This window comes from Rhipicephalus sanguineus, chromosome 8 (assembly GCF_013339695.2).
Source record: "Rhipicephalus sanguineus isolate Rsan-2018 chromosome 8, BIME_Rsan_1.4, whole genome shotgun sequence".
NCBI classification, from domain to species: Eukaryota; Metazoa; Arthropoda; class Arachnida; order Ixodida; family Ixodidae; genus Rhipicephalus; species Rhipicephalus sanguineus.
Window position 1 is genome coordinate 151,908,531 of NC_051183.1, and position 72,089 is coordinate 151,980,619.

The following is a 72,089-nucleotide window of genomic DNA, read 5'->3' on the forward strand; positions in this document are numbered from 1 at the left end:
GCTAGGCTTTGCGTTCTGGCGCTGTAGCCGCACTGGAAAACATGACTGTACGGTGCCTATGAGCGAGGGCGAGGCTTGGGCTAAGGATGCCACCTCGCGGTGTGTTAAGGCGTTGACTAAATTGCATTTCTTTTATTTGAAACGCGCTGAATGAAATGGACGCGCAGCAACGATGCGTTGCAGGAGCTAATCGCGGAGGCCACGGTCATGAGTTATTACTTCGCTTTACCGCTCCCAGACGGCGACAACACCTCACTGACCAAGACCACTGCGAGACCAAAGTATCAGATATAAAATACGCGTTTGCAAAGCCTCCAGAGTGTGTGACTGTGGCGCAGTGGATAGCGTGCCCGGCATCTGTTGCCGTGGGTTCGACTGCCGTTGATGGAATTTTTTGTTGCGATAGCAATTATATGGCCAGTTTCGGCTGGATTTTTCCGTCCTCGTCGCCGTCGCCGCCAACATGCACCGTATATGTATAAGTATGTGTATATATATAAAAGCCCTCAAGAGAAATAATTCAGAAAAATGCCTCCGAAGCGCGGAATCGAACCAGGGACCTCTTGCTCCGCAGCCAGTGGCGCTAACCACTACGCCACGAAACGCAGACCCTCCACGGAGCTAACGGCGAGCGTTATATACACACCCTTAGATGCTCTGCTATACTCCGACGTTCGACGCGATGCCCGCGAGGACGTTGCGTTTCGTCACGCCGAGCTGGCGACGCTACGCCAGGCGCAAATCGGTCTCCGCTACAGTCGAGCCGGCTCCAACGCGCCGGTGCGATCGCATCTAGAGGAGCGCATGCGCAGTAAAGCGAAGAACACCCGCGCCACTTGTGGGGAACCTACGCAACAGCCCGCGAAGCAATTTCCTGTACATGCGAGTCCGGCGCGACCGGCGCGAAATGCAGCAGGATCTATTCGGCGCCGAGCGACGCCCGAGTGCGCCAGCAGCCGTCGGCCGCGTCAGCGGTCAGCCGACGCCGAACTATTGGCCGCGAGATCGAGCGGAGTCGCCGCCTGGCGGCTACTGGCTGAAGCGCGCCTAGTGTGGATTGCTCCATGCGTCGTCTGCTAGCCACGTTGTGTTTGCATGTGCGCGTACGTCATGCAGGGCCTCAAAAGGTGGTTTGTTCCGTTGCGTTGGTGCAACTTTAACCGCTCGTACGTACGGCTAACACTATGTAAAGAAGCATTTGGCCTTGATCGGTTCTATATGTTCTGTAATAAGATCAGTGAGTGCACTTGTCGAGAGTGCTGTGTGTGGTCGTCGTACCGTTCGTTCACGAGAGTCATATCAGTGTAGGTGCCGCTCTGTGGTTCAAGTGCATTACAATGTGCACTTGGCGTTGTCCTAAAGATGAGAAGTATTAAATCTCATGTGAATATAGCCTTTTAGCCCCTCGGTGGTTAAAAAAAAGGCTCTCATGCACTTGCGCGTTGTGGTTAGGTGTATAATTTCGGGACTGTCGTTTATAGGTTACGCGACGAGCTATAGTTGCGTACGGTCCTCGTCCCATGAACTGCAGAGAAATATTTCTGTCAAGTGACGTCTGACACTTCGGTACTTAAATTGTCCCCTAAACAGAACAGAAAATGGAATGACACGGAAATCGCAAAACTAAGTTGCCTTGCGCAATTATAACTTGTGGCGAAATGTATACAAAGACTCCCGTGTACTTGCGAGGTAGCTTATGCGTGTCAAATTTGCGCTTTGGCAAGTTCAGTGTCGGAAGTGCGTCAGGCCTCAATCTCTTCCGCGAAAACCCTTAAAAAAAAGAGAGCGAGCGAGAAAAATATATTCATCAAGATCAGCAGTGGCGATAAACTCGCTCGCACATTTTCATCGCTTACGTGGCGAGTGAGGGCTCATAAAACGATACCCTTTACTATGCACCAGATCCTGTATACACACTTGCCGCGTTTTGGTGCACGTACTTGCCCTGCGGAACACTGAGAACTGTTCTCGCGGCCATGTAAACACAATGGAACATGCACGAACTACAAAAGGGCTCAGGGACTCTCCTTTAAACAGACTCATAGCCAAGCGCGAACAAACTTTGCATTCGCAGCGCGGACTGTAGATGAATGACACCGAATAAATTCCATGAATTAATTTTCTTCTTTCTCGATTGATTCTCGCTTAATTTTCCTGCGGAAGTGTAGGAAAATCAAAGCACATGGAAGCTTCCCCGAGCGTTCGCTTACTACAAGCGTCTTCTCGCTCGAAGTGCACAGCAGCAACAAGCATATAAATGCACACATTTGCGAAGTTATCGCTGACTACTCACCATCCGTTCTCGTTCGCGAACGCTAGAATGCACCGTCGTCGAAGTGCTTGCTGCACACCATCGCGTACTAAGAAGGCGTCTTGCCGTTACGAAGCCTAACGAGCCACAGTCGGCGACGTTCCGCGTCGGTGGGATAGAAATGAAAGCTTATCCCTCGCTCTGTGTAGCATGTGCGGCATTGTGGCACCGAACAAAACCTCACCAACGATAACGAAGAGTTTTCTGCGGGTACGGAACACAGAATCACGATGTGAAAACAGAAGCCCCGTGCACTTCTTACACACACCACACGAAACCAGTATCCACACTAGCGGGGTGACGATGCTGCCGCCTATAGGTCGGTCTCGCCGCGAATAGAGGGCTGTTTTTTGCTGACGTAACGTCGCCGTGACGCGCGCGCTCGCTCGTCGACGTTACGCTGGAGTATATCAGAGCCTTTACCGCTGGACGGACTCAGAGATGGCAGGCGCTTATAAGCGTTTCTTCATTACCAGCGAGATGGCGCTAGGAGCGCGAAGGGCGCATTTAAAAGTCGTCGGTGAGCTCGCTCGCTTCTTTTTCTATTTGCGCAAAGAGAACCTTGCCCTTCCGCTGTCTGCTCACGCGGTTTTCTCGTGGTGAGGGGGTAGAGGGATGTTTGAAGCTTTCACCGTGATGTCCGCGCTCATGTTACGGAGCGTACGAAAGTCACTCGAGCTCAAGGGACGTCGCTAAACGAAGAAGCAGAAGATGAGCGCGAACTATCAAGTGTCACAGCTCGACACTTGAAGCACGCTAGTTTCCTTCGCTGCTTCGGCCCCCTTTGCAACAGGAGCGCTGTTCAAACTTATAGTATCCTTTGGCGAGCCTCACTTCGTATAGCATTAATTTCTTGCTACCGCATTCATTGCTTCGCCCTTGCGGCGAAACTGTGACTTTTTTCTTCCAAGTTTTTCTTTGCCACCTGATCATGCGCATTTTTGGACGTCTTTTCCCAGACGGAAGTACGTCACTGAAGTCTCAGTGGACCCCGGCATAGAACACTTTGGTGTTAAAAAACGAACAAAACAATTAAACATGTGTTATCGTACTGCTCTAAATGCAATTCCCATGCAGAATGCAGAAGAATTGTGTTTTTGAACACGCAATAGTGACTGATTTGTTTCGCATGCCTTGTAAAAAATGTATCACAGAAAGGATGCACTTCTCCGCGCATGACATCTGGGTGCAACGTGTGAGCACCACCACTGTATTTTTAGGAGCGAGCTCCTTATAGCACCACCTTGTCGGTCGTCGCCCCATCCGACGTGCCCCCGCCGTCGCGTCTCCCGTATCATTCCCATAGAGATGCATGCAAACTGCAGTTTGGTGACGATATACTGGATGGCGCTGTCCCATAGAGATAGAAATAAAATAAAGAAAGTAATAAAATGAAAATAAAAAATACAAAAGAATAAAAATGAAAAAAAGATAAAAAATAAAAAGTTAAAAAAGTAAAAAATAAAAAATAATAAAAAAGAAGAAAAAAGGAAAAAGGGAGAATATTCAAAGCGGCGTATCGCTTTAATTACTGCTGGGCGAAACCACTGAACATTTCACGGTGTAACCATGATTGCTTCAGGAGCTTCGCCCAAGCTCTTCATCATTCACCCGTGGATATGCTGCAATTTTCGTACTTCGGTTACAATAAACCATTTCGTTGAAAGTTGGTGCACATGTTGTGTCCTCTCTTCTCGTCCTCCTGTTACTTTGCGCTAAATATCGCTCTTCGTAAAGATTTAGCAAAAGCGCCTGTTCTGGCATGCCAGCCAAAACGGGATCGGTGCGGTGATAATGCAAAACGGTCACCCACTAGCATATTCGTCGCGCTGTCTCTCGAAGCCATATCAGAGATACGCGCAGGTGGAAAAAGGAATGCTAGCGATCGTACATGGTTGCAAAAGTTTCAGGGCTACCTGTTTGGGCAGCCTGAAATCACAGTGATGTCTGATATAAACCACTTGAGATGAATTTGAAGAAACCTTTGTGCCAATGCCCACTTCGACTTCAGCGCATGCACCTTAACCTGCAACAATATCGCCTAACAGGAAAATAGCTGTTTATTGCCGACGCGTTATCCCTGTTCCCAAGTTTAACAATTTTGTGTGAATACGGAGAACATTTTCAGTTCCATTCACTGGCTCATTTTCCAGTCTCAGACAAGCGCCTGAACCAAGTTTTGCAAGAAACTGAAAAAGACCCAACCATGCGTAACTTCGTGAATGCGCAAGCACAAGCAGGCCCGATAGCAATGATGTCGTCAATGCGAAGTTGCACAGCCACTGGATATTTCGTGACTAACTACGCACGGAAAATGGTGCTAATTAAGCATGGTGCCAAGCAGCAACAGGCTCGTTATCACTCCATACGTAGTGACAATCTTTGTCTGCTTGCTGCGCACGCGGGAGGAGAAGAATGAAGGCACGCTTTCTTTTCTGTCTCTCTTGGCCAGGTATGAATCCTGACATAGAAGAACAGCGCAACGCTGTCAATTGTGCGAGCGGTATAAATCTAGAAGTGCATGAATGACATTGCACATCCGTGAAACGCTAAGCTTACGGTGGGAAGTGACCTTTGCTACCATAACAGAAATAAGTACTTGGTTGTTAACAATAATAAAATCTGGGTTTGGCGTCCCAAAACCACGATATAATTCTGAGAGACGCCGTAGTGGAGGGTTCCGGAAATTTCGACCACCTGGGGTTCTTTACCGTGCACCTAAATCTAAGTACACGGGCCTCAAACATTTTCGCCTACATCGAAAATGCAGCCTCTGCGGCTGGGATCCGATCCCGCTACCTTCAGGTCAGCAGTCGAGCGCCATAACCACTAGACCACCGCTGCGGGGAAGTACTTAGTTGTTGTGGACTTTCATTCCTTTTTCTTTGTAATCAGGACAGTGCAGCCTTCATTAGCGAGCAAAGTGATCTCTGTCTTCACGGACATCTTTGCTATGCATGGTTTCCCAAACCGACTCATCACGGACGATGGACCGCCGTTCAGCAGCTAATAGTTCCAAGACCTCACCAGTATGCTTAGGTAAAACCATGTTCGATCAATTCCACACCGTCTTCGCTCGAACGGCATGACCGAGCGAGCAGCGTAGGAGGCTAAGAAACTACTAAAGTAGCCTTTCGGCTCTGTTGACTTCTGTACCGCCTAAAGGGAGTGGCACAATGGACAGTTTACCGCCGTTCAGCAGCCAACAGTTTCAAGACTTCATCAATAAGAATGGGTCGAACGATGTCCATACCATCCTCAAGTCCATACCATCCTCGCTCCAACGGCACGGCCGAGCGAGAACTGCAGGTGTCTAAGAAACTACTAAAGAAGTATCCTTTCGGCTGTGTTGACTTGTGTAACTCCTTACTAGAGTGGCGGAACTTTCCGCGTGACAAGTGTTTAAAGTCTCCTTCGCAGCGGCTCATGGGACGGCTCACCAGGATTCTTCTACCGGTTCCGGCTACTCACATGAAGCCTCGGACGCTGCAACCAAACTTCGTCCTGAAGCAACTTCTAAACATCCGTCGCAAGCAACGCACCTTCTACAATAGGGGTTCCAAGCCTCCACCTGAACTACCACTGTGTGCCAGGATCGCTGCGTATAAAGTGCCCTCTACAACATGGTTGCCCGCTACAATCGCCCGGAGAGGTGACAGCTCACTCTCCTACATAATTGAAGGCGAGGATGGACGACAGGTCGAGCGAACGACAGAACACCTCAGGCCATCGCGCACACACATCGGGCAAGATGCAGTGGTACCTGTCCCTCCAGTCGCTCCTTCGCAACAACTGTTGCGAAGAAGCGATCGGACGCATCGTCCATTAACAAGATACACTGAGCCAGGACTTTATTAAACTTCGGGAACAATAGGTACGAAGTGCTTCGAGGTCTGTGGAAAAGTGTAATGGTTCCCGGACTTACTTTGGGGAAATCAGTAGTGTGCGTGAGGTCAGAGGTGCAATCTGGAATGGATGTGAATCAAAGGACTGTGGTAAGCCTTGCGTTGGGCGCTCACGGACAGAGGACAAATTCGGCTGTAAAGGTTGATATGGGATTGGGAAGTTTTATTTATTTATTATTTATTTGATAATACCTCACAGGCCCCGTAAGAGGCCTAGAGTGAGGGGGACATACAGTACAATTCAGTACATTGTATATGAAGATTTCCACAGAGTACAAATGACAGCGCAGCAGAATGAAATAACATAGAATAAAATAACATGCAGAAAAGAGATTAACGGATAACTATTAGTGCAAACGAGGAAGAAGAAAAAAATTAATTGTGCGCGACATAGTAAGTATTGCGTAGGAGTAATATAATACGAATTACAGCCACAATACAATTGCGTCATTATACATTATGTAATCAAAAACAACAAAAAATGTGTGACAGCTTGGTATGAAAAGACAGACGCCATCAGTTTGAAAAGCACCCTTGCAATACCTTATCAAAAAAAAGTTATACAAATAAAAAACTAAGGATACTAAGCGCAGTGTGTGGGAAAATGTTTGTTGAACTGAAGACATAAAGCGTCATGGTCTCTAAGTGAAGCAATGTTGTCAGGTAAGCTGTTCCAGAGACGGATAGCGCGAGGTAGTGGAGAAGAATTAAATGATTGCGTCGCACCATATAGGCGGGCGTAAGTGAGAGTGTTGTGCAATCTTCGCGTTGTATAGACTTGATGATTCAAACAGGGTAGTGATAATTGGTCCGAGTGAATGACCTTATGGAACAATGACAGCAATGCAATATTACGACGGGTACTTAACGACGATAATGATAATTTGATCTTGATTTGCGTGATACTAGGCAGGGCACTATAGTTGTGAGCAATGAAACGACTTGTCCTATTCTGAATAATTTATAATGCTTCGATAAGGTATTTCTGATGTGGTGACCAAATGGAAGGCGCATACTCAAGCTGTGGTCACACGAAAGTTAGATACGCAATTTTTGGCAAGGGGTAGCGTGCACTGCGCTAGTTTCGACGCAAAAAATCCTGATGATTTGGATGCACTGGCACATACGCAAGTTATGTGCTCTGACCATGATAGGTTAGGTGCAAGGTGCACGACCAGATACTTATAGTTCGCGGTCGGCGAGATGACATTACTGTTGATGTGGTAGGAAAACTGTGAATTAACAGGTTTGCGGGTGAAAGACATAATTTTACACTTCGACACGTTTAGTGTCATGAGCCATGTGTTACACCACTGGTTCACTATTTCTAGGTCTCGTTGAAGCGTGATATGATCATCAATGTTGGTTATTGGGCGCTAAATTATGCAGTCATCGGCAAATATTCGTATGCGAGAGGTGATGTTGTTAGGCAGATCATTTATATAGATTAAAAACAACAGAGGCCCAAGGACGCTTCCCTGCGGCACAACAGAAGAAACGATAGATTTAGGGGAATCGACTTCATTAACAGAAGTAAACTGCGCTCGACTGAATAGAAAGTGACGTAGCCATGACAATGTAGAGGAGTCCAATTTTAAAACTCAGAGCGAAAAAGGACCGAAAAAGGTGAGGGAAGCTCAGAGCGAAATGAGGTTCGAAGAGAGGCTAAGTTATGTGAAAGCGAATAGATTGGCAGAGAAGGCTTTCCGGCATTTGCATAGGAAGAGTGTTAACACACAGTGCAGAAAAAGAACTGGGAGGCTCACCAGTAAATATGCGGCTGGCATGTGTAAGCTGTATGGCAACAAAGAGCGTTAAACGAAAAGTCAGAGAGGCGGAGACTACTTACTGGATGGCAGCGATGGAAAAAAGACCGGCTCTGAATAACCACCGAAAGGGCAAAAAGGAAATAATGAGGGAGGCATTTTATGACAGTTCAAGGGGAAGCGCTTTACTGTTGAAGTAAGGTCCTGTTGCCTTAGAACGCGTACTTAATAGCGAGATTCAGTAAAGAACAACAATGCACATGCCGTGGGGAGGATAAGTAAACGACGGAGCACGTTCTCGTTGAATGTGGAGATACCCATCCAGGTGCATGTTTGGGCACGAGCCTACATGAAGCCTTGGATTTTAGGGACAACAATCGAAAGCTAAACAAGCCCACGATAGAAATAAGTCAGAGACGGCTAGAATATTGGTAGAAGAAAACTAGAGAGAAAGGATAAAAATAAATAGTGGGAAATGTAAGGACATTCTGCCGTAAGGGGCAGAGACCTGGGCCGTGAATTTGTTCTTGTTTTTCTCTATGGTAAGATTGATTTAACCGTAGTAGTCAAGGCATTACGCCAACCTAAAAAAAAGCGTTTTCATTTTTGTCGAGCCTGGTCGCACACATGTCACCGCCCCGTTATAAAGGTGACGCTCATAGCATCCAGCCGTTCATCCATCCACACGTCTATAATTTACGGCTTCCCTGAATAAAGCGTTCCTTTCCACACCCGCACCTGTTTCGAGCGTGCTACAGTGACGTCACCTGATATTGATTCGAAAAACAAAGGTGCCACTCACGCCGCGAATTTTGTTTTTCCAAAAAACTTTCGCACATTTACAGAGCAGGCTCGCAAGAAAGACAAAAGAACACAACATTTTATTTTAATGATTGAGCTGTCACGCAGATTTTCGCGTGATTTCGTCCTCGTGCATAATAACAGAAGAGTGATTAATGTAGTAGTAAGTTAAACCTGGTGAGCCATTGCACAATCTGAACATCTCAATGTATTTGTGGTATGAGAGCCACCTCAAATCGCTGCCATTCTCTCCGCGTCCGCAGTGAGTGGACAGGCTCCGAGTTCTCGCTGGTGGTGTTGCTTCCCGACGACAAGAATGGGCTCGCGTCTCTCGAGGCGAAGCTGAGTGCGTTGACAGCGCTTCGCTGCTTCAGCAGCCTCCGGCGGCACGGCCAAGTCCGCGTCAGCTTGCCCCTGTTCAAGGTAAAGCAGGTAGGCAGACTAGATGTCAATGTACGGTCACGCTAAGCTTAAGCTAGAATTGTTGTACTTCGTGTTTGCTCATATGGCGAACGACGAGGCTGTGCCTCAGCGTCCGCCTGACCTTCGGCCATATAAGCTGACGAACCCACGTATGTCAGATGAAGGAAAGCTTTACGCCTACTCAAGAGGATCGCTGAGGAAATGTGCAAGTTCCTCGTCGGCGATGACAACTTGAACTTGTCTTGCAATGGCCTACCACATTGCCACACCTTCGAGAGTTACTAACATAACGACAAATTTTAAGAACGTTGTAAATGTAATGCGAAGGTTATAGGCACCACAAGCAGCCTCAGTAAAGCTTTAATTTTCGCCCCTCAATCATTTGCGGTTATTCGCGATGGAAATAAATAAGTCAATCAATAAAAAGTAAATAAATAAATAAATTAATCAGTAAATAAATAAATACATAAATAAATAAAGTGAACTGAAGAAACAGCAAAAAAGCAAACATTCGGCAAGTCTCATACACTGTGGGAATCGATGTTATGCGAAGAATGCGGCGGGAATGGGACTGTGGCGTAATTTTTTACATTGAGTGAAACGCTACAAAATGACGCTAACGATATGTGCAAATGGTATACGCACACACATATGTTGAAGACTCGCAAATGTGTTATGTGACCAGTTGTTTACAGTTGCATAACGAGGCCAACAGCAACATGGGTATTAACCACACCAGACGCGGTGATCTGATGTCTAGTGCTTATGCGTGGCGTTCTTTTTTATTGCGATAGCAATTATATGGACACCCTCGACGGATTGTTCCCTGTTCCCGTCGCCGTTAAATCGCGGATATATATATATATATATATATATATATAATCCACAAATAAAAATCATTAGGAAGAAAAAGATTCCGATGCGCGCGACCGAGGATTCAAACCTCCGCCTCCTAGCTCCGCAGCACGCTGCCTTAGACAATTACGCCATACGTCATTCATTCTCCAGGATACTAACGGCAGAATACAAAGGCACGCAGCGTTGGATGAAACGCACGCGACGCCACACGTAGTGAAATAAAAAATTATGCGAGACGTGAGCCGTGCTGCACCGTTGCCCGCGCTGCATTTGCGTTGTATCGCTGGCTACTTGTGCATCTTGGCAGCGCAGTGGAACGAACACAAGAGAAAGGAACACGTAGGACGGGCGCTAGACATCAACAGGCAGACGTCCTGTCTACGTGTTCCTTTCTCTTGTGTTCGTTCCACTGCGCTGCCAAGATGCACAAGTTCCACACCCACCAACTAGCCCAAATTTCCGCGTTGAATCGCTGGCTACCCACGCTGCTTTTCCATTTTGGGGTTGTAGCGCCGCGTGACTCGTGGCCAGTCGGACAGGGAAAAAGCAAAGCGTCCCGTGGCTCGTGGTGGCGCGAGCAAGTGCTCTTTTTTTGCTCTTGTAGGCTTATGCCACAAGAGGGAAAAACGAGAAGGATGAGCCAGAATCACGGTATATATCTTACACCGTGACCGCAATCCTGAGGCTAAAATTACAGCGCAAAGGAAGAAGACACCCACGAAGAAAAGAAACGTACGACACAAGCGCTCACTAACAAATGCTTTAGTCTTTCATACGTCAATGCATATATAAGCCCAAGACAACCTTACCTCACATGCGCACACAATAATAGAGAGTTTGAGAATTGGGGCCCCAAGGAGCATGGGGCCCCAAGACATTTGCGAAACTTCAGGGCGCATGCGCAGAACCCAAACCGCTCTTGGGCTCTTTCGATCGCGTTGACCCAAGACCCAAAGATCGAAAACTAGCGTGGGTCCCCAAGCCGTCTTGGGTCGCCTTTGAGACTACGCAGACGCCGCTCGGGCCACGACGCTGCATGGCCCGGGTCTCGCATGATTTTATTTCACCACATGTGGCGCCCCGTGCGTTTGACCCAACGCAGCTTGCGTTTGACCCAGTTCTCAAACTGCTATTCCTCCGAACGCAAGAGCAGCCTAATCAACGCAGCTTGCGGACCCAGCGTCTTGGGTCCCCAATTCTCAGACTCTCTGATGATACTGTATTAGACACGCGAAGACATGAAATCACGTTCAGATGGGTGCAGGGACAAAGAAGTAAATAAGAAGTAAGAAGGATAGAGAAGTGCGTTTGCGCTGTAATTTTAGCCTGAGGATCATGTATGAACTAAACAAAAATGAAGTTTTATTTTAGTGATCAGAATCTACGCTAGCAAGCAATGCGAGCCGTGGCTTCACGTGCCACTGCCAAGCGCCGTCTTTGTTTTCTTCTCTTGAGGTCGCGCGCTCTCCCGTTTTGTTCGTCGCCCAAAGGTGGGCGTTACAAGGTCTTGGAACAACGCGAGTGCAAGTGTCCGAGAGCGGCTTGCGTTCTGCGCATGCGCCCTGGCGTCTCGCAAATTTCTTAGGTCCCCAATTCTAAAACTCTCTACTCTTTCGCCGGAGTAGGCATGTGCGCCTCCGATTTGTACTTGACCCACAGGGTGCAGTCGACCACGCTCGCGCGCTTATCTCTTGAGGAGGAGTTTTGTTTGTCTTGTTCTTTTCCCGCACAGTCTGCATTGAAGCTACAGACCGCAAGAAGGTCACTTTGTTCGCTGCAGCTGCCGCGTTTGCGAAAAGAGTGAGCTGCTAGCTAGAAGAGCCCAAGTAGTGGCTAGTTGAAGTAACTGTGACAGTTTGCGCTCGTCATGTGTATACCTGTTGCGTTATTTTCATACGTCCTTCTTTGAGTTTGAGCAGCGCGCTGTAAGTGTCGAGCTGTGACAATTCTTAGTTCGCACTCGCCTTGTGTGTTTTCTTTTCCTGCGTCCTTTGAACTTCAGCAGCGCGCAGCAAGTTTCTAGCTTCTTGCCGTTCTTCCAGTGACATTGCAGTTTCTTGCTATCGCATTCATTGCTTCGCCCTTGAGTCGAAACTGTGCTTTTTTTTAAAAAAGAGCTAAATGCAGAGGCTGAAACTGGGCTAAAATTCGCGGGAGCGTAGAGTGCGCCTAAGTATCTTTAACCTCCAAAACTGTTAGAATAAAAATGGGGCAATTCCTGATTGTAACGTGAACTCAAAAAGGCAGTTTCTAATCAAACATTAGTCAAATCCTACATCTGTTTCAATGAAACTGAGCCACATTCATTAAAACAGCGCTGCGTCAACAATAGTGACCAAAACAACCAACATGGTCTCATCCAATCTGTTTCATTTGTTTCCTAGTTGCTTTGCTATCGTGTTTACGTTCTACAACGTTTCTCTAGGACGAGAGTGAAGGACATGATGTTGTAGGGCAAAACTCGAACATAAAGAGTAAGAGGCCGACTTTCCTACTTGTTTTTGCCACTCAATGTTTCTTTCCGAGTTTAGCGCTACAGTATCATGTTCTTCTTTCGCTCCAAGACGGTATATTTCAGATAAAGGACATATGAAATGAAGACATTGGGCACCGATATATTCTTAAAAGTAGACGAAATGATCCGAAGCTAGCGAAACGGCCGCCAGCGCCCCATGAGCGTGGCACGAAAGTCATGCTGTACATGACATGCGTGTCATGATTTTCATGTTAACTCGTGTGTTATTTATGTTCGTCTCACAGTCACGTCACGCAATACCAATTTCGGTGTAGATCAAACTAGCGAAACGGCCGCCAGCGCCAAACTAGCGAAACGGCCGCCAGCGCACCATAAGCGTGGCACGTAAGTCATGCTGTACATGACATGCGTGTCATGATTTTCATGTTAACTCGTGTGTTATTTATGTTCGTCTCACAGTCACGTCACGCAATACCAATTTCGGTGTAGATCAAACTAGCGAAACGGCCGCCAGCGCCAAACTAGCGAAACGGCCGCCAGCGCACCATAAGCGTGGCACGTAAGTCATGCTGTACATGACATGCGTGTCATGATTTTCATGTTAACTCGTGTGTTATTTATGTTCGTCTCACAGTCACGTCACGCAATACCAATTTCGGTGTAGATCAAACTAGCGAAACGGCCGCCAGCGCCAAACTAGCGAAACGGCCGCCAGCGCCCCATGAGCGTGGCACGTAAGTCATGCTGTACATGACATGCGTGTCATGATTTTCATGTTAACTCGTGTGTTATTTATGTTCGTCTCACAGTCACGTCACGCAATACCAATTTCGGTGTAGATCAAACTAGCGAAACGGCCGCCAGCGCCAAACTAGCGAAACGGCCGCCAGCGCACCATAAGCGTGGCACGTAAGTCATGCTGTACATGACATGCGTGTCATGATTTTCATGTTAACTCGTGTGTTATTTATGTTCGTCTCACAGTCACGTCACGCAATACCAATTTCGGTGTAGATCAAACTAGCGAAACGGCCGCCAGCGCCAAACTAGCGAAACGGCCGCCAGCGCACCATAAGCGTGGCACGTAAGTCATGCTGTACATGACATGCGTGTCATGATTTTCATGTTAACTCGTGTCATTTATGTTCGTCACACAGTCACGTCGTAAGATACCAATTTTGGTGTATATAGAGCTAGCGAAACGGCCGACAGCGCACCATGAGCGTGTCATGTAAATCATGCTGTACATGACATGCATGTCATGATTTTCATGTTAACTCGTGTGTTATTTATGTTCGTCTCACAGTCACGTCACGCAATACCAATTTCGCTGTAGATCAAACTAGCGAAACGGCCGCCAGCGCACCATAAGCGTGGCACGTAAGTCATGCTGTACATGACATGTGTGTCATGATTTTCATGTTAACTCGTGTCATTTATGTTCGTCACACAGTCAAGTCGTAAGATACCAATTTTGGTGTATATAGAGCTAGCGAAACGGCCGACAGTGCACCATGAGCGTGTCATGTAAATCATGCTGTACATGACATGCATGTCATGATTTTCATGTTAACTCGTGTGTTATTTATGTTCGTCTCACAGTCACGTCACGCAATACCAATTTCGCTGTAGATCAAACTAGCGAAACGGCCGCCAGCGCACCATAAGCGTGGCACGTAAGTCATGCTGTACATGACATGTGTGTCATGATTTTCATGTTAACTCGTGTCATTTATGTTCGTCACACAGTCAAGTCGTAAGATACCAATTTTGGTGTATATAGAGCTAGCGAAACGGCCGACAGTGCACCATGAGCGTGTCATGTAAATCATGCTGTACATGACATGCATGTCATGATTTTCATGTTATGACTTGTCATTTATGTTCGTCATACAGTCATGTTACATCATACCAATTATAGTGTACATTCGAAGCGACCAGGAGAGCACAAAGTCGTAGGCGGCTAGATAGATAGATAGATAGATAGATAGATAGATAGATAGATAGATAGATAGATAGATAGATAGATAGATAGATAGATAGATAGATAGATAGATAGATAGATAGATAGATAGATAGATAGATAGATAGATAGATAGATAGATAGATAGATACGCTCAAAGTCGCAGAAGTTCGCTAAGAAATGCTTCGCATTAAAAAAAAAACGCCACATACTTGTCTGTTATGGAGAACGCAAGCACGTTTCACAAAACCGTGTGCATGTGTGGAAGAGTTTCTTGAGAGTTCTCAGGTAGATGGCGATGTGGTATACACTCGCTGACTATACAACGTGCGTATCAGCATTTTTTTTTCCCCTCTGGTTCACGCAGCTCTTTGTTGAGGCAAAAATGACATATTCCACTGCAGTCCAAAAAGAGGACAAGAAAAGGAAGGAAAGAAAAGTAGGTGGGATTGGGTCCGCTTCGCATAACAGCCTGGAAGACGAAAGCTGCACCGGACTCTCAAATGGGCGCATGCGCGTATTCTCGCTCATTTCGTGGCTGCGCTCCGTTATACGGTGCTTACCGACTCGGTAGTCGACGCTCGCGCGTTCACGTTAAAAAATTTGGAAGGTGTACACACATACCTTTAATGATTGCTGTACAAGGCGTCCCAACTATCACGCAGCAACCCATAGAAAATAGAGGGACGGCGTCACGCGAAGCAAACCTAGTACACATTGTTCCCAGTAGACTGGAATAGCGACAACTAATATTTTTCGTTAATGATGTTTAGCTACTTAGTCATAATTAGCAACTCCACATGTGTTCGCGTAATTATGAAAATTTCAATGAAGCATATGTAGTAGCGATGCAGAACTATCGGTAAATTGACTATCGACGCAATCGATAGTATTTTTTGAAATTATCGACTGTGTAAACAAACTATCGATAGTACTACTATCGACAAACTATCGATAGTGCAATCGGTAGTACCATCGTTTATATTACTAGCGATATTACTGCCACACATGTTTAATGCTTTGTTTTGATGTATTCGGGTTTCACCCACAAAGACTGTTGGCAACATTTGACACAGACCGCGCCGTAATGTTTGAGAAGCTTCATGATTCTATGATATCATTATGTTAACGCGAATAGTCAAGTTTATTCGAGAGCTTACGCGAGCACCAGCGATAACGCTGGAAGGTTCGATGACTGATGTATCAATGACGAAGCGTTCCACCGATGATCATATTACTCGACGGCCGACGACTGTACTCGCCGCTATCAGTGCGCAGCGTGTATCGCTTGCATTTTGAGTTTTGTTTTTCTGCACACAAGTTCGCCCAAATAAAGGGCTCCGTATTTTCCAGTCTTGCTGCAGCATTCTTCACAGTTACAACCACTTCACGATACTATCGATAGTGGTGTGAATAATGAGGCTGTTGCTGGCCGGCGATGTTGCCAAGATATTTGCGATAGCCTACTGCCAGCTTCACTTAATTATGAGCGATTTCTTGCTAGAGAAATAAATTATTCCAGCAGTGAAATGGGGGATATGTCCATCAAAAAATTCATATCTAAAAGCAACCAGTTACACCTTACAATTAACAAAGTTAGTTCTTGATATTTTTTTTTATTTTGAAATCATAAAATGCAATATAAATTTGAAGCCGCGCAGTTCCCCCATATGTAACGGCTTCCTTTCTGGTACAGCTGCACAGTTTGACTTTATGATCATGTGTCAACAACGCACTCTGGTGAAGAACACGTGCATGTCAACTTTCTTGCCCTCAGCCGGCTACACTATGTACCATGCGCGCGGGGAACCAAGTTTATTCTGCAATGAGCGCGCGCTGTTTATTTCATACTATCGATATTACCATCGAATTTATTATCGATAGTGCTATCGATAATATTTTTTTACCATCCATAGTTTTTATTTATTTATTTATTTATTTATTTATTTATTTATTTACAATACTGCTACTCTCATTCGAGAGCGTGGCAGTTGGGCAGTACAATGATTTTCAGTACAATCAATAAAAAAAAATAGCGAGAAAGATGGGAACAAAAATCAAAGCAAAACAAGTCAGATAAACAAACACTAACATTTGTAGCGTAATTACAGCATATGTGGGTTACAGAGAAAACCAAAAACAAGAAACACGATATGTAGAGTATACAGTATGGCAAACAAAATGCTGGTTAAAGAACGGCATATTCAGTGGAATTTATACACAAAACGCATAATACATGCTAGGTTCAAGGGAAATGATAAAGAAAGACGGAAAAAGGAGGAAAATGAGGCTTCGCATGAAGTGGCCAAAGAGAATGACAATAGTACAGGTGTCGCTAGGGGCTGGTAATAAAACTAGGGTAACTAAGATTAAACGTCTAGCATTGAGCCCAGCGAATGAACAAGCTGTCGTAAATGGAAAGTTTTTTTAGATGGTATGAGGAAATCTATGTAGGTGACGTTGGTTACATAGGTGCTCTTACGCGAACACATTTTTTTCTATTTGCGCCATAAATCCGATAGTGATTCGATGTTGGTGATAGTAGCGTCAAGTTGATTCCATTCTGATATTGCGAGCGGAAAAAAAGAATACTTAAACGTGTCATTTTTACATGCATAATCTGTCAATGTGTGCGCATGCTTATTACGTGTAGGTCGAGCCTGGGAAAGCGAAATGTACTTAGAAATATCTATTCTATAATCATTTTTCAGTAACTGAAATAAAAATTTTAGGCGAGCGTGTTTCGCTCTTATGGATAGCTTTCGTAAACCGGATTGCATTAAAAGATGTGTTGGCGAGTATGTGCGTTTATATTTGTTATGAATGAACCTCACAGCTTTTCTTTGTATTGATTCAGTTTGATAGTGGCTCAGCTATCGATAATATCGATAGTACCGTCGATAGTTCTGCATCACTAAATTATGTAGGCATGTTCCAATCACATCTACCTGTGCTATTTCCGACAACTTACTGGTCGCGGGCTCATTTCTTCCAGCTGATAAAAAATATGAAAAGGAACACGTGACTAAATTGCAGCACGCATCAGGAAGCAACCTCAAACAGGCTGACTGAGAAGCAACCAGTTACCAGGGGAGAAAATATCAGCCAAGGAATCGGAAGGAATCTCTGTAAAAGCCCGACAGATGTTCTTCGCTCTCGTCTCGTACCGTTGTGAAGATGAGGAAAGCTGCCTCTCGCGGCATACAAAAGGCAAAGCGGTTACATTCAGTCCCCTTATTGAGGGCGCTGCTTATGCGGGGGCGAACGACACACGGCGTATATTTCCCATTGCACCAGCTTTTTTTTTCTTGCGGTAGAACATACGATGCGTGGGGAGATGTTATCAGTTTGGACTTTATACGGAACCCTGTCATGTTCAGTATAAAGTCCAAATTGATAACATCTCCCCGCGCATCGTATGTTCTACCCGCCGGTAAGAGCGCGCGAGCGGGGGTGACGAACGCGGTTGAAGCAGAAATCAAACGAGCCTGCCCGTCACCGTCGCTCGGAGGGCGCGCTTACGATAACATCCCCCGCGTGTTAGGCCTACCATCGAATCCTGCTCAAGCAGAGAGGAAACTTGTCAGCGCACTTAATTAGGCTAGTTGGTTCTGCATGTGGACGATGTGGTGCGCTTTGATGACGCGGACAGGGAACACACGGGACACACACTGCGCAACTTTCGACTTATTTATGCGCTTTTCGGGTACAAATTTACTAGGTTATCTTAGACCTCACTAAACCATGCATACAGATGACTCATTGACGTTTCGGTAATTAGGTGAGTACACCCATACCTAATAAATTTGTTGCAATTAGCTAATTAAATCGCATCAAGGAAAAAATCACACCATCTCCCACTAAAGGGGATCATGAGGCGATGTGAAGCAGCGTTTCGGCATGTAGAGCCCGCGTTTCAGAGGAGGAGTGGAGAGGGAGGGAAGAAAGGCAAAGGGGAAAGGGGAGGGAGAGAGGAAAAGGGGAGAAGGCAAAGGAAGGGGAAATGGGAAGTGGAGAGGGGGAGGATAGAGGGGAGGGGAGAGGAGGTGTGTGGAGAGGGCTTGCGCATGCGCAGTAAGGTTGGTCACGCCGCACACCACCACCACCACCACCGGATTGAACTCCGCTATAAGATGCTTCACATCTAAAATTACCGGTGGGCACACCAATGTATTGGGTACGAATGTCCTAGTTTATCATTCTGTAACGCAGTTGCTCTCTCTTTTTAAATGGTTGTTCGAAATATCAAGGGAACGCTGTATACGCAATTGGTCTGGCTTTCACTGTTCTAGATTACGTATATACCGTTACTGGACGATGTGTTTTCTTATTAGAAATTGCACGAGCATCGAAAGGACAAGCCCAAACAGGGCCAAGCCGCTTGTGGCACTGCGATCGGTGGCCTACAATGTGTCGTTTAGGAGTTGCGCGCGACTCCACGAAAGTGGTGCAGAGGTAGAATGCCCGCTTCCCACTAAAAAGGCCCGGGTTCGAATCGCAGCTGTAGATGGTGAAGGAGACCTTGTTCTTGGCCTAGTTGGTGAGAAACTGGATGCATAGTTTTCCGCTGAAAACACGCACACAAATAAAGACGCGGGCGACGACACGGGCGGCACTTCCAACTAAATTTATTTGTGTCAGTACACAAAGAATATATACTGAAAAATACAACGCATGCGTCCAAAACCAATGGTCTCATATATTCACAAGGTTACTCAGAACTTCAAGATGGTGGCAGGCAGGTATGGTGTGCCACTCGCCTTCTGTGCCCCGGTTAAGCTGGGTCAGCTGTGCCCCCGCACCTCTGGTGATGGGACAAGACCACAAGGCTGTGGCAAGAAAGGCGGTACTGTGTATACCGGATGCGAGGCAGGAGTGGTGTACGAATTCCCCTGACATGTGGCAAATCTTATGGTGGACAGACTGGGCGCTGTGTTGATATACGAACCAGGGATCAAGAGCTAGAGTTAAATAAAGAAAACGAATTCGCGCATTTGCCTGCGCACTGCAAAGCTTGCAATTGTGTATCGCGATTTGATAATGGGAAGATTCTTGTTATGAGCAATAAAAAAACGGCTCGTGAATAATTGGAAGCGTTTTACATTCAGAAGTGGGTTGAATTGTGCATTAGCGAACCGTCGCTACAACTCTACTACGCACACAATGAAGACGAGGACGACGACACGGGCGGCACTTCCAACTAAATTTATTTGTGTACTGTACTCCGAGGACGACACGGGCGGCACTTCCAACTAAATTTATTTGTGTACTGTACTCCTCGGAGTACAGTACACAAATAAATTTAGTTGGAAGTGCCGCCCGTGTCGTCGTCCTCGTCTTCATTGTGTGCGTATTTTCAGCGACAAACTATATTTCTGTAGATGGTGGGTTTCTTTTTTATTTTAGCGTCACTTGTTATAGCTGTATTGGTATTTCTTTGTTTTTTAAAACTAGCTTCATTTGCTACGTATTTCCAGGAAAAGTAACGTGAAATGTGAAGTGAAATACAAGAACTTTGACAGTGAGCGTAATTATTTGTAGCGCCACCGCACGGCATTCAACAAAAACGTAAAGTATGGCCTCGAAGAATTTTTCGAATAGGAGAGCTGCTTCCGGTTGCCGGCTCGCTGCAAAAGAAAATTTGAAGTAAACGTCCCATTTGCTTTCAGTTTTTCTTTTGCAGTGACCTAGCACCTGGAAGCAGCGTATCGAGCACACGCAGGCCGAGTCTGGGCCTGTTGAGTGGGAAGCGTGCATTTGATCTCTGCACCACTTTGGTGGAGCCGCGCGCAACTCAATTAAACGACGACACATTGCAGGCTACCGATCGCAGCGCCACTAGCGGCTTGACCCTGTTTGGGCTTCATTTTCTGTGCAATGGTGCTGCGGCCATTCCGAGCACTCCCCTGTTCTGGTACACTCTGGCTATAGAAAAAGTATGTGTCGGCACACCGTATATTTGTTATCTTAACTACGATTTCGTTTCGTTGTTTCCCTGCCCTGCTAGCGTGCGTACACATGCGTAAATCAGTTTTTTGAGTTTCAGTATGTGTCCGCGACATCGATATGTGTACCCATAGGCGAGCGCAGGGTTCCCCAGGGAGGGCGGGCGAGGGTTTATCGTTGCGCCCCCCTTACTAAAGTCACTGTACTAGGCAGATTTTGCGCCCCCCCCCCTCTTAGGTGACTAGGGGCGTCAATGTATGGGGCAGATTTTGCGCCCCCCCCCCCCTCCTACGTGACTAGGGGGTTCAGCCGCCCCCCCTGTCCCCCCCCCCCCCTGCGCACGCCTGTGTGTGTGCCAGTAGTACGTGTGACGTCAAATAAGCTCATCGCTGGCTGTCTTGCAGGTGACAGAGCTGAGTCCGGCACTGTCTGCTCTCGGAGTGCGCGACGTGTTTGGTGAGCACGCCCTGCTCTGGGGCTCAAGTATGGGCGACAAGCGAGTGACTCTGATGCGCCACGCGGCAGCATTCGAGACTTCGCAGAACGGTGGTCGTCGACGCTCGCGTACCAAGCAACGTCAGAGTCATTTGGCCCGGCTGACGCGCAGCATCGGCGTTCTCCTCAGGATGCCGCGCTTCCGCACCGACGTCATCAGTGTGGACCGCCCGTTCGCCTTTTTTGTCACGTGTTCCCGCCCGGATGCTGTCATGTTGCTCGGTTCCGTGCGCGAGATACGCTGGTGACGATTGCTTCCCAATGTAATAGATTGGCGTGCGCCTTCGCATCTTCGGGACCCTTGTTAGCCGCTCTATGCGATCCGCTTACGTTTGCCGGAAACATTTTGATATTTTGCCGCATTGTACATCAACTGTGTTCATTGTTAGCGCTTTCTAAAACCTCGAAGTAAATGCCGTTGAATTATCGGAGTTTTGCTTCTGAGTGGCCTCACGAACCTTCTAGAAACCCCCACTGACGTCATGTGCTTCCTGAAGCACGTATTCTCGTGTGTAGGTGGAAAGATGGAAAGCTTATTTAACAAAAGACATGTAGGTGATTACAAAAGAGCAAAAAAAAAAACATGGTTGATCCCTCCGTCATGGGGATCGGTATAACACGAAAATCAAATCTTTGTTTGTCGCAAAATATATAAACGCATTGGGGTTAGTATATACAGAGGGAGGTTCCATAGCACAACGCTCAAAGGGGACCTCCTGTCAGAAAATGGCATGTTGATAAGTACATCAAAATGGTAACTAAAAAGCGTTAAGTAATTATTGATAGTGTAAAGAGGTTTATTGGGCGAGCCGAACAAACGGGTGGTAGCTCGAAAAAGTACGCAGGTCGAACAAGATGGTAGTGTTCCAACGCCGATCTCGTGCCTTGCTCCAGCGATGATGATAGTTCAGCCCGTGTTATCAATGTCTTCCTTTCTTCATTATAATTTCCCCCGTCGAGAAAGATGAAGCCATCTTGGCGATCTAACAGGTGGGAACAAGCGGGTCGAAGTACGGCTTGAGGCGTTTTACGTGAACGATATCACGTCCACGCCGACGACGGCCGCTGGGCGGCGTAAGAGGTTCAATGGCGTATTTGACGGGTGAAGTACGCTCGACAACGCGGTAGGAACCATTATAATTTGAGAGTAGCTTGGTATACAAACCAGTCGCCCACGGCGGTACATGCAGCCATACAAATGCTCCAGGAGCAAACGTTGCGGCAGAAGGATGATCGTCATCGCGGGCCTCTTTCTGGCGCTGTTGGTCGGCCGTAGTAAACTGTTTGGCTAGTTTGCGGCACTCTTCAGCGTAACGGGCGGCGTCCGACACGGGCGCGCTCTCGGAGGCGTCTGGTGCGTATGGCAGCAAAGTGTCGATAGTGTGACGGCTGGCGACCGTACAGAAGGAAGAATGGGGAAACCCCGGTAGTGACTTCCGTAGCGGTGTTATACGCGTATGTCGCAAATGGAAGAACGAGGTCCCAGTTTGTTTGATCAGACGCAACATGCGTCACAAGCATGTCGCCCAGAGTCCGATTAAACCGCTCAGTCAAACCGTTTGTCTGAGGGTGGTAGGCTGTACTCGTCCGGTGTACAATGTGGCACTGGTGGAGAAGTGCTTGGATTACATCGGAAAGAAATACACGCTCACGGTCACTAAGAAGTTCGCGAGGAGGACCGTGACGAAGCACAAATCGATTGAGGATGACAGATGTGACGTCCTGTGCTGTCTCTGTGGGAAGAGCAGCGGTTTCGGCGTACCGTGCAAGGTGGTCCGCAGGAATGATAGCCCATCGGTTGCCTGCCGTTGTCTATGGTAATGGTCCATAAAGGTCAATTCCAACGCGGTCGAATGGACGGTCTCGGCACGGAAGTGGCTGCAATGAACCTCCTGCAGGATGTGGTGGTTTTTCCGCCGCTGACATTCGTGGCAGCCGCGAATGAACTGGCGGACGAAGCTGAACATTCCGCGCCAGTAATACCTTTTCCGTAGACGTTCGTAGGTCTTGAAGACACCAGCGTGGGCCCATTGAGGGTCGGAATGAAATGACGCAAAGATTGTAGAGCGCAGCGTTCGGGGTATAACTAGGTGCCACTTACTACCATCGGGGGAGTAGTTGCGCTGGTACAAGAGGCCATCCCGAATGCTGAAGTGTGTAGCCTGGCGTCGCAGTCTTCGAGTGCTCTGAAGAGGGGGTGCCCCAGAAAAAACGTCAAGAAGCGAAGCCTACCATGGATCTTTGTGTTGGGCAGAAGAGGCGGTGTCGACGTCGAGAGCTGACAACGTGGGTCTATAATGGAAATGGGGGAAGTGTCTGAGGATAATGGGGACCGCGACAGTGCATTAGCGTCGGCATGCTTGCGGCCGGAACAGTATATAACGCGGATGTCATATTCTTGAAGCCGAAGAGCCAACGGGCAAGACGACCTGAAGGATCCTTTAGCGAAGACAACCAGCTAAATGCGTGGTGGTCCGTTACTACATCAAACGCACGACCATAAAGGTATGGGCGGAACTTGACAAGCGCCCAAACTATCGCCAAGCATTCTTTCTCGGTAACGCTATAGTTCGACTCAGCCTTGGTGAGTGCTCTGCTGGCGTATGCGACGACATACTCGGCGAACCCATGCTTTCATTGTGCGAGAACCGCACCGAGGCCGACACCGCTGGCGTCAATGTGAACCTCAGTTGCCGCCGTAGGATCGTAGTGGCCCAATATAGGTGGTGATGTGAGGAGACGACGGAGGGTGGAGAATGCATGGTCACACTCGGACGACCATGACGAAATATCGGTGGTGCTGCTTAAAAGTTGGGTCAGAGGCGAAGTTGCGCACAAACAGGCGAAAGTAGGAGCATAACCCTACGAAGCTGCGTAACTGCTTCACAGTCGTCGGTTTGGGGAAGTCGGCGACAGCACGTAATTTGGCCGGGTCTAGAAGTGTACGGTCCTTCGATACGACATGACCAGAATTGTAAGTTCCCGTGCAGCTAAGCGGAACCTCTTGAGATTCAGCTGGAGCTGCGCATTCTTTAGAAAGGTCAGGACGTGTTTCAAGCGTTCCAGATGTGTTGTGAAATCGGGCGCAAAGACAACAATATCGTCGATGTAGCAGAGACAGATATGCCACTTCAAACCCCGTAGAACAGAGTCCATCATGCACTCGAAGGTGGCAGGCGCATTGCAGAGGCCGAAGGGCATGACATTAAATTCATATAGACCGTCGGGTGTCACAAAGGCTGTCTTTGGACGGTCAGCATCTGCTAGGGGCACCTGCCAATACCCCGAACGCAAACCTAACGATGAAAAAAACTCGGCGCCTTGTAAACTATCAAGGGTACACGTCTTTTCGAGTGATCTTGTTTAGGCGCCGGTAATCCACGCAGAAGTGAATCGAACCATCTTTTTTTTACTAGAACTACAGGTGATGCCCATGGACTTTGTGATGGTCGAATAACGTTGCGTTGAAGCATATCGTCAACCTGTTCGGTAATAACCTGCCTGACCTTCCGCCGCGGAAACACGGTATGTTCTTTGTCGTACAGGCGTGTGGGAGCCGGTGTCGATGTAATGAAGAATGGTAGAAGTTCGGCCAAGGGTAGGTTGAGCAACATCGAAAGATTCGCGGAACTGGTGCAGTAGTTCTGAAAGAAAGAGAAGAGTTATGTGTATCCCTTTCTTCGTCCGGTCGGTCTGCGCGCGGTTTTTTGCCCATTCAAGATCAGATCGTTCAGATGGCGACAGTCCGTCCGCGATTGACGAACTGAATAGTTCGAAAGCTGGTACATCAGGGGTGTTAAGGGCACTTATGGCGTCGAGGTCGCTTCGAGATCAATCATGCTGCAGAGTAATAATTTCTCCCTTATCAATGGGCTGCACGCAGCGCCTCCTCTATTTTTCTGTGCCTGGGCGAAGGAGCGGAGCGCAAAGGGAGCCGACCGTCGGCGTTAGTGCGGCTTGTAGCCGCCGGGCGCCGCCACCGAAGTAGACCCGCCGACGCGTCGTCGCTCGTGGAAACGAGTGCCGTGGCTGCATTCGAAGCTGCTATATGGTTCAGTTTTCGGCTGTATTCGCGTTGTTTAAAGTATAATGAAAGCTTGTAAAGTTAAATCATGAAACCCTTGTCGTTCTGGGCAACCAGCCCATTTCGAAGGCATGTGTCTTTCGCGGCTGTTTGATCGAGACGCTCGCGCGTCGTCTGCTAGCCCGATTCCAGAGAGCGCATGCCAGTGATGCGCGGAAAATTGTTTTGTCACCGTTACGTTCGCTTGACTGAGAGTCGGTTTTTGACTGTCTGAAAGTCGATTTTCGAAAGCAGCATTTGCTAAGAGCTAATGCTGAAAGCTTGGGCGCTTAAAGTTCCCCGATGCGTGCTAACGTTTACTGGTGTAGCGCACTATACGCAAGCCTGTAGTTCATGCGCTAAATAGCATGAAATGTCACTAGACTGCTTCCATGGATATACGTGATCGCCCGTTCCCTTCGTAAAGCTTTTGAGAATTGCATTTGTTGCCACCGGGAGAAAGCAACAGCTGGTGCCAGAAGAAGAGGAACTATGCCAAGTGTTTCCACCATTTCAGAGCTTCAACCAGTTAAATCATGGTGGTACGAAAAACAAACAAAAACAGCTACATAGGCCGCGCGCTTCCTGCAACACTGACCGATGTGTGTGAACAGACGCTGTCGTTCAAGTATAAAGTCGCAGTGCCGACTCTCAACTTGAGCGAATGTCAAAGGCGTGAAAAAGGGCGCGGCCTGTTGTCAGTTGCTTGAGCAAGTCGTTTGTATTTGTGGACGGATTGTTGTAGCCTCGGTATATGGCTCCTCAGCAGGAGCGTAGCCAGGGGGGGGGGTTGGGGGGGTTCAAACCCCCCCCCGAAATTTTTCAGTTTTGCTTGCGTATATATACATGCGAACATACAAACGCACGCACGAACATACATAAAAGGTATGGTTGAACCCCCCCCCCCCCCCCCGAAAAAAATTTCTGGCTACGCCCCTGCTCCTGAGGTATCTTTCTTTTCTCTTCCATTTGCCCTTTTCGGTCGTGAGCAAAGTATAGAGGCCGAATGGCTGTCGACCTGGACACTTTTGTCGCGTGGGGCAGCCTGCTCAGCCTTGTGCACTCATCTGTTGTGATACTGTACATAATGATTGTCGGTTGTTTCTCCGGTAGCGCATGTAGCGTCCATGGGCTCCGATTCTTCGGCTTCTGGACCTAATGTCAGCGCTGCATACACATGGCGGCGATCGCGAGGCAGCGTTGCTACTGGTACTACATGCATTCGTTGACTGTTCGGACGCAACACGGTCACGTTTAGGGATACTTGACACGCTTGGTTCAGTTGTTACCTTGCGCTGCAAACGTCAAGAGTAGTCTGCAAAGAGTGACGCTACTGCATACTTCTTAAGCCGCCGCTTCTTATATTCTATGAAATCTTCGCGTCGTAAACGACAACTGCATATTCTAGTGTAGCTTGATTATGTATTAGGCGACCAATTATCCCGCCTAATTACTGTAAGCCACCTCTACCGAACTCCAGCGGCAGCTGGAATCTCATGGAACGACAGCCGAACAATCTACAAAGGCGAAAGCCTTAGATGCCTCATCAAAAGCGAAAATTGACCGTCGGCGGCGTCAGCACGAGTGATTCAAAAAGTAATTACGTAATGACGTCGTCATACGACGTCATAGATAATAAAATTGTGTGATATCATCGTGACGTCACATCACGTGACGTCGTCATATTACATCTTCGCTTGGTCAAAATGGACTGATCACGGAGGCAGTGCATGCCTCCGCTGATGTGCAGAAGGCTTGCACTGCCTCCGATCCTTGAGGCTGTAAGAAAACCACGTTAGGCGCAGAAATATCTTGGAGGGAGGCAGGGAATGTTCAATACATTGACTGGAAGAAAAACGTGGCTGATCCCTCTGCCGTAGGAATCGGTATAACACGAAAGTAAAACGTGTCTCCACAGACGTTGTTGAGCGTTTGTTGTGCATTGTTTCGCCCCGAAGGCGAAGGACTGAATGATATAGCAACAAGTTCTAATGTCACGCGCAGAACGGCAAACAGCTCGAAACTTGCAACGCGCTGCTCAAGCAGAAAGGACGCACGAAGCGAACATACACAGGATGAGCGCGAACTAGCAACTGTGACGGCTCGACAGCTAAAGCGCGCTGGTCAAATACAAAGGAGGACGTACGAAACGAACGCACAAGTATACACAGCATGAGCGCGAACTGTCACAGTTGTAACTTATTTATTTGTGAGCAGCGTGCTCCTTTCGCAAAAGCGGCCGCTTCGCGAGCGAAGTGACCTTCGTGCTCTCTGTAACTTCAACGCAAACTTGCGGTGAGAGTGCAAGACGTACAAGAAATGCGTGCGCGCACCAACGACCACGCCCTGCAGAGGCGCACACTCATCTCAACGCGTGGGGCGACGACCATTGGCCAGCGATAACCTTGATGATCAGATCAGTTTGATCGACAGGGCACGCAGGGCGGCAACTGCCTGTGGCGTCCTGGACTGAGGGCAGCCAGCACTGCTAGATGGTACTTGCGGACCGAGCATCACAGACCCCTTTCTGTTAATAAATGTTTTTCCTCCTCCTAAAGCGCGCCTTTCGAACCCTTCGCGCCATCTCGCTAGTGATAACGAAAACACGCTTCTGTACCCAGAGCTCTGAGTACCGCCACCGGCAAAAGGTGTATATAAATAGCAGCGCAATTAGTACGACGAAGAACGTGCCGTCTGTGGCGGAGTCGTTTCGCGCTGCGCGCTGGTGATCGAGGAACTTTTTCTTGTAGTTTTTTCTTTGCCATATGTTAGTCTTTATATTTGACGACGTCATATCCGTGACGGAAATGCATTAGTGGAGCCGTGGTGGACCCCGGCATAAAACACTTTCGAGTTAAAAGAAGAAGATGGCTTTCGCCTTTGAGTACTCTTAGATGAATGCATAAGGAACCCTGTGAGATTTTATTTCTTTATCAAGAAAGGTAAATAAAAAAAATACAATCGTGATTTCCTTCAGTTCCATTTGCAGAGTGGAACACAACAGTATGACATACTAAGGCATTGGTGCGGCTGCAATAGCCTGAAATAGAAAATAAAACGCGAATACTATCAAACTCGAGTGCAAGTATCGAACCGGCAGCACGGCACGGACTGACAGACTGCCTGCGGAATACGTACAGCGGGGATGGAAAGACACGCGAACATGCGGCATCTGCATTCTTTGCTGTTTCGCATTTATTTTCAAGTGGTTATAGCCTGGATGATTGATGAAAAGACGACGTCATCCACGACACAATAAAAGACCATCTAGCATCTTTTTATTGCCACCACGGTTAGAGCGTGATGAAAACAGCGCGCTGCTATGTTCGCGTTTCTTTCCATCCCCCTGTACATGTGAAAGCTTGCAAGAAGCATAAATGCAATTTAACGAATAAATGCAATTTAACTCGGATGCAAAAACGAATTCGTGAGCTTCGCGATACGCGCGGCAGTTCAGCGCCAGCTTCCCGTAGTCTACTTGCACAGTCTACTTGCATTACAAAGGACTGAGCCATAATTCTTCGTCATCAGCCGTCACGTCAACAAAGTGCACATAATGCCTTACAGACGTGTAGCTGGTACCTCGCTTCTCCGCAGAATGACGAATAATGGATTAGTAGGTGCTTCCCAAGTTCACAAAAATTGTGATTTATGGCGTAGTGGGTACCTTTCTAGTGTACTTGTATTGTAACCCCAAGAGAGCTTAACGGGCTTTAGAAACGCCGCTCTTCCAGCTTTCGCTGTGACTGTGCTGCGGTTTCAGCGCAGGCCTGGCGTTTTTTTTTTTTACAAGTGTAACAGCGTACGTATCTGACGAGGTTGCTTCCGCAGGCCACTCAGCATGTACTGTATAAATTATGGACTTGCATGAGCAAGATGTTCTTGATGTTCCAGTAAAATCAGCGAAAATGTCCAGGCTAGAAAATACGCGAAACACGCTCTCCGACGGGCTGAGTTTCGGGAGTTCCACGTTTGCTCTGTGTAGCGTCTGCTGGCGTGGCGGCCCACGCATGTTGTTTCGTCGCGTGTGCGATAGATGGCGCGACGCGCGATGCAAATATGGCGATGCGCATGGAATTCGCTGTGTTCTGGTCTATAGGCTCCCCAAGCATCGCTTAGTGGCGCTGCTACTCTTGACAGGCAGCGCCATTTCTGGCATAAAAAGAGAAACTGGGGGCAAACAACGCGCATATTCCCTTCTCTCTAAAGCCTGTTTCACATGCGAGCGATTTTGCTCCAAGAGCGGAGCGGCTGCCGTCGCGGGAGCCCAAAAACAGGTTTTAAGAGCGACCAGTGGACGCTCGTAACGCCAGCGATCGAGATCGCCGGAGTCGGAAAAATTCACTCGCGGCAGAGCGTGTGCCCAAGGTCACCCAATGGGAGAGCAGTGACGTGGGGAGCACGTGATTGCAGGGGCGGAGTCGAGGAGCGGGCGCGTGCTCCAGGAGGAACGCGGTTTCCTAGCAGACGACATTCGCTGTAACGAGCTGGCAGTGTAGAAACGCCGTTCTTTTCCTTTTGTTGTTCTTTACTGCGCTTCCATCAAAGCAGACAAATCGCTTGCACGTGTCATTTTGTTCTTTTGTATCTTTATCGAATCGTGGCACCAACACAGGTCCGTGCAGGGGCACCCTACGGCACTGCGCACTTGTTGGTCGCAGGACATGTTTCAGTTTGTTTGTTTTTTACTACTCTGGCCCAGCACGTTCGAATAGTTTACTGTTTTCTTTTTTTTTCAATGGTCACGTACCCCGAAGACGACAAATGCGAGCCCCCCAGACGACGACATTGTGGGTTTGCAATGGTTGCCGGCCCAGACGGCGCACCAACGCCTTGCGGCATTCGAGAGCAAAAGCCACCGAAAGCACTGCGAAAGCTTAAAACCACAAAAACCAATTCTTTCTTTTGCTTTTCCATGGCCAAGTGTATGGGCGTGCAAGAAGACTTGCGTGGTAAAAAAAGAAAGCTGGAACAGAAATAAACGTGACTACTGAAGTTTGATTGCACTCTAATACACTGCACATTTTCGTCATTCAAGGTTTATGCGCGTGAAAATCGAGCACCGAAGTAGAAGGCTGGTGAAACTCGCAACCCAAGTGCACCAAAACAAGCGAACTCGGAGAAAGGAAACCCGCGGGTAACGGGCGCTTCCCACAACCATCACTGCGCATCGCAGAGGCGCGCGCCGCGCAAAAGCGGTGCATGTGAAACGAAGCCGCGTCCGAGCGTCCTGTCGCCGCGGGCCCCGCTGCTCAGTCGCTCGCATGTGAAACAGGCTTAACGCGCTGCCGCTCGCTTCCATGCACGTGCAGAGCTCTCGCGGTGAACTTGCTGGTCTCACAATGTACTGCCTGCAGTGCGGCTTCAAAAAGATCTTCAAGCTGGACAGGCACTCCGAAAAGTGAACTTGATAAAAGGAGAAAGGCTAGTCAATCACGTTTGCGGTGAAGAGCAGACGATCGACGACAACGACGCCCGACTCAAAGCCAAATGCATTTTCCAAGTCGCGATTACACCGTGTAGGACGTATACCTCGAGGTTGTATCAGTCAGCTAAAGCAGGAACAGAAAGAACGTTTATTGATAGCAGCTGTTAGGTTTTATAGTGGCTGGCACGTGCAAGCCAGTGTAAGCGTTGACGTCAGCAGTTGGTGGGAGAAGGCGCTAGTACGCACAGCGCATGCGTATCTTGCACGATACATCTTCCCCTGTTTATGAGTTCTTTTAATAATGTCACTCATTCACTTGATTGAAGTTGCGATCGTAGTGAAGCCTGTTTGGTGGCCTCCTGTTTCTGGTCGAGCGCCTCAACCTCGGTGTACACTGTCCATCGGCGGAGGATGTAGAGGTTGCAGGCACCTGCTGTCTAGGACTGGGCTCCTGCTCGTTGACGGGCTCGCACTCGCTATCAGACTCGTCGCTTTCAAGTGTGCTGCCCTCTAAAGGTTCCAGCGTCGCACTTAGATGCTGGCGGTTTCGGCGAAGCAGCTTGTTGTCTTCTGTAAGCACCCTGTATGCCCGTGGCGCTGCTGGTCCCACTACTTTCGCTTTGCGAGTCCAGTGTTTGTCATGAACCCTCACGACTTGTCCTTTCTGGAGGCCCGGCAGAGATTTGCCACCGGTATCCCGTGTCTTGCGTTTGTAGACGGTTGTTTTCCGCTGCCGGCGGAAGTCCGGAAGTCGTGTACGCAGTCTTCTGCCTTGCAGGAGCTCACCCGGCGCCCGACCGTCTTCCAGCGGCGTCGCACGGTAGGATAGCAGTCCCAGCCAGAAGTCCTGCTGTGTCTCTTGAGTTTTTTTCAGAATTTTTTTCACGACTTGAACACCCTTCTCAGCAAGTCCATTCGACTGTGGAAATCGAGGGCTCGATGTAATGTGCTGGAACTCGTACCTGGATGCAAAAACAGCAAATTCGTGAGAGGCAAACTGGGGACCATTGTCGCTACAGACTTCCAATGGAATACCGTAACGGGCAAAGATGCCACTTAGTTTCTCAACAACAGTACGAGATGTGGTGTCGTTTAGCTTTTCAACTTCGGGGAAGTTGGAGAAGGCGTCATACACGCACAAGTAAGAACTCCCGGCATGCTGGAAAATATCGACGCCGACCCTGTACCAAGCATAATGCGGCGTTTCTCGCATCAGAAATGGCTCCCGTTGTTGTTGGTACGCATATTTCCTGCAGACAGCACAACCTTTGAGCATCCTTTCGATGTCGGCGTTGAGTCCGGGCCAGAAGACTAGCTGACGAGCTCTTGTTTTAGTCTTATTTAAACCCAAGTGGCCCTCGTGTATCCGTTGAAGCATTTCCGCCCTCATAGATTTCGGTATGACTACTTTAGTCCCTTTTAACACAATGCCTTCTACCACTGATAATTCCGCCGCGAATGGCTTCATGCTGCTGACCAAGCTACAGTCTTCTCTTATGAACCGTATGACTGACTGCAGATCAGGATCTTTCTCAGTGGCTTCAACAAGCCGACTCAGTGTTTTGCTGCTCACCATGTCCGTGACCACACCCACTGCATGAACCTCTACGTCGTCTTGGGAGGGTCCGATGTCCCTTGGTTTTTTGGGAGCCCTTGATAACATGTCGGCCAGCAGCAACTCTTTTCCTGGAACAAAGTGAAGGGAATAATCATACTTCAACAAGCGCAGGAAAAAACGTTGAAGCCTTGGTGGCATATCGCCGATTCCTTTCGACGCAATCGCTAAAAGTGGGCGGTGATCTGTCTCGACAAAAATGTTTCGGCCGTAGACAAAATAGTGAAATTTTTCACATCCAAATGTTATTCCCATTGTTTCTTTTTCGATTTGCGAGTATCTTCTGACACCCCACTTCTGACACCATGTATCAGTCAGCTAAAGCAGGAACAGAAAGAACGTTTATTGATAGCAGCTGTTAGGTTTTATAGTGGCTGGCACGTGCAAGCCAGTGTAAGCGTTGACGTCAGCAGTTGGTGGGAGAAGGCGCTAGTACGCACAGCGCATGCGTATCTTGCACGATACAGAGGTAAGTCTCATTATGTCATGTTAAAGATGCGTAATGCACTCCGAAATGAAGCGGTGCACGCTATCGATGTTCTGCGTTGTGGACTATGCATCATATGATTGTTGTTTTGATATGGCATGCTTGCAGTAGCAGCCGTGTACTTTCGTTACAAACGTTTGCGGCGTGCGAAAAAACAGATTATACGGCCATGGCACTGTTTCCCGAGATAGAGTGAAGTCCTCCGTGGCGCTGAAGCATCACCCGCCGATTAAGATGCGAGGCAGCTAGCTGAGCTTTAACCACTGCGAAGCAAGATGAACTCCTCGCCTCGTTTTTTCTGCACTCGCGCCATTCTGGCACTCTCTTTTTACTAGGATATCGACTTTACAGGCGTATAAGACCTGCTGCACGGACACGGCTAGAAAATCGCGCAAAGTCAGAAGGTGGTACTTATATATATATATATATATATATATATATATATATATATATATATAGTCAGTGCTGGGCAGTATCTAAGATACATGTATATTCGATACTATCTTAGATACTCTTTGGGTATCTTGTATCTGTATCGTGATACGTCTTGAAAAATGAGTATCTGTATCTGTATTTCCGATACATTCAATAATGTATCGTGTATCTTAAGATACAAGATACTGCTATAGAAACACCACCGTGCGAAAGAATAAACGTCGGCCGGAATTCAGGTTCTCAAGCTGATATTGCTGCCACTAAGCCACCTGAATAAAACTGTCGACAGTATCATCCTTGTATATTTCCGCCAGAGCGCTCCAGCGAGCACAGGCGATGATTTTATGCGTCCTTATTGGTGGAGCAGAGTCATGTGATGGCGCTCGAGCCATCGCGACAAAAACAAGCCTGCGAACGTCTCCGCGCAGCCTACCTTTCTTTTCTTGATGTTTTCTTTCTTTTTAGTTGTGTTGATGTCATGACACTTGTTAATAGACCCTGCACTCTGCTGCGTACTCCAATGCGTGCAGTGTCTTTTGCACAAATTCTGATGCCTCTATTGGCCGCAAGACCTAGCGGCGAGCGGACGAAACCCCGCGGTGTGGACGGCTCCTTGCGTCGTCTGCTCACCACACCGTGTTCTCATGTGTGCGTACGCCATGCTCGTCCTCAGGTGACAGCTTATTCCGTTGTGCTAGCACAGCAACAAATGTTTATACTTACGCCTACACGATATACACAAGCATTTCCCCTTCCGAGACTTGTATGTGAGTGCATACAGGTGTCGGTATGGCGCTAGGTCGAACCATCGTACCGTCCTTTCGACAAAATAATTTCGATGAGGTTGCCACATTGTCGTTCAAGCACATCACATAGTGCATTTGCCGTCGTCCTAAACGAAAGAAGTACAAAATGTCGAGGTGTGAATGTAGAGTTTCAGCGACACCGCCTCTTAAAGTGTTGGCGATTTTGAAATCATTATGATACCGCAAAGCATGAACTAGCATCTGCAAAGGCCGGTTCCCGGTAAAAGAGACCTAAAACCAGGCATTTCTATAGTGGTACACGCGTATTCATGCAAACAGAAAAGCAGAGTGCGCAAAGTTCTACTTTATCTAATTACGCAGAAATACGGGCTCTCTGTTTTGTAGCCGCCAAAGCAAGAAGTAAATACCTAATGGGCTCAGTCCACGTCCACATAGAGCAAGAAAAAACATCGACCACAGTGCAAAACATTACAGTGACCAAAGGCTAGTACCCCATTGATTGGCAGATTGCGCCTCTCTGACACGTGATAGGGACGTTAGGCCGGCTTCGTGCATTAATGCGGCAATGGAGGGCGCATATAGCACCATTAGGCTGTACTCAACGCACTTTATTCGCCGACAATCGACTCAAACCGCCTACGGCGAAGCGCCGCTGCGTGCATTTGTATACGCGCCGCCGACCGCCTATCCACACTAACACGGCGACGGCGCTGCCACTTATAGCCCGATCTCGTGGCGAATACTGTCACTATCGAAGTTTGTCTTGCGTGATGCTTCGTTGCAATGTCTCAAGAATGCAAGAATGGGGCTGCTTTGCGTGTCGCGCCTTTCACACATCAGCAATTTGAAAGATCTTGTGGATGCAAGCTTGACTTACATAGTACGATAAGATTGACTCACATGCAAAGGAGATTCTAACAACTGTCCCATTATTAGTCCTGACGTTAGATGCAATAGAACAAGCATTTACGTAACAGGAAACATTTTGACCTACTGTATCTTTGTCCTTCCTGCTAAATTATTCGAGAAGTTCTTTCAATGACAATTTGAGTGTTATCACAAGTGCTTTCTTTGCTGTCTTCCTTTTGCATCCCATACATTACCTAGTCCTCTGCATAGTTTTTCGCCCGTCTGTTTATTGTAATATGTCTTTTGTAACCTGCTACTAAAATACGTTCTCTGCTTTATTCTTATTTTTAAACTGTCTGCGAACGTGTTTTATTTCATATTTCGCGGGCTTTCTCTAAAAGCCCGAAAATATTCACCATGCAGCATGTACTCTGCCAAAATAATTGGGTCGGTCGTTTTTAAATTCGCTCTACGATGTGTCGAAGCGCAGTTGGCCCTAAAGTGAATGTCAAAAATATCGCAATGCCGCATAATTGATCTTATTTAATTAACCAGTTAAGCTTAGTACAAAACATACCATATTGAGTGCCACATGACGGCAAACCAAATACCTTTGGTTTCATTCAGCGGCGGTTAACCACTTGTTTTTTGAATAGTGGGTTCTACTTACGTGAAACACCCTGTATACTTATTCACTTTGATTGTTTAATACGGAACGACCTTGCTTTTTGACTTAAATATATTCGTTTTCCTTTTTTTAGGTCACCTTAAAGTATTCTTATTGTTACGAATCCGCAGGTAAGCAGAGCAAGAAGTGGCAATACTGTGAATAGCAGTGATAACCTGCGGCGTTTTGTGCCGCTAGAATACGTGTGAGACGTTTGCTGGCGGCTCAGGTTCTCTCAGAGAACAAATGCTAAAAGATTGCACGTTAGTGAATATGTTGCCAACGAACGCTTTACGCCAGCAGGTAAGTAAAATATGAAAAATCACTGCAGTTTTATGTCCTCAAATAATTGTGAGCGCGGACTATGTAGTTCATAGTCTTTACACGACGCGCCACAATGTCGCTACCAACGTTGTTGCTGCTGTACACCTGTCGGTGGATGCGGTATTACGAAAACAATACGCTTGCGCACAAGGTAAGACTGCACAGCAGTATTTGCGCCATCGTGCGGAGGCAGTTGCAAGTAGATGGTAACCAGCTAGCTGGTCGCTAAGTAGGGCAGCTGGCAGCGACACCAATAAACTACACAACTAACAGCGCAGCAGTTAAAGAGCTGTCATATTAAGCAGCCAAACAAATCCCAATAAGTCGTTTAGAAATGAAACTAATACGCCTTGAGCAAGAAGGTTTTTTATCTTGTGATACAAACAGGTATTTTGTAAAAACTAAACAAAGCTGGTCGCAGTTAAGAAATTTTCAAGTATACACATTTCTACATAGGCCTTTGATGCTTCATTATATAGATCTATAACAGCAAACTTGCAAATGTATCGAAGTATCTTAAGATACAATTGGGAAGTATCGTATCGGATACAATTATTCCGCGAGTATCTTGTATCTGTATCTCAAATGCTTCTCGCCCGAGTATCTTGTATCGTATCGCGATACAATTTCAAAGTATCTTTGCCCAGCTCTGTATATAGTATACGGCCTAGTGCTCTGCAGTTTTGACTGAACAAGTGTCGCGGCTGAGAGCGGGTGCGTACGGGCGGCACCATAGCAGCTCGAAAGGAGAAAGCTAATTCGCGATCAAACAGGAGTGGAAGTATGTGTTGCGTGTATGGCTGTATGGCTGTCGCATCTGCTACAGAAACGCTGTCGTTAAGCTGCCAAAAATAAAATTATATGTATTTATATGGAAGGCTCACGAGAACGAGCGATGACAGCGTGGGATAACGGCAGTGCGATGGAGGTCGCAGTGCGACATGCGAGATAAACAGACGCTCTTAATTTTTAATGCATTCCTTGCTATTACTGCGCATATTTGTTCGTTATGGTCATAAACTATGCCTTCTTTTAGCCCCGATGGAGGTCTTAGGGAGCTAGTGAAGCACCGAAATCGCATGTGCAGTGCGCACTTCTTGGGCAAATATGAGAGAAGCTCGGAAGCATTGCATCTGCCTGTGTGTTCCGACAGGTTTTCCTGCGTGCTATGGGAAAGGTGACACTGTGACCGTGTGACGAAGCGTTAAGCATCTTCGTATCTAGAAGGGGACGCGGCGATGGCCAGAGCCAGGCGCATGATAGGTCTGCGCAGGATGTGTGCTCGCACTTGTTGACAAACATAGACAAGGAGGCGGCGAACTTGCACCATCCTCGGCGTCCACCCTTCCATGTGCACCTTGCTCCCACAATGTGCAATTGGCTCTATAGACAGCTGGGAAAATGTGCAGAAATCATCGAAAAGCCAGAACGAACGAGCCAGCGTAAAATAAAAGCGAGAGGAATGTTTTTTTTTCCCTTGCTTAGCGCTAACACCAACTATCACACGCAGACTGATTAAGAACGAGATGCCCTGCTGAATAGCGAGAACCGATGCAAAAGTCAAAGGGAGCTCTTCGCGTAATAGATGAAGGAAGAAAAAGCACGAGCCGAGCGTGCCGAGCGTTGGGGATTCTGTTGCATTGAGGCACATCTTCTTCGCAATGCTTTTATTTAATGTAAATAATATTTTAAATAAAATAAAATTTAATGTAAAAAATTTAATGTAAATACAAGACCTTGATAAAAGTTTGATAACCTTAAGGCGGACGTCCTAGTCGACGCTCTTCACGTAAGCAACACACATGCAACTGACTTCGGAGGGCCCCTTTCCAGACACAGTTTCCTCCCTGACGTCGCAAACGTGATAAGCGCCGTAAAGGTCACTGCCGTCAGAAGATTGCTTTTATTTTAAATATTTTTCTACGTATTGAGTTCCGCGGAATGCACACAATTAGGCGCGCTGCTCGTTAAGCAATGCTATTGCTCTGCTCACACAGAGCGGCGTTCGCAACATGCCTACAACGGGATCACGCGCATGGCCGCTACTGGTGGCGCTGACTGTCCTAGCGCCACCATACCAACTGTCGAGGTGTCAACGTGAGTGCGTCCACATCAAGCGGCGCTATATCTGTCAAACAAGAGTAGACATTGTAAAACGTCTCATATATCACTACACAATAAGGACTACTTCTGTGACGACACGTTTCACTTTCGCGTTATAGCGATTCCTATGACAGAGGGATCAGCTATATTTTTTCTTTGCAATATCAGCGTGTTCATTTTGCTGAGCTAGTTCCTTGACGGAAATACGTCATGAAAGTCTTGGTGGACCCTGGCATAAAACACGTTCGTATTAAAACACACTTTTGCAACCCAACGAATTTGTTAAAAGGTCCCTACCAACTTTTATCAGGAAACAACACATATGTGGCAGCTGCTAATATATACCTTGCAATAGGATGAAACAAAAGCACCTGAATCAAGTAAAACAAATACAGTACAAAAGAGTCACACAAATTACAAATTTTTCTAACAGTATTTTTACTAAAACGCGCCTCAAGAGGAAAAAAATGGGGACTGTGTGCAAGCTTGCGCAGTGGTATACATTGTCAATAAGGGAGTGCTTTGACTTTTTTAGAAATGTTGCAACTTGACAGCGACACGTCTGATAAGAAATGCCTGCCGATTTCCACAATTCATTCGACTAATCGGCTGTAAGCTTGCTTACCTTAATCGGCAAAGGTATACGTGGGGTGGTTATTTTCTTACAGAGTAATAAGCATGCCCTATCTGTTAACGTACAATATTATTGTAACCTCTTATACGCTGCGGTGAACTTGGTCTATCTCACTACACCGCAGTGCGTGCAACTCCTGGTTGTCATTCTTGGTACCATATTGGATATGGCCTAAAGTCACTGGAGCGGGAAAAGTACCGCGACCGTCCGGCCCGGCGCCATATTTGGTCTAGCGCGGCAAAAGCTGCGGTAGCGCGGTCTTGATTTCACGTGGTACAGCGCGCGTTTTACCAGTTTAGTGTGCTTTTGCAGCCCCGAATGAATCATACCATTGTTGTCTAAATAATTAGGCAAGAAAGAGTGGCAATTTTTCCTTCTTACGCACGCATGCACGCTCTTGTACTAACGCGATGAAGGAAACGCGAACCGCGCACCACTTACGTGCTCCAATGTAGGCTCCAATTGCTCCAATGTAATGAATGATGATTCTGACGTAGGTGAGAGTGCGATGAAAATAAATTCGAACAGCGTACGCGGGTGCCGCGCTGTTCACATTTCTTTTGATCGCCTCGGTACATGCTAGAATACGTGACGTGCAGGTGTACGGAAATATATTAAACTACATGCAGCCAAACACCAGATGCCCAGTGACCCATCTGAGATTTAGTTTACGCCAATTTTGCCAAAGCTGCGCACATACCAATTCTTTTGAAGCCGCGTTTCGGTTTTGTCAGAATTTTCTTGAGCAGCTCCGCATTTTTTCCTCAAGGCAAATCTTTGCAACCACTTACCACATCAGGGCAGCTTTCCCACCAAGCTAATAAACAGGACTGAACCCGACACCCTAAACAACATACACACCTCTTGTAGTTCAAGAAATGAGGTCGTCATTCGCTTTCAAGAGCTATAGGAACAGGTATGCCGCACATAACTCGTTATATATATATATATATATATATATATATATGAATACGTATGGTATAAATACGAGCAACACTAGCTAGCACGTCAAAAAAGCAACGAACAAAAATGAGCCGCATGGAAAGTGGTTGCAGTGGAAATGTAGCGGTCAGTTTCCGTGGAGCGCTGAACTTTATCAGTGAGCCCGAAGGTGTCAATTTTACGCCAAACATAATAACAGCTGCCCGGCAATGTCATTGTGCTTGAACCTACTCCGGCAACTACACTCTAAGAAAAAAAAGAGTATGCGTGACTGTTTTCGGAGAGTTCTGACTTGCCACGTATAGGACTCTCTTTAAATAGTCACGGTGACTCTCTTGGTGGGTCAGGGACGGCTCGCTCTAGGAGAGTCCTCTGACCCTCTAGGAAGAGTGGAAAGACTCTCATCGGGAGGATCACGTTACCACTTATAGGGAGTCAGACGACTCTTGCCGGTAACGCTCCTAGGGGGGTCAAGGGACACACACCGAAGCATCAAGCGACTCCACGAGTATTTTAAGCTACTCATTTGATCCTTGCTCTACTTTTGCGCGACTACTGTTGAAAATAGTGGAGTATTCATTTTAAGCAAGTCCAATAATACTTGCCGTTCTGCCCAGCGACTGTAAAAAAAGAATAGTTCAGTTTTAGCATTATTTTAATAAAACTCGTCAAAACAACACATATTTTCCAGCAAAGTTATATAGAAAGCGCGAAAAGATGGTCTGTCATTTCCAATTAAGAAGTTTGGGTATTCCTCATTTACATGCTTCTATGAGTATAGCCAACTAAAATGTGTGACTGCGATGTGCACAGTGTCATATGGTGCTAAATGAACAGTAGAAATCGCCATCATGTTTCCATATTTATTCCTTGTGATTAAGAATAAATCAAAAAGTGGTGACGGCTTGAGGCATCAGACTTGTGGCTTGCTAGGTTGTCGCTCCTGTCCAGCGTGAGCACATGAAAAACGGTATCTGAAAAGCAGAACGTGATATTATGATGAGAAAATGAAATTGCAGTAAAGGTTTGCAAAACCTACACAATAAGTGGTTCACACAGACATAATAAAGGCTAACAACAAAATAACAAAGCACATCCTCCGGCAGCCAGGGGCATGCCGAGAGCGGTTATTGACCGCATGTTTTACAAACGTAACCCATCCTTAAATACTCAGATAAACAGATGCGAGTACTAGGTCCCGAACGACACCCAGCGCGTGCGTACGCCGTCTACGTCGAGATCAGACATGTCATATGCTATAATTAGCGCACATAACTCCCACAATCACGTACACTCACTCGATTCTGTTATAGCGCCCAACGTCATCGCAGTGTATGCAAACCACGAAAACAGCAAACAGAAACGAGGGAAAAGAGTGCATGCCGGCGGCCGCAACAACGCGCGCCGTCGAAATTCTAGAGCTTTTTCACTTTACCGGCGAGGCATGTCCAATTTGAATGACTACCGCGTACGTTCTGGAAGTCACCGTACTATATCTGCACCTCAAACTACCGTCTTTAAGCCAACAAAAACCATTACATATAGTGCGTCTGAGCGTTCTGTACACAGGCTTTTTTTTTTTTTTTTCACGTTCCCACGCGTGGAAGCACGCTGCACAATCAAGGTCGATGGAAATGTTATTATGAAGTAGACTAAAATGCATCTCAAAACGACCTCTTGCACCTTCAGTAGTGCAGACACGACGTGCGATCAACAAGAAATGACCCTGGATTATTGTTTCCATCGCTCACTTTATGGGAGCTTGTACAGCAACGCGCATAACGGTGGCAACTCGTTAACTGACAGCTTTAGTTGGGCATCTGCAAGAGCCCCGCGGATACAGGCTACTGTTGGAAATGGCTGGCAAGTTCCGCAGAGCTGCTGCAGACGCCCAGCTAAAGCTGTATAATTAGTGCCTACGAAAGCAGTACACTCACCGTTAACTGGCGCCCGTTGTCCGTATCCGCACCTCCATGAATATTCCGCCCTCCAAGCGTCACTTCGTGCACGGAGCCGGCGTCAACACCACCGAAGACGCGCATGAACATGAAACTGATGAAACTTCAAGACACGCAACCCGGGCTGTCAACGCAACCACGCAACGCATTCCAATAGACGAGGACACTGAGACTGACTGAGACCCTGAGACCCTGAGACGACTGAGAGAGAAGCCAGAAGCGGCGCGCCACCCCGGCGCCAACCCCGTCTCCGTCGGCGAGCAACGCGCCACAACGGCGCCAAAGGGCAAGCGCGCGATATGTATGGCGTATACGGCGGCTCTTTCATGACGGAAGCCATTCGAAACGCGCTTCAGGAGGGTCCAGTGACTCCTTCCCAAATGCGAACTCTTTTTCTCTGCCTGTACCTTCCAAAAGGGGTCAGATGGACACCCGAAGAGAGTCACGGTTCCATGACCCTCTTTTGACTCTCTTTTTTCTTAGAGTGTACGCAAAACACGCTGCACTACACTGCAAACGAAAACTAGTCAAACTGGGCGTTTTAAGGGCCACGATCCTCCTTAATACTACTTGCATCTAGACGGTAGTCCCTTAGGGTGTAATGAGGTAAGTGTAATAAGGTTCTGCGTCCTCAATTTTACTTCGTTACAAAATTATGTGGGATAAAAGAGGTAAATACACTATCTGACGACATTCGTCAAATGGAGTTCACGAACAAAAAACTCCCATCTCACGTCTCTGGCATGTTTTTTTTTCTATTTTTTCCGAAGCTTTCTATATTGCCTTCAGTGCTGGCGGGCATATAAGCCGCTGCGCGGGGGTGGGTGGGGGGGGGGGAGTAAAAGAAAGAAATAAATAAGTAAAGAAACTAAAAGGAAAAGCCTGCGAACCCTCGTTTTGGCCGATCGGCACCGCACGCACACGCTTGTGTACAAGCCCAAAGAAAACGATATACGCGACTCTCCTCGAGCAGCCGCTCTGAAAGGGGCTGCTCGAGGATGCGTATGCGTTCCAAGAAAAAAATTACACCATCTCCCGCTAAAGGGGACCGTGAGGCGATGCGAAGCCGGAGCACTTGCACGATCGCGTTCCGTTGGCGTTCGTTGGGCATGCTACCGACCTCGCGTCGTGGAACGCGAAGAGGGACGCTACGCGCGTCGTATCTTCCATCTAGCCTGGCCGTTAATTCTCACAAGGCGAGCGGGGAACGCGGTCGACAGGCGGGCGAGAGGGGGGCAGCGTAGAAGAGGAGAGAGAAGGGGAGGGGACGCGCATGCGCTTGAGCTCATCGCGGCGTTGCGCAGGAGAGAATTTCGGCATGTCTAGCCCGCGTTTCAGAGGAAGAGTGGAAAGAGGAAGGGGAGAGGGGTAAGGGAGAGGGAAAGTGGAGAGGGGAAGGGGAGAGGGAAAGTGGAGAGGGGAAGGGGAGAGGGAAAGTGGAGAGGGTGAGTGGGGAGGAGGTGTGTGGAGAGGGTATGCGCATGCGCAGTAAGGGTGGTCACGCCGCACACCACCACCACCGGATTGAGCTACGCCTTAAGATACTTCGCATCTAAAAACGAGAGCAACCTTTGACCTTGGTGGCTGCGACAGCTGCGGCCCGCCGGGCCCGCCAGCCGCCAGCTCAAGAGCAAGCCAGACGAGGCGCCAGAGGCGCTAGCGAAGCGAAACTTCACGACGCATGCGCGCGCGAAGAAAAAAAAACAAGAAAACAAGAAATAAACGCGAGAACAGAGTCGTTGAAGTTCCTAATTGCCAGCGGTGGTGTGATGCCGAAGCGGAGCCGTCGGGGTATTCGCCATATCCCACCTTGGCTGACGCCGCTTCTCAAGTGATCAGCTGTGTCGGCCGTGTGTGCGCGTTCTGTGCCTGCACTAGAGCACTGCACGGGCCGTGATTTTCGGCCCGGGCCCGGCCCGGGCCCGGAACTCGCTCAAGTTTACCCGCCCGAGCCCGGCCCGGTGATTCAATGCATGGCCCGAGCCCGGCCCGAACCCGATAAATAATTTCGCCTACCCGGCCCGCCCCGCCCCGCCGCAGATCAGGCCCGACAGAGGCCCGATCCAGTAATATAGGTGGTGTTGCCAGAACATGGAATCTACAACAAAGTGTTTAGCAAATATCTACGCTTTCGTGGTGAACCACCTTGGAGGTCAAAGCGTAAGACTGGTTACGCACTACGACTACTACGACTACGACTACGAGGGACGAACGGGTGCCGCCTTGAGGAGCTTCGCCCCTAAAAGTCTTGTAAGCAAGAAGACTTTTTCCGAAAAGGAGTTCCGCGCGCTGTCACACGACAGAGAGCGATCTCCTTTTCAGAAGCGGTCTTTTCTGGAAACGGCGTTCGACGAACTCTTTCACGGCGGTAAAGGAGTAGCCTCGAAACTAGTGGGCGCCAGCATTTATGAAGTGGTGAAAAAAACCGACAACTCTTTATTACGGTGTCACTTGGGCTCACCATAAAAATAAATTTCATTTGTCCTAAGCAGTGTAAGAAAACCATTTAAAATTTATTTTAGGGGCGAAGCTCCTTAAAGCGACACCCGTTCGTCCCTCGTAGTCGTAGTGCGTAACCAGTCGTAACGCTAGTACCAGATCTTGACCTCCAAGGTGGTGCCGGTGGGAGATTTTTCCTGTGCGTTGTTGAACAATAAAAAATTCGCAGCGTGCACGTTAACTAAAAGCCGAATTCTTCTGTCTCTCATTCCCCATTAGCAGCCATTGCCATGTTCCAATAGGAAACGTTAGTATAAGTAGAAGTGTAAGTGTTAGCTAAAAGCCGACTTCTTCTGTCTCTCATTCCCATTAGCAGCCATTGTTTACCTCCAAGGTAGTGCCTGGTGAGATTTCTCCTGTGCGTGATTAAACAATAAAAATTTTGTTCAAAACGCCGTTGATGAAATAAACCAACGAAAGACGCCAGATGTTTTCTAAAAGCAAAACGAAAGAACGCCAGATGTTTCTAAAGCAAAACGAAAAGACGCCAGCTGCATAACGAAAGGCGCCAGAATTTTTCTAAAGCAATGGTTTTCTAAACAATGAAAATTCACAGCGTACATGTAAAATTAAAGTGAGCTGCAAGTCGTCATAACTCATCGAACCTTTAGTATAAACGCTCCCGATCTCACGTCGGTGATGATGTACTGGGCAGAATTCACGGAAGATTCACGGTTTACCGATGAACCTCCACAGCTTCGCCCACTCATCATCATTCACTCCGTGGATATGCTGTGATTTTTCTGGCACCCGCGCCTATATCGTGTAGTGGAAGGAGTCTGCTTAACGAATGTAATATTGCGTGGCAGAAGCGTAGAATAGCGCCATGCGTCAAAACATGGGAATTGCGCAACGAGTGGGTGTTTTAAAGGCTTACCCATTACAACGAAAGGACACGGGCCATCCAGTTGATTTCAGTTGTAATGGGTTGGCCTTTAAGACACCCACTCGTTGCGCAATTCCCATGCTTTGACGCGTGGCGCGATTCTACGTTTCTGCCACGCAATATTACATTCTTTAAGCAAACTCCTTCCACTACACGACATTCATGTAATGTTTCTTATAGATGCGAAGTATCTTAAGGCGGAGCTCAATACGGTGGTGGTGGTGGTGGTGTGCGGCGTGACCACCCTTACTGCGCATGCGCATACCCTGTCCACACACCTCCTCTCCACTCCCCCTCACCATTCCCCATCTCCTCTACCCCTCTTCCCTTCCCCTCTCCCCCTCTCCACTCAACCTCCCCACCTTCCCTCTCCCCTTCCCCACTCCCATACCCCAATCCACTTCCCCTCTCCGCTCCCCCTTTCCACTCTTCCTCTGAAACGCGGGCTGGACACGAAGTTTGTCTAGGTGGCGGGCGTTGAGCCGTGCCCCCACGACGGAAGGCAGAAAATAGCGCCCTTTTTCATTTCTTTCACGAACCACTCTCTCTCTAGGTGGCGTTGGCTAGATATGCCGAAATTCTCTTCTGCGCAACGCCGCGATGAGCTCGAGCGCATGCGCGTCCCCTCCGCTTCTCTCTCCCCTCCTACGCTGCCCCCCTCTCGCCCGCCTGTCGACCGCGTTCCCCGCTCGCCCTGTAAGAATTAACGGCCAGGCTAGATGGAAGATACGACGCGCGTAGCGTCCCTCTTCGCGTTCCACGACGCGAGGTCGGTAGCATGCCCAACGAACGCCAACGGAACGCGATCGTGCAAGTGCTCCGGCTTCGCATCGCCTCATGGTCCCCTTTAGCGGGAGATGGTGTAATTTTTTGGGGCCGTCCAGCGAGCCGAGGAAGCCGCCCGAGCCCAAGGGCTCGTGGCCGATGCCTAGGCCGGGGTTGAGGCCTACCCCAAGTCAAGTTCGCTGGACTTTATAAATAAAGTTATTTCTCTCTCTCTCTCTCTCGTAAACAGGGCGAACGGGTTGGGGTTATGGCTGCCCGCACAGACGCGAGCATGGACGCGAGTGAGCGCGGAAAGGCGAACGCCGGTGTGCAATCAGCCCGTCGCCGCGTCTGCTCGCCGCGTCTGCCTCGTTTTCCAGATAGATGGTACGCTACAAGACTTGCAAATGTCACTTTTTCCTCCGTACGGTCATCCATGGCGAGGCAGACAAAAGCGCTAACAAGGAAAACAGACGCCCACTGTTGACACAATAATATATAAAGGCCGCCAGTTGTGCAAACACTTCTTAAGATACTACTGCGCGAACCTTTTTTTTTTTCAGCTGGAGTTGTTAAATTTATGTCAACAAACATGCCATACGATAAATTCGGACATCTTCTGTCGAGATACATAATTTTCTTTTTGCTGGTTCTGTTTTGAAAGCGAGCGCCACTCTTTCGGTAGCGCATTCGGAAGGAACCTCTAAAAAGAGATCGTCGGTGCCGTGTGACTGCGAGGGAACGCCTCTTCATAAAAAGTCTTTCAACATAGTAAAAGACCGCTTACGTAAAAGACTTTTTGCGCGCCCGTGTGACACGGGTATCACCTAGATAAAAATTATAACGAACCGCTTGCACCGCGTGTACTTTCAGAAATACGTATAGGCAGCCCAAAGGACGAAAAAAGTATTTGTGCTAGAATTCTTTTCATATGTCACACCACTGCTACTATATACAGACCATAAGTCTTTTGTGGCACATTTTAGTTTATTTCTTCACGTGTTATTGTGCAAAAAAATCAAATTATCTAGAAATTCCGGCTTTAGCACGCCATCCACCGTTGCATCACATATCGTGCCACGTTAAAGTTTCTCGCACTGCATGCGCTTGCCACAGGGGTGCTCATCTGCCCTGCGAATTTAGGACGTCTTTAGGGACCTCTGCAGAATGAACGTAGCTGTGCAGCTGATTCCTTCATTTCTAGCGTTCCCGAACGTCATGGCATTATTCAGTATCAACTATAAAGCTCCCCTTTGAGGCCTTCTCCTGGCAGTCTTCAGCAGTGTGTGTTATGCACGGCGTGCACCGCGCTCTTTTTTGCTATGTCATAATGCTCTATGCCTTCCTAACGATGTTCTACTGGTAGAAGGTGATCACTGCAATACGCGGGTAGAATTGGAAGGAGGTGGACGAGGCGATTTCGATCTATTTTCGGTGTTCGTTACAGTTTGGTATGTAAAGGCTTGAATAAGCTTCTCGGCGCTTTCTCATTAGATGCATATGTTTCAACTCAGTAATGGGTCGTCCTGTCGAGCGCCTTCCAGAGGGTCGTTCTCTTCTCTGAGAGCACGCCCCTCGTGCAGAGAGTCGGCCCCGCTTTGACTGTCGCTGCCGTGCGCCGTCGCTGAGTGCCCGTTAATAAACGTCTTGACAATTTGGTGGAGGTGCGGGGTAAAGTTACATCACCCGGCACGGAATTCGTAATTCCCTTTTTTCAAGCGTGATATTTCGTCAAGCAAATATATTTTGCCTCACGCCTTATGCTGTTTGAACCTATGCTATTCCTGCACATTCCAACGGTGTTGCGGCAGTATCATGTAGCTCTGCACACTATACCTGTATAGCGCAGGGGACCCAAGCACGCGGCCCGTGGGCCTCTCCCTAGAGGCCCGCGGCCCGCACATGACTGTCTTCATCCCATTTTTTTCATTTTCTTGATAAGTATGTTATTAAAGGGGTACTAACACGAATATTTTCAGTTGTCGTTTTTTTGCGTCAAATGGAAGGTCGAGCCCTCAAGAGCCTAGAAAAGGTAGTGCTAAGCGCGAGTGCTCCCTGAAAAATTAATTACATTATGTTTTTAAAAGCTAATTTCGGTTCCTACTGTACCCTGACGTCACAACACGGTATGAACTTCTGGTCACGTGCTCGCACAATATATGGGGACGTTTCCACTGCCGCTCCGCACCGTGGCTCCGTTGGTGACGCACAAGCGGCCATTTTGGAAGTTTTGATGACGCACAAGCGGCCATCTTGGAAGTTTTGGTACCTAACGTCATCACAACTAGCCAGACTGCTGCGTGAAGTCACCAGAATTGTACTGTAGCTAGAGTGACCTAGAATAGGGGGAGTGTCCAAAGCACCGGCTCCCGCGTGGGCCTTTTGCCGTGAACTTCCGCGCCGCGCCGCTGCTGCGCCGGACCCGTGGGCTTTGCGCGCTCGAGAAGCGCGCGGAAAGCGAGGGGCGTCTGCTACGCGCTGTAGTTTTTCGCGCCGCGGTTCCACAAAGGGCACTTGAAGTCTGCTTAACTTTTATAATGCGGTGCGGAATGGAGCTTATCCATCTTTAAGCGTTGTGTTAGTGCGGGGGCAACAACAGAATGCAAAAAATCATGTGTCAAGCGGCATCAGCGTGGTCTAGTTCCGGTCACAAAGTTCGAGAACGTTGGTGCGTGTGTAAAAAGCGCGCAAAACGGACACGCACAAGCAAAGAACGAAAAAAAACCTTATTCGCACGAGTAATCGGGCAATAGCATCGCGCATGCACGAATTAAGAGTAATAAAAAAAGTAAATTGCACGCGCAGTCAGCTGAAATACTTGCGCGCAGCGCTTCACACTACAAGCTTTTTACTCATGGTCGCCACCGGTTTGCTGGCCATATGCACACTGTTTTATTCGACAATTCATTAGCCTCCACTAGCTCTTTATTATGGACGGAGCACACCGGGAAGACGCAAGGGAACCAAAAAAAAAAGAGTAGAGACGGCCATACGACCGCAATGCTGTTGGCTTATTTTTGCTTCTGCAGAGGTAGCGTACAACAAGGCTCACCGGGCGCAAACATTTGAAAGAAAAGCAATGCCAGGTAAACTAACCTTATTCCACAAGTTTTTGCATAAAAGGCGTAATATAGAAAATGCTTTACAAATATCCAGATATCATGATACAAGTTACAAATGCCCCCATTCTTGCTGTAGAAGCTGCCTGAACCGAAAATACGGTAAGAAATTGACAAATAGAAGTGAAATATCTCAATCACTTCAGAAAATTGTTCAAATGCAGAGATCCCTGCATTGGATCGCTGAACGTTAGTATAGAACGTTCGCGCGAGATGCATGCATTGCTCCAAGCCTTCACCATACGAAATGAACACAGTTTCAAACAACTCATTCTCAACTTCAGATGTTTTCACGGTTCTCGGAGGTTAGCGTTCGCCCGGTTCAGAGACTTTACAAAAAGATGTGAACGAGTAGTTACATAAAATACAATTGTTTCCGCGGCAGTTGAGTGCGCGCCAACAGGGCACCCGACAGCAATTTCCCGCTTTTTCCTGATGACCTCAATATAGCGTCCACGACAATTTCGTGCTGAAGCTCCGGAGTACTTAAATAGCGAGTCTGCTCATCTCTTGAATAAATATAAAGAGATGACCAGACGGGTAAAGCAAGCCTCTTTTGTCCCGCAGACGCGTGCAATCAGCTGCTCTGAACTGAGAATCACGTTTGTTTTCGGGCGATCGCTCGTAACATGAAGTGAGGCATACACGATGTTGCACTGTTATCGTTTCATTTTCTTTGGTTTGTCTTTTTTTAAGGTCTTAGGTGCCTCATCAAACACGAAAATTGACCGTCGGTATCCCGCGTACCCAACACGACTGATGCACAATGTCATCACGCGATGACGTCGACAGAACTTGTGACGTCACTATGACGTCATTCAACGTGACGTCATATGATGACGCCACCACGTGACATGGTCGCTTTGCATTGCCTCCGTGATCGGGGGGGCGATCACGGAGGCGATGTAAAAGCAGGTGAGGTGCAGAAAGCTTGCAATGCCTTCGATCCTGTCGGCAGTCCGAAACCACGTCATGTGCAGAAAGCTTTCGGAGAGGGGCGAGGGAGGATCAATGCATCGACTGACGAAAAAGATGGCTTTCGTTTTCGAGTCATGTCAGGCGAATGCATAAGGGACCATGTTTATTTTTTCATGTAATTTTTTCGCATACATTTTACCCATGCGGTCAGTTCTTCAAAATGTATGGGTAAGTCTCACATGTTGACATCGATGTCGGTGACCACCACGTTTTTTATAACCTGACGGAAACAAATCGTCAGACCACACATCGTCAGAATTATTTCTGGCTACAGAAAGCGGCTTTGCGCGCCACATACCATATTATTATTGTTAGTCGCTACGCAAACGGCAAGCATGTCAGGTTAGTGATGCCATGACCTATCGGTCGTGTTGGGCATACGTACATTCGTGCCCCTCCGTGCCAATTTTCGTGTATACCAAGTGAACGAGACGCGAGTTACGCGAGTAATTTTTTACTTTTGGTACCGCGGCCACGCCGACTGACACATTCGGCTTCGCATGAAATGGCTTGAAACAGCAGAGCGCCGGAGGCAGCCTTGTAAAACAAATCGAATGCACGAAATAAAAGATAGGATATGAAGGGTGCAAACGCGTTAGCATGCATGAGCTAGTTACTACGTGTATATGTGCTACGTTCTCCTGGTTATCTCCAGTTTATTCTCTCCTGCAACAAGTTTACGTCGCCATTCCACACGAAAGTAAGTTAAGCGCCTTTTCTCACGATGAAGTGCGCGCAGGATGCGTTGCTCCAACAGTCGCGGAAGTCAATGCGGTGACAAACCAGCTGAAAGGATATATACAAAATCCCCGTTTCACAACACACAAACTAACAAACGCGTTCTCTGTGTGATGAGCTGCTGCAGCATTATGTTGCAGTGACGCAGTATTAAATATTGCCCAAACCTCCGCGATTTTAGCTAATAGCGGCCAAAATATCACGCGCATAGCAGACGCTCGCCGCTTTGACGCGGCTTCCGCCGCGGTGAAAGCCCACGGATGGATGGATGGATGCTATGAGCGTCCCCTTTATAACGGGGCGGTGACATGTCTGCCACCAGGCTCGAAGAAAAAAAAAGAAAGAAAACTTCCTTGTTTCAAGTTGGCCTAATACCTTATCTACACTGAATAAATCTATGTTATTATACCAAAAAAAAATATAAATTCACGGTCCATCTCTCTGCCTCTTAAGGCAGAATGACCTTATTTCCCCCTTTATTTATTTTTGTACTTTATCTCTACTTTTCTGCCACCAATACTCTAGCCGTCTCTTACTTATTTCTATCGCGGACGTGTTCAGCTTTCCATTGTTGTCCTTAAAACCCAAGGCTTCATGTAGACTCGTGCCCACACGTACACTGGTCCTAGAGTCACTGGAAAAATTTCAGAGTATCGCATCTGTTTACCGCGCGCCGCCGCCGACGCGATTGGCTTACTCGCATCACGTGACTTCTCGCCGCCATATCCCTTCCAAGCGCTTTGGGTGCAGGCGCGTTTCTAGCGCGTTCAATGCAGAGCGTGGGCGGACATTTAGCAGTACCACGGTCCCCAGAAGTACTTCGTCGCTTTTTTAAACGCGTCATGCAGACAGGGGCGTAAGCAGACATCTTTTTTTTTTTGGGGGGGGGGGGGGCACGGGCCCGGTGTGCCACACCCTGGCTACGCCACTGCATGCATATGCCAGAAGAGAGTAGCTCACCATCAATCGAACGTTACTGGCGAGCTACTCTGGGAATCTCGTTTGTCGTGTGGGAAAAATAATGTCAAAGAGCGCCGTTCTTCGTGGCTGCATAGTTGCCCTGAACGAATTCGCCCCCCTCGAATAACACTCCTTCCTGCAGTGAACTACACTAACTTTGCTGGAAAAGATTTTATGCGACAGGTTACTTCACCTTTTCGGTTCGCTATGGTCAGCGATATTGAAAACTACATACCTTTCTATTTGCTCGGCTGTTTATATCTCGATCTGTTGAACAGATTACGCATGCTATCCGAGTTATAAGCGTGTCACGCACGAGAGCGAAATGGAAGGTTTATTAAAATAATAACTGTTTACTGGTATACCTTGAAGGCAATTGTGGCATGATCTTTGGCATTGCACAAAACAGAAGCGTGGAACTCTGTTGATAAACTTGGTATAAGGCAATGTTATCAAGCGTATTTTTACATTTGTTGAAAAAAAAATGCTGCTAATGCTGCATTGCACCGAACGTACCCTTAAAATACTGTATAGTTGATGAGAAATGGTCACAACAAAAAAAGCAAAAAAAAGCAGATCCCACGCATTGAGGGAGTCGATTTTATGCGAGCCCTAGATCTATATACATACTGTGTTGCAGTAGCATGCGCTTTAAAAATTCCGGGATGTGCTATTTCTGATCAAAAGAACATAAAGCACCGTGCCGAGGAAGTTTTAATAAGAGTGCGTTATGAAAAAAAAAAAAGTGCCGCAGTGCAGAAACCGAACCCCAGCTGTTTACGCGCTAGCAGCGCCCAAAAAAGAACTGTTTGTCAGAACACAGCAAAATATTTGCAATTCATTGCAATGTTGGGAATATTAAGGAGACAAGAAATAGGAAATGAAACAATTAAGTAGTGATGTCAATAATTTTTGATGGCCTATTTTCTGCGTATCGTAAGATGCACCTTACCTACCGCACGCCGATTCGCCCGTGCGTTCGGCTGCTGGCGTTCCGAATCAAGATGTCGCGCACAACTTCCAATTACCGTACACACACAACTTCTATTACACATGTCAACCAGTTGAACAGCAAGCACGGTGCGCATAGCAAGCTATGCGTCAGCAATCAGTCGAAGGTCGCAATGCTGAATGTTCTCGATGTTCGATAACGTTCTCGAGTGCAGTGAACCTGAACACCGACTGCAAAGCCAGCGCAAACAGTGAAGTTTCACCAAATGTCCAAGTAAATGGCATCTCGCACGATGTCACCGCGCTAATGCAACTATGTTTACAGATCCGGACGTAGCGAACACGCCCGGGCGTGACACGAAAAGAGACCGATGAAGCCATGAAGAGAGTTCACGAGCACATGGCAACATTCGCCGTACGTTTCATTAGTTACACCGCTAACCGCGCAGTCGATCCATACCTGTCGATGACTCGAAATCACTTCAAATATCCTCTTGAAGAAACGCACACACATAATGCCGTTCTGCCGAGCGTAACACGGCACTGAGGCTAAAAGATCGGTCACTTCTCAACACACGCTAGCGACGCGCTGGACGGTCTGCAAGGGACATGGCCGCCGCCACCCAATGTTGCCCGCGTGCAGCCTGCCTTTGCGGTACTCTGATTTTCCAGTGACTCTAACTGGTCCGGCACGGGAGCGCCGCGGCGCGGAAGTTCACCGCAAAAGGCCCTCGCTCCTCCCATGTATTCGCGCGGCGCTTTGGACACTCCCCCTATTCTAGGTCACTCTACTGTAGCCTGACGTCAAGCTATTGTCGGTGTGAGTAGGTGCGCCGTGAAAAAATTGACTTTAATATCAAAATAAAATATCAGCATTTGCTGAGCTTCACACTTGCTCAGAGCCGTCTCTGCATACAGGAGATTTGTATGGTAGAGCAATCTCGCCTTCGAAAAAAGGTGTCAGTACCCCTTTAAGTTGCACAGGCATGACAGGTCTAGAGCTTTGCTGTCGTGAGGCATCCCCTGCGGCTACCATGTGTTGATACCTAACCGTGAAACAAAACTCTATATTTCAAAATCGGCGCCCAGATTTTAATCATGTTGAAGATAGGTATCGATATGTTATTGGAATCCTGCCGCCAAATACGCTTCAGAAACGACCCATATGTGATATATCGGAATATTCTTTTTTTTTAAATGGCAACGTTAACTGACATTTGATACGACCTAGCCTCTCCCTCCATTAGCATTTTGGATATAAAATGATAACGAATGCAAATAAAACACAGAATAACGACATGTTAACTATATAAGCACCTGGTATACCTACTTTTAGCTCACCCGTTTAAGATAAATCAAGTAGCCCCATATGCAAGGAGCAAAACAAGTTCAGCCGTTTTCTCTAATAAAATTTCTCCAAATAGCTTGCTCCACATAAAAAAAAGCGTTTTTTTTTCGAAAGAAAATGTGAAACATATATGTATGCACAACGTATGTGGAACAAGGGGCATTAGAAAGAGAAACAGTTTTTCTATTACCAGTAAATTACTATTGTGCAGTTTCTAGACTACCACGTTCGCCGGGACAAGACTCTTGGTAAGCGAGAAAACGCGCAAAAAGATAAATGCGGGTGGCGACGCCCCCTAGAAATTCGCGCAGCAGACGCCGTGACATCTTAGATTTTGACGGCCGTCTAATGAGGCCTACGTAGTTCCTAATCACTAGAAATGAAGTACATTGACCACTGAGGGGGCCATCGACTTAACATACCCAGTGTCAGGAAATTTTGTAGAGCCAATATCCCCCAAATACAGTTTGAAATCCGTGACATCGTGCTCGGAGTTTCGACGCGAAAATTTTTTTTAATGGAATTTTGACCTTCATTTTCTCGTCTGATAAAGATATGACGGCAAAATGAATGACATTCGAGTTCTTAGAGTACACTTTACCAGTCTAAAACGATTCAGTGCTTCACTACAGTGTCCATTTGAGAACCGAACAAAGTCCAAGCCCGGCCCGATCCGAGCCCGCCACCTCAAACCCGGGCCCGGCCCTAAGCCCGGAGCTTCAGGCTCGAGCCCGGCCCGGGCCCGCCGTGAAAGCTACGTCACCCGGCCCGGCCCGGCCCACGGGCCGGGCCGGGCCCGGGTTTTCGGGTAGGCCCGAGCCCGTGCAGTGCTCTAGCCTGCACCCCACTGTGTTCTCGCCGCTGGATGTGAAATGCGTGGTTTGACAGTGGTATAGAGTTCTCTGGTTTGACGACAGTGCAACATGCCTCACTGCGAGTTGGATAATCGCGACGGCCAGTCGACTGAAGCGAGCGTGCCGCTGTGTATTACCAAGCAGATGATGGGCACCCTGCGTGCTTGGCACAGTCAGAAACAAAAATGGTAAGTAATACTTATGTCCTCTCTGTTTGCGCGTCTTATCGTCGCTCAGGCACCTGTAGGTGTCGTTCAGAGCACTTCGTCGCGTGAAATGTGCAGTGAAAAAGCAAAACAAAAAAAATTGGCCGCGTATCTGCATGCTTCGCTGTAAATGTCGTTTAAAGACGATAGAAGAGGCGCTGCGTGAGATATGGACGCCATCTGGCAATACGTCGGGAAACATGAGTGCTGTGTTGCGGGTTGGTAGTCCCGGCGCAGCAGCAGGCGAAGACCGGCGGTGACCAACGCGACCGCCGGGGACGCCAGCCAGCCCGAACACGCGGTTTGGCGCTAAGTGCCGAAGCAGAAGAAACGTCCGCACTCAACGAGTACTCTCCACACACTCTTTTATTTACATGTCGCCTGGGTAAAACAGGAATGCCAGAGCGGCACCCCATGGCATTCGTAGAGTGCAATACAGAACCGAAACCGAAACAGAACAATGAGCTCGTGCAGAGGGCACGAAGGAAGACAAGTTTCAGCGCAGTCGCATTTTCAACGCAGCTTAAGAAACTAGGGTGTTTAGAATTATGTATGTATGTATTTTCTATTAAAGGAACACACCACCTAATACATACCAAGTGATGTTGCACCTCAGATATGCGTAATATTTGCTTTTTGATCGACAATGTACACAAGTATGAACCTAGTCAGCCGTGCAAGGTGGCTGGCCATTGGGCAAGTGGTTCAAGTTTGTCCGAGTGGCTGAATCGAGTGACGTGCCGACAAACAGAAAGACAGACAGAAAGACAGACCAAAATTTCTCCGTTTAAATATCCCAAGAAAGACTATCGTCTTTAAAAGTAATTAAGATCACATAGCGACGATGTGTGATGCGTGTTTTGAAATTCTTGTGAATCTAGCTCGTGCTTCCCACCACCACTCAATCAACGCACGAGTGCGCCCTGAAAAAGGCGTTTGCACGATATAATTTTCTTGCTTGCGAAAGCATGAATAAAGCAGAATGCTTTCAGGGAATATTAACTAAAGCGAAAAGAAGGCTGCAGATATCACGTTACCATGTGGTGAAATGTGCATAAAGGCCAACTTAGTTTTCTATTTATTCTATTCTCAAATCTCATTTGTTTCTCTTGTGTACATATTGTGTACTTTGTGTACATATTTAGCTGCATTAAACATACTTTTGTTTACTCATTTCTTATGGGACCCTGTACAGTCTGTCGACTTTCGGACCTCCCTCAGTAGCTGTACAATCCCCAATTGTAACTGCCATTATTACGTGCAAATAAAGAACTCTGAACTCTGAACTCTGATCCTTCATCTCAGTGTCGATTTGTGCGCATCGACGTGTGACACATCCGTGCGCTCTCGTTTTGCAGAATCTATCCTGGATACTGTGAACTACCCTGAACATCCTTCTGCCGCCATGCAACCGTGAGAACTAGGGGTGTGCGAATAGTGAATTTTGGAACCGAATCGAATACGAATCGAATAGTGATGACACCGAATCGAATACGAATGCTAATCGAATACTTTTCGAATAGCTTTCGAATAGTAAGACAACCATTCTCAAAACGGTCCTAGAACGCCGCAGAGTTTTTTTTTTCTTTTTTTGAAAGAAATATTCACGAAGTTTCCCCAAAGAGCGTTGCGCTTACTTTTAACTGACTCAAAATACCGCAGTTATGAAATCTGAGGTAAGCTCGTATACAGCAGCGACCACAACCTTCGAAATATTTTCTAACAGTAGGTTGAAATAAAGCAGTGACTGCAGATACTTTGTCGCCTACTTTTAAATAAAACTGAGACATAAAATCTAAACAATTTTGAACCGAAGACTACGCATACAGCTAAGGCGGTATTGAAACACATAAACCTGCCATCGCAACATGGTCCTCGGCACTGAAGGCATGTAGACATCGGTGTTAGAAGCTGTATCTGCAAGAACATTTTACGCAAACACAACCCTTGCATCTATTGCTATTCATGAAGCTGAATGCAGGTGCACCTTCAGTTCTTACAAGATGACGACAGGAACTGATTAATGCGATGCAGAGGCAGCATAGTAAAAACTGAGCGAGTATGGAGCTTTCATAAAAAAAAACGCCTTCATCCGGTAATCAATATAGCGTCAGTAGTTTCGTAAAAGCTTGGGCTGCATGCATACTGGTAATTTAGTGATTAAAAGAAGAAAAATGGCCTTTAACTATTCCAAAGTATCATTGTTTTGGGGTTCTCCCGTCGGCGCTATTTATTCGAACACTATTCGAAAAACATTCAGTATTTCGAGTATGTACTATTCGATTCGAGTACCGAATCGAATAGAATGCTATTCGATTCGTTATTCGAAATTTTCGAATATTCGCACACCCCTAGTGAGAACCCACCGAAGCACAGATTATCAGCAAGTGAGAAGACTTTTCGACAACAAGTTGGATTGCGCACTCTGCATGTCTCCTGAATACCATATTAAGGTACATATGCACTGTACCTTGCTACATATGTATCAAGGTACAGTAAAATGGAATATCTAGGCACATAAACGTCATTAGCTGGATTCATTTAGCTATAAAGAATAAATCACGTTAAAGTGATATATTGAACGCCATATTATGTAACAGACATCTGCTAAGTGAATGTGTATTGTGAAGCACATGCATTTTATCGTATTGAATGAATGAACGTTTATCCCAGCAAAATACAAGAAATGCGCCTCGAGCAAAAAGCTACCTTGGTAGCTTGAGAAGTGCATGAGGCACTGTTGAGCAAAAAAATAAAAGACAGAGCAGCAGAAACATGTGCACATTCAAAGGCAAAACACATACGCGAACTGCAAAGTGACAAAATCAAAAAGGGTGAACTTTTGCGCTAGCGAAAACAATGAAAACCAGGAAACAGTGAAAACAGAAAACAATGAACAGCCGTTGGACGGCGTGGAAGTAATACAATTTCATTAGTCACATATCAGCAGTGGAACTTGCCAAGGTTACATGTGCATATTCTTAGCCATTAGGAGATGTGCAAGGCTAATTTATTTGCATTGATACAAGTCAGTTGAATCTGTTTTAAACCACGTTGTTGAGTCACCTTGTTTATTCCCTCACGTTAGTTTGCTGTTCTGCACTATGTTGCCATAGTTGTTATGATCAATACACAGTATTATGACCGTTGACACACTTTGAGAAGGTGAAAGTGCTGTTCTTGTGTCCAGTCCTTATTTTATACTCATTAGAAGTGCATTTTTTTTTTGTCATGAATCAATACCAAGTTGCCCAATCTTCACTCCTGAACAGAGTAGCGGCGGTTGATCAAGAAGACCTTACCAACATTCACACCCCTTTCAAAGTGCACTTGCAATGATTACGTAGATCAAAAACTACCCGAATGATGGTAATCATGACAAGAGTACACTTCTGTTTTTTCGTATTTTTTATATATGTGTATTTTTCGCCCTGAGTAAACTAAGTGAAAAGCTCACAAGGAAATATTAGCAGTATCTCAATTTTGTATTTTTTCGTGTTTTGTCAAAAAGTCTGCAATAAGGATAGTCAAGTGCGAGTCTGGTTAAGACATGCATGGTTAAGACATTTTATGGATGCAGAAAACTTTATGGGCTTCATTTTGTGTCATTTTCAGCAATACACTTCTGCAAAAGCAGCAATAGTTGCTCGCCCACCTGTTTGTGCTCAAGACAGTCTCTTGTGGGCATGAGTGTCGGCAGGATTTTGTCTTGGGGGGGGGGGGGTGCAAGCTGGTGTAACATAGCGGCCGGGTAAGCGGGAGAGCACTGGTGTAGCCTGGGTGAGGCCAAGTGCTGGTGTGTTTTTTGGCGGGGCAAGTGCCTCATTTGGAACTCCTTGCCAATTCCCACGATTGCGAGAACACTCTATGGTGCCTCACTATACTCTATGTAGAACACCTCGTACATCTTAGTACATTTGAGCAAACACTGGAATTGAGGCTGAGTGTTATGCACAATTCTGTGTGCAACCTTTCCGATATCGTGTGCATTTTAAAATTTCGCATTGTGTTAAAAAGAGGCTGAGTGGAGCCAGCGTTATTCAGCAAACTTAAGTCCTAACAGGACAGTTGGGCGAGTTGGTGTATACTCGTCGTTAAAAAAGGTGCGAAAAAAATCACAACACAGAGAAATGAATGGGACAGGACGACGCGCTACTAGCAACTGAAGTTTAATCGAAACCACAGAAAGATATAAACACACAGTACGAAAAAATTACAAGAATTAATAATTGCACATCAAAAGAAAGAGCACGAACATGAATAAAAAAGCCAAGCACGTGCTAAACTTCAGCTGTTAGCAGTGCGTCGTCCTGTCCCCTTCGTTTCTATGTGTTGTGGTTTTGTTTCCGCGTTTTGTTTAACTATGAACTTAAGTCCTGGCCGTGTTACAGCCTCTATACATGTGTGGTCAATTTTTATTCAACCTCATGAGATACCAAGTCCTAATGTGCAAAGCCACCAGTCACTATATATCGGAAAATTTTGTTCACTCCATGTGATTGCGAAATTCCAAGTTGACTTCGCAGCCATGATACTTGGATTAATTTTGAATGGGGTAATTATGCATAAGTCATAATGTGAGGAATTAAAGATGCAGAACTTTAAAGTTGCAGATGGCACTGGTTAGCATGAAAACATTGAAACATAGCTGTACTAATTATGCATATTTGAAGTACTGGTATATTGCAGTCGTGTGATTATGCCGACAAGTTCGCAAGCACACGTCCAGAAATTTACAATGGTTTTCAGATACCTGTGAGTAAATATGTACAGCAATGTGTGAAGACAACCTTGTCATTTTGGGGGCATTCCTGAATGTTTTTATGAATTTTGGTAAGTGGACCTACAGTGAACACCATAGGTCTATTTTGGTCTTTTCTGCAGGAAACTTAACTGCACAATCATGTGTGACATTTTTGATGCCATATGGCAAACTAACGCAACAAAGACCGTACAACCTGCCTTTCTTCACGGTTGCATATTTCTCAAAAGTGATGCTAGCCTTTTGTACTAATTTAGTTGACTTCATGTGGAGGCTGACACCAAGTTTCTCGGGTATCCCATTTCTTCGGATTGTACTTACATACTGGCACGCTGAAGTGCACAAGTCAGTGTGCATTATGATATGATTTTACACCCCACTTTCGTGTTGCTTTACTGCTGTGAATTATGCATAGCGCTCAGGTTCTACTGTATATGTTGTTCCACGTGTTGAGTATTGGGAGTAGGTTGTGTGCGCCACGACAGAAATATATATATATATCCTTGAAGTCCAGGGTTCGACGGAAACCCATCTGGTCGGGAAACTTCATGGTGGGAATGGCAAGCACCGACCACTCGTTGAAACAAACACACAAATTGACGTTTCGGCCCCGCTACGGGGGCCTTGTTCACAACGAATGAAAGTTTTTAGGGCATGGGTTATATGGGCTTGATGATGTGACGTAAGCATCGAGTGTATATCGGGGGCAGATTGCCTGAGTTGCGGTTGAGCGTGTTATCGGTCGTCTGAATGTGGAGGGATTCAAGATGAAGCCTAGCTGTTTTGTTCTTTTCTTTTACTATTATCTTCGCGCTATCCCAGTCGATGTCATGGCTCGTGGACACTGCGTGCTCAGCTAGCGCGTTAGTTGCCACGTGCTTGGTTTTCACGTCATAGCTGTGCTGTTAATCCTTTTTCCAAAGTCGCCTGTTTCACCGATGTAGACTCGATTACAATCGCCACAACGAATTCTGTACACGACGCCCGGGAACTTCTCCTTATCGAGTTTGTCTTTCACCGTCCCCACAGATTGTCTGAGCTTGCGCGTAGGCACATGAGCGACGTCGACTTCATACCCCCGAAGGATTCGGGACAAACTTCCGGTTATGCCGGGGACGTACGGCACAGGAATCATTTTTCTCTTCCCCTTGTCATTGTGTTGTTGAGAGTCATTTGGCGTAGGATGAGCTAGGCTCTTTTTAACAGCTTGAAAGAGCGAACTGGGGTAGCCCGAAGATGAGAGGTCACGGCGTATCGTGGCTAGCTCGGCCGCTTGGTTCTCCGGAGTTGAGGAAAGTTTCTCCGCCCTACGTAAAAGTGAAGCGACCACCGACTTCTTCTGACACATCGGGTGCACAGAGCTGAAACTTAGGTACTTGCCAGTGTGAGTTTCCTTCCTGAAGACACTGAACGACAATCTACTGCCGTCGCGTTTCACGAGCACGTCCAAAAATGGCAGACGACCATTAACTTCTTCCTCTGTCGTGAACTGTATGGCTGGATCCATGCTATTAAGGTGCAGAAGAAAAGCGCTCAAAGCAGACTTCTTAACCACTGAGAAACAGTCGTCCACGTAGCGTAAGAATACCCTTGGACGTGGGTTGAAACTAGACAGGGCACGGGACTCCAGTGACTCCATTGCCAAGTTCGCTGTGGTGACTGAGATCGAGGCTCCCATTGCGGTTCCATGGACATGTTTCAAGAACTTTTTCTGGAACGGGAGGTATGTGTTGCTCAGACAAAACTCTAGAAGTCTGCTGAGATCTGGAGCCTCGAGCGTTGTCCTTTCTGGAAGACTTGGGTCCGATTCGAGAGCGTCAGTGCACTGACGCTCTCGAAGCCACGCTCGAAGCCACGCTCGATCGTCTGTTGCTGTGCGCGTGGACTGCGTTCCTGTTGGACCGGCGCTACTTAGACTGCACAAGTCATCAGTACGTTGTTAATAAACCGTCGTACGACATCTGGTGGAGGTTGCTGCAATCCCTGACCTCAACCTGGAACTTCGAAACCGAACGTTGCCCGCTGCTTCGACCGCTGCAATGAGCGACATTGCCACCAGTCAGCCCGACACCGCCGCGGCTTCCAGCTCCAGCGGCGCCATTCAGCGGTACCGTGACCCTCCTATCTTTAGCGGAACAGGTGAGGCTGACGTGGAAGATTGGCTTTCCAGATATGAGCGCGTCAGTGAGACCAACAACTGGGATGACCCAGTTGTTGGGTCATCCCAGTTGTCTTCTATCTTTCTGACGTCGCCAACCTCTGGTTTCACAATCACGAGCGCGAGATCCATACCTGGTCTGAGTTCAAGACAGCGATCGCAGCAGTCTTCGGCCGCCCGACTTTACGAAAGCTGCGCGCTGAACAACGTCTACGCCAGCGTACTCAACAGCCCGGTGAGACGTATACGAGCTACATCGAGGATGTAGTAAATATTTACTCCCGCGTCAATGCCTCCATGAGCGAGGAGGAGAAAGTTAAACATATCCTCATAGGCATCGAGGACGAGGCATTTCAGATGCTTCTTGCGCGGAACCCTGCTTCTGTCGCGGACGTCGTTACTCTTTGCCAGAGTTTCGATGAGCTGCGTCGACAAAGGGTCCTTGCACGCAGCGCTGTCGCAGCTGCCGAACCACTCTCGAGCCTCACGTTAGCCTCCCACCCGTCACCCGCTACATCACTCTCTAGCCAAATCAAAGACTATTCGGGAGGAGGTGGCGCGCCAGCTCTCTATGCTGCCTCTGGGCGATCGATCCCTACAACCTGACGCATCGCTGGCTACTCCCATCAGGAGGGCCATCCGCGAGCAGCTTGCCGAATCGGTACCTGACCCAGCCATGTTGACCCAGCCCATGTTGCCCCAGCCATGTCCCAGCCAAGTGACCCAGCCATGTTTGCCTGTAGCTGCACCTCTGACCTATGCCGTGGTCGCGGCGCGACCTCAGCCGCCGACATTCGCCTTCTCTGAAGCAAAGCACCCGCGAACAGCCCAGCCTCCTGCGCCTCCGCCAACTCAGAGTCAATATGCTTAGAATCCCTGGCGCACACGCGACAACCGGCCCATATGCTTCGCTTGCGGTTTCGCCGGGCATGTGGCGCGCTTCTGCAACCAGCGCATGTCACCTGCTCTTCAAGCTGCCGCAACTTCCGGATACGGCTACCCATGCGCTACTGGCGACCATGCCACGCGTCTCAGCTCCGACTTTTCGCTGCCTCCACGACGACCTTTCAACAACCATCGCTCCCCGTCACCCCGTCGTCGCTCGCCTTCACCCTTACGTAGTCGGCAGTCACCTAGCGAGGGAAACTAGTTGCTGCAGTTCCGCAGGCACGAACTGCCAGCTTCGCGACTTCTACAAGGCCTGCACAGTCACCACGCAATTTACTCGACGTCATAGTAGAAGGAACTGCCGCAACTGCGCTTATTGACACTGGGGCTGCGATTTCAGTCATGGACGAGAACTTTATTCGAAAATTACGTAAGGTCACAACGCCGCTCTCCGGCATGCTACTGCGCACCGCAAGTACGTAGCACGTAGCACCGGTTGCTGTATGTACCGCTAGGGTGGTTATTGACGGCGCGCTCTATATCGTGGAATTCCTTGTGCTCTCTTCGTGCCGAGCCGAGGTGGCACTCTTCCCGTTCTCTGACGACGCATTGCCTGACCTTTCTAAAAGTACAGCCCAAAAGCTCACTGTTGTGTCCGACACGGACATACCACCCGCGATGTCGGTGCTTGTGCCCGTCTCTTGCTCCACCGCGCCAGATGCTACCGTCCTTTTTACGCCATCGCCTATTTTTCTGCGTCGCAGGGCTCTCCCTCTCCCGTTTGCCGTCCTGACTACTGCATCTGGATCATCGGCTATGCTTGTGACCAATCCGTTTCAGCACCCGGTCACCTTGCTTAGAGGAGAATCTCTTGGTCGTGTTGATCCTGTTGATCCGTTTCACATCATCGAGACTTCGGATGACACGCCTTGTTATGAGCTCGACGCCCTTACTTCTCCCGTTAAGCGCACGTCTTCTGCATCACCATCAACTTCGCCTTCATCAGACATCTTGGAATCTGTCTTGGATGCCGACCTGCCACCTCCGTACCGCATGCAAGTACTCGACCTTCTGCAGAATTTTCGCTCATCGTTTGATTGCGATCAAACGCGCTTGGGCCGTACGGAGAACGTCAGTCACAGCGTCCACACAGGTTCTCAACCTCCGTTACGCCAGCGACCATACCGTGTGTCGGCAGCCGAGCGTAAGGTGATTAACGAGCAAGTCGATGAAATGCTGCAGCGTGGCGTCATTCGCCCTTCCCACAGTCCTTGGGCGTCACCTGTGGTGCTGGTACGCAAGAAGGACGGGTCAATACGCTTCTGTGTGGATTACCGTCGGCTAAATAAGATCACTCGTAAAGACGTCTACCCGCTGCCTCGTATAGATGACGCACTCGACTGCTTGCAAGGAGCGGAGTACTACTCTTCTTTAGATCTTCGCTCTGGGTATTGGCAAGTGCCGATGGCTGAAGGTGACTGCGAGAAGACAGCTTTTGTGACGCCCGATGGCTTATACGAATTTCCCGTAATGCCTTTTGGGCTCTGCAATGCGCCCGCTACTTTCGAGCGCATGATGGACACCATCGTTCGTAACTACAAGTGGAAAACATGTCTGTGCTATCTTGACGACATCGTCGTGTTTTCATCAGATTTTCTGACACACCTTGTTCGCTTGCGTGAGATACTGACCTGCCTCACCACTGCCGGCCTCCAGCTCAACATCAAAAAGTGCCGTTTCGCCACCCGCAAGCTAACAATATTGGGACACGTTGTATCGAAGGATGGTGTGCTTCCTGACCCAGCCAAGCTTCGCGCCGTCGCCGAGTTTCCCAAGACCACAACCCTTAAGGCGCTCCGCAGCTTTGTAGGCCTCTGCTCGTATTTCCGGCGCTTTGTACGTAATTTTGGAACCATCATAGCACCACTGACGAATTCGCTTACGGCTATAGTAACGGTCTGTCCGCGTGGTCAACCTCGTGCGACGAAGCCTTCAAGCAACTACGTCGCCTACTCACTTCCCCGCCTATCCTTCGACATTACGACCCCACAGCACCTACGGAGATCCATACCGACGCTAGCGGCATCGGGCTTGGTGCAGTTCTAGCTCAGCGGAAAGACGGCTACGACGAGTACGTCGTCGCCTATGCCAGTCGCACTTTGAAAAAGGCCGAAGCGAACTATTCTGTGACGGAAAAAGAGTGTTTGGCCATCACTTGGGCTCTCGGCAAATTCCGTCCATACATATATGGTCGTGCTTTCGACGTTGTTACCGACCACCACGCCCTTTGCTGGCTTTCTTCGCTGAAAGATCCGTCAGGTCGTCTCGGCCGATGGGCGCTTCGCTTACAAGAGTATGACGTTCGCGTTGTCTGCAGATCGGGCAGGAAGCACTGTGACGCCGATGCGCTATCTCGATCGCCGATACCTTCGGATGTAGCTTCCCCATCAACGGTCTTCGAAACTATGTCAACCATCGACGTCACGAATATGCCGGTTGAACAGCGAAAGGATTCCCTGTTTTCAACTATCCTAAACTTCCTACAGGATCCATCGGCCACAGCTTCTAGAACGCTTCGTCGCCAAGCCGCTCACTTCACTGTGCGCGAAAACATTCTTTACCGCAGAAATTACATGCCTGATGGTCGCAAATGGCTGCTCGTGGTACCACGGCACATGCGGTCTGACATTTGCGCTTACTTTCATGCTGCTCCTCACCATGGTCACGCCGGCGTTCTGAAAACGTATACTCGGCTAAGGCAACGTTTCGACTGGCGGGGAATGTATCACTTTGTCTGCCAGTATATTCGCGCTTGCACGGCGTGCCAGTGGCGTAAAGCTCACCAACGCCCTTCCGGCGAGTTACAGCCGCTACCCTGCCCTGCTCGTCCCTTTGATCGCGTCGGCATAGACCTATACGGCCCACTTCCCTGCAGTTCCTTGGGTAACAGATGGATAATTGTCGGTATCGATCATCTGACACGCTATGCAGAGACTGCAGCACTCCCAGCCGCCACCGCTCGAGAGGTTGCATTATTCTTCATTCTGCGGAATTTCGTCCTTCGACATGAAGCACCACGAGAACTGCTCAGCGACAGAGGGCGCGTCTTCCTCTCCGACGTCATACAAGCCCTTCTCGCTGAATGCAGCATCGTTCACCGCAAGTCTACAGCCTACCACCCGCAAACGAACGGCTTGACGGAGAGGTTCAACCGCACACTCGGTGACATGATCACTATGTACGTCGCGTCGGATCACAGTAACTGGGACGCTGTTTTGCCATTTGTCACTTATGCGTACAATACTGCCTCATAAGCTACCACAGGCTTTTCGCCGTTTTTCCTGTTGTACGGACGGGAGCCCTCTCGCACCATGGACACATTGCTTCCATACCGACCCGACGCTTCCGAATGCACGCCGGTGTCTGAAGCGGCGAGATACGCAGAGGACTGCAGGCAGCTCGCTCGTAAATTTACAAACGCCGCTCAAGGTCGCGAAAAACTGCGACATGACAACGACGCGTCTACGCCAGACTTCCCGACTGGTTCTCTCGTTTGGTTGTGGATCCCACCTCACAGCCCTGGGCTTTCAAACACGTTTCTTGCGCGCTACGATGGCCCCTACCGCATCAAAGGCCGCACGTCCCCTGTCAACTACATTGTTGAACCCCTGACGCCGCCCCACGACCTCAGACATCGCGGTCGTGACACGGTTCATGTCAGCAGACTTAAACCATACTATGACCCCTTGATGCTGCCTACGCCTTAAGACGCCAGGATGGCTCATCTTCTCTCCCGGGGGCAATTGTAGTGAACAGGAAGAAGAAGCCACGCTCGATCGTCTGTTGCTGTGCGCGTGGACTGCGTTCCCGTTGGACCGGCGCTACTTAGACTGCACAAGTCATCAGTACGTTGTTAATAAACCGTCGTACGACCATGTCAACTTCATAATTGCGAACAAGCCAACCTGTCTGCTGCTGTGAAAATACCATGCTAGTAATTCAAAAGAACCATCATTTTCTGAATAACCGCTGTTTCATTAAGGAAGGCGGTAATGCCTACTTCTTAATTCGTACTACATCATCTGTACTAGAGGAGGGCCAAGTACTCATGGGCGTTCACAAGAGAGAAGTGCAAGCACATTAACTTCTTCATTTGGCAGGGGACCTGTCACTGGTAAATTTGGGGAGGTTGTGCTTGACCTTGGGGCAAGTGTAGGGTATTCACTTTAACACGGAGGCGTGATGCTTAACAAAAATATTAATGAGTAATGCAGTAGGTAGTCTTCGCGTATGAAAGAAACTAAATACTGAACATGAGTCATAGAGAACCACTGTAGGCCGCGCTAACGAGTGCATAGCGAATAAGCGCTAATTGCGGAAACAGTTTTTCGTTCAGCTGCTCAGAGCGCTTTGCTGTCCCTGCGTGCAGCTCGCGGCAGTACGCGCGCATTAAATGCACTTAATGCAGGCGCGTTACAATGTTCTTCTAAGTCGGGCATCTGCGTGTGTAACTTTCATATGAGAACGCAGGCGGTCTTCGAACCGCTCATCACACGCTGCCGCATCTGGACGCGCGCAGTTCGTGGCTGCATAAATAACGAAAATTGCTCCACAGCATACGCTCATGGAATGCACATACGTTCGCTCATCTGAAGATACCTTTGTCACGCTGGTAGTCACGAATTTAGCGCGAGCGAAGAGGGCACACGTTTATATTTTTTCTAGCGGCACGACACGGTGAACCGGAGAATTCGGAGCCGAGGGTGTTTACGTCGATCGGCTCGGCCTGCATGATGCCCCACAAATTATGTATTGACCTTCCGCAAGAGCAAACACACGCCGATGGCAGAAGGACAGAAGTTCGAAGTAGTGCCGAAGGGTTACCAGCCGCTTTTTATATACATTGGTACATATATAAGCCCACGAAAAAAAGCAAGCTTGCAAGTGGTGGCGCTGTGGGGTAATGGTTATAGTGCTAGCTTTAAGTGTGTGTGGTCGCGAGTTCGATTCCTGTGTCGTGCGTACTTGTATGCAAATGTCATGGTTGTGCATAAATACTTTGATGTCCATTTTCTATTATGTCCTAGTGATGAATAGTAGCGGAAATTGGCCGGTAAAACCTAATATAGTGTCCAAAATATACTTTCTTTTTTTCATTTCGCGACCGCTTTAGGGCCTCGTATAAAAGGAGGCTTTAACAGCTCTCAAAAGAAGCAGAAAAACTCTCAATGCGCTCTGTTCAAGCTTACATAAAAACACCAACTTCACCTCCAAAAGGAGGCTTTAAAAGCTCTCAGAAGAACCAGAAAACTTCCAATGCGCTCCGTTCAAGCCCTCAAAATGAGTTCAATAAAAACACAAATTTACCTCCTTAGTTCTATTTACCACTCCCTTAACAAAGGATGTAAATAAAAGCTCCTTTTGAATCTCCTTTTGAAGGGAGTTTCGCGTAGTACCTTTTGGATGCACGTTATGCGTCGAGGCCGAAACTCCCTAAAAGGCTCAAACCCGTTTGCAGTGTAGTGTAGGCGCAACGTAAACATTCCCCGAAACAACATTAGCGAACACTCAATGAAATTTTTTACCTGAGAAAGGCGGGTATCATTCGCGGGAAAAAAATTTCTCCTTCCGTATTCTGTGCTGCCACGCAGCCTGTCGCTCGGCGTCTTTTTCGCCGCTCAGAATAGGCCTTATGCAAAATCTGCTGCCATCAACCGCCAGGTTGAAGGATAAGCGCGCTTGGCATGTACGCACACCGAGCGTACGTATCAACGTGTGGCGACTAATAGGAACGGCAAATCCGGCATATTTTCGTGTGCCGTCTTGCTCAGATTGAGGAAATTGGAGTGCTGGAAAAAGGTTTGCAGGAAGCTAACCTCCAAATCATTAGACTTCCTCGCGGCCGACAAGCAGCAGCAGATCGTTCTGTTGTTTCGGGTATTGCTTACGACTAGCGCCGTGTTTACGTTCGCCGTTCTTAATATAGATGCGGTATGTGACAGCCTCGGAGCTCATCACAGCACTCCTTTGTATCATGCCGGAACGAGACAGATTTCGCGCCGTGTGCTTGCAGGCACAGACAAACTGGCTTCGTGAGCGAGCTTCAAAGCTGCATCGCGGCTACGTGCGCATGCCTCGACTGCTGCTTACATCATAACTTTGTCTATCACCTTCCAATAACAATTACTTCTTAGACAGGTAGCTCGTGCACGTCATCGATACTGAGCGATGTGCTGGAGCGTGTTGTGTGTAGTTTGCTTTCGATTGTAGAGTTTCACAAGGTAGCGTTTGGTGGTATGCTTTGCGCGCGTATTGCTTCACTATACGTATTTTTCAAGAATTTCATGTGCTATCACTGTAACTTCAGAGGAGCAGCCCGGGTGTCCTAACCCCGTCCCCTCTTTAATTTTTTTCATCTATACCCCAAGAAGAGGACATATAAGGTTCTCCCAAAAACTGACCCCCCTCGGAAAAATCCTGTATCCACCCTTGTGCGCTATGAAATGCTAACAGATGTTTCAAGTGTGTGGCACTTTTCGTATGAAACGGATGAAATGCTCTTCCTGGAAATAGGTTACATTCAACCGTGGATTATTGCCGGTTGTTTACACGCCAAGGTTGTTTCGTAGGCGTTCAGTCGGCGACGCAAAAATGTCTTGATGCAAGGGGTTGAAATGTAAGGCGCCAGTAGGCCCCGATAGGGACGATGAGAACGCGAATATTATTGGCGTATCGTGTTACTTACGAACACATGTGAAAAGGATATTGCATGAAATACTAACTAATCGGCACATACTTCTTTGAGCAACTACGACTTTTCAGGTTCACTTTTCACGTGCGTGAGATGCGTAAGTTTTTTTTTTTTTACATTTTAATCGCACAGTAATTCTATACATAACTTACGCCGGTGACACAACGAAGAAATTTATTTTATATAAAAAATAAAACAGGGGACAAGCTTTCATTTACAATTAGATGCACAATACATCAGGACTTAGGTTCTCCCTTGTGGAATACGCTTTGAAATGGGTCAACAGCACTTCCTTACCGTCATCGCGGCGCCTAGTCGAGTAGCGCGCTAAATCCTCCTCCCAACCAACCTAGACTACACGCATGATATTCAGATAGCTAAGAACACTTTATTCGCTACACTCAAAGCCCAGAGACAAAATTTATAACCTAGCACATAGCTTTATTTTCAACGACGCCACGCCCACATGTGATTCGGTGACAAGTTTGTACCTCCGTTCTCGTTGTGAGGCAGTTTTTTACACGTAATAACTATCAACACAGAGAGTAGAAAATTCCGGTAGCGTGTATAGGTCCTTACACACTCCTATGGCATTTCTATGCGCACATTAATTACTATCAAACCAGACACAAGCATTAAGTTATAGCAGCGACAGCAATTCGACTCGGACACATGCCTCCAACGTGGCTTCGTATCAGTAGCTTCGTCAAACATCCGACAGATGACAGTAATTTCCCTCTTTTCTGAGTGAATGGGAAGAAGAGCGGCGTTGATAGCCAACCTACGCATCGGCAAAGAAGGGACTCCGACGATGGTTATTTGTTCACGGCACTTCACGAAACGTGACTTCTTTTTTCCAGGTAAGTAGGCGTATTTCGCTGCGCTGCATACCCGCTACTCTATTCAAACGACATCAACTGTCTTATCTATAGCAGAGCTGGAATAAGTGCGACCCCTCGCAGGGTTAATGTGAGCGTGCTTGCAGCGTGGCGTCGGAGCGTGTATTTTGTAATGCTCAATATCTTCGCTCAGTCAGTGTTCCGAGGTCGGCGAAATAAAAGGTGTTCTGATCAAGAAACAGAGTTTATTTTCTCGTCGTTCGAGGGTCTAGCTGGGGTACGGCGAGCGGAACGAAGGGCGACGATCATCGGCCGGCGCCCTTCGAGACACTGCGGACATGCCGGCCCCATTCTGTTCCGTTATGTTCTCGGTGTCTGGATAATACAGCATCCTGCGATCGCATCTGGCTTTCACCGTAGCGGCTATGCGACACTGGTATTCAAAGCTAGCGAGTGACACGTATGCTTGCAAGTGATAATTGCCCATGAATTGGATGGTGCAGGTGAAATACGCGATACTTGTTAACACTTAGGAAAACCACTCTTTACGATATGCTTGGCAAAGGGGTGCCGTGAAGTGACAAGATGTTGCCAACGTATTTACGAACAAATGCTTGAGTGAAATAATATTGCTTAAGGTAACGTCGAAGCAAAAAAGTCGCCCTAGGCAGTTGTTCACATGTTAAAAGTTATATCTTGATTTAAACGTTTACGCAGTACAGGATACCAAGAAAACAATGTTATTTTATTGATTTCAAGTGCAAGAAGAGGAGACTGAAAGGGACAGCTGTGCTGTCAGAAAACCTACCTAGCTCGTCAATGTAGGACGAAAACAAAGCCATTCGGCTGAAAGACAGTTACCGCCAGACAGCACCGACATGCCCAACGTTCGGCGAAGGTAAGTTTCACTGGTAGAAATGTGGTGTAAACTTCATTAAACGATGCGATGCTGTTTATGACAGAATGAAGAAAGCCAGAAGTATGGGCATTGGCCGTCAAATGAAATTAAATGTGCTTACGACTGTGAACCAGTAAGCAGTGTTCTGGCTATCGATGCCACTGCCACAACCATTATTTTTTTGACCGTGTGTTGCTCATTGTTTTTCGGGAAAGCTCTAAACAAATGGATGTCAGTGCAAATGAGGTTACCAATGCAATCACCCATGAAGATGCAGAATCATGCATGGTAAGTTAGTTTCGTGGTTTGTGGCTACACAGGGATGATGATTTGATCTGTATTCATAAACAGGCTGCACACAAAGAGCCGTTACAGCTTCCTAATGTGCATGAGGTGGGTGGTCATCTTGATAAAACTTGCAATCTCCAAGAGACAGCTGCTATATTATAATGAAAAGTGTGATTGGATAATCAGGCGTATGAACTTTGTTATCTTTACCTTTCTACCGGAATTTTCCAGTGGGCCTTCGGCACAACACCTCAGTGAGGAGACTATAACGTTGTATTCTACACAAGAAAGAGAAGCTGTGGATGCCCTCGCTGAACTAGCATCAGGGCTTCGCAACACCAAATCGGCAGCAGTTCAAGTTAAATCAGGGGAATTGGGCCATAAATTTATAGACACGATTAACAACGCAAACACCAACACATTCACAGGCCTGTCATTAATCGAAATATTGACTGCTCTTGAAGGCTGCTTCACGAAACTGCGATCTATCTCAAAAGCACCATATGAAAGCAAGGAAAGGGTTGTGCTCACGCTTTTGAAGCTCAAGCACAATGTCTTAAATAGGTTCTTGGCGCATTTGTTTAATTGCTCACCACAGCAGTGTGGAAGCATCATTGTCGACACTCTACAAGGGTTGGCTGGTATTCTCATAGGAGTTGTGTGTCTTCCACCAAAAAAAGTAGATTGTTCAACATATGTCGGAATCCTTCAGGAATTTTAGTAACGTCAGAGTGGTGATTGACTGTACTGAAATTCTGTAGGTTAGCCAAGCTGTCTCCGGTGTGCAATTCAGTGCTATTCTTATTATAATAAACATTTTATGGCTAAATACATTATTTCTGTGACACAAGCAAGGCTGACCGATCATATCAGCGATGGTCATTGGGGAAGAGCACCAGATAAAGCAATTTTTGAGCAGAGTGGGCTTATTACCCTCTTGGATACAATATCCGATGCAGCAATGGCCGATCGCGGTTAGAGTGTA

The 72,089-nt window shown here is 47.6% G+C and overlaps 1 protein-coding gene across 1 annotated transcript; it reads left to right on the forward strand.

The window, feature by feature from the left end:
• Positions 1-5,554: 5,554 nt before the first annotated feature.
• LOC119403595 (intracellular coagulation inhibitor 1) lies at positions 5,555-21,192 on the forward strand. The gene is made up of 3 exons (XM_037670521.2): positions 5,555-5,895; positions 9,047-9,215; positions 20,854-21,192. The coding sequence occupies exons 1-3, from the start codon at positions 5,555-5,557 to the stop codon at positions 21,190-21,192; spliced, it is 849 nt and encodes a 282-aa protein (XP_037526449.1).
• The last annotated feature ends 50,897 nt before the right edge of the window (positions 21,193-72,089 follow it).

What these genes read in the sequence shown, in the direction of transcription:
- LOC119403595 (XM_037670521.2), top strand. Translation starts at nt 5,555, where the DNA reads ATGTCCATACCATCCTCAAGTCCATACCATCCTCGCTCCAACGGCACG. An exon ending in CCTCCACCTGAACTACCACT is followed by an intron (nt 5,896 to 9,046) that starts GTGTGCCAGGAT and finishes CCGCGTCCGCAG; the next exon opens with TGAGTGGACAGGCTCCGAGT. An exon ending in CCCTGTTCAAGGTAAAGCAG is followed by an intron (nt 9,216 to 20,853) that starts GTAGGCAGACTA and finishes GCTGTCTTGCAG; the next exon opens with GTGACAGAGCTGAGTCCGGC.